At 43.4% G+C, this 63,140-nt stretch overlaps 4 protein-coding genes and 1 long non-coding RNA gene across 6 annotated transcripts; 1 reads left to right on the forward strand and 4 right to left on the reverse strand.

Annotated features, from left to right (window-relative positions):
* The first annotated feature begins 2,361 nt into the window (after positions 1-2,361).
* LOC106594603 (serine protease FAM111A) lies at positions 2,362-24,167 on the forward strand. Of its 2 annotated transcripts, XM_045712064.1 has the most exons (6): positions 2,362-3,348; positions 4,967-5,010; positions 7,913-7,975; positions 21,146-21,181; positions 21,408-23,208; positions 23,245-24,167. In XM_045712064.1, exons 2-5 carry the CDS (start codon positions 4,972-4,974, stop codon positions 23,166-23,168), a joined length of 1,899 nt encoding a protein of 632 aa, XP_045568020.1. In that variant the 5' UTR covers positions 2,362-3,348; positions 4,967-4,971; the 3' UTR covers positions 23,169-23,208; positions 23,245-24,167. The 2 variants fall into 2 exon arrangements, with proteins under 2 accessions (XP_045568020.1, XP_045568019.1); XM_045712063.1 differs by having other exon boundaries at positions 2,365-3,348; positions 21,408-24,167.
* Positions 24,168-25,627: 1,460 nt separating this feature from the next.
* b2mg (Beta-2-microglobulin precursor) lies at positions 25,628-31,268 on the reverse strand. The gene is given in 4 exon segments (NM_001198574.1): positions 25,628-26,422; positions 28,556-28,592; positions 30,600-30,872; positions 31,189-31,268. Coding segments are annotated over 3 exon segments (351 nt in total). The 5' UTR covers positions 31,253-31,268; the 3' UTR covers positions 25,628-26,422; positions 28,556-28,578.
* A 6,254-nt stretch (positions 31,269-37,522) lies between these two features.
* Positions 37,523-42,265, reverse strand: LOC123732789 (beta-2-microglobulin). The gene is made up of 4 exons (XM_045712065.1): positions 41,993-42,265; positions 41,403-41,675; positions 39,053-39,088; positions 37,523-37,980 (listed from the first exon to the last, which is right to left on the reverse strand). The coding sequence occupies exons 1-3, from the start codon at positions 42,054-42,056 to the stop codon at positions 39,075-39,077; spliced, it is 351 nt and encodes a 116-aa protein (XP_045568021.1). The 5' UTR covers positions 42,057-42,265; the 3' UTR covers positions 37,523-37,980; positions 39,053-39,074.
* Positions 42,266-48,674: 6,409 nt separating this feature from the next.
* Positions 48,675-52,832, reverse strand: LOC123732790 (beta-2-microglobulin-like; the record flags this gene model as incomplete). Its single annotated transcript, XM_045712066.1, has 3 exons — positions 48,675-49,133; positions 50,207-50,242; positions 52,559-52,832. Coding segments are annotated over 2 exons (288 nt in total), but the record flags the coding sequence as incomplete, so codon positions are not given.
* Positions 52,833-60,046: 7,214 nt separating this feature from the next.
* LOC123732792 (uncharacterized) lies at positions 60,047-63,065 on the reverse strand. The gene is made up of 3 exons (XR_006763414.1): positions 63,055-63,065; positions 61,646-61,681; positions 60,047-60,571 (listed from the first exon to the last, which is right to left on the reverse strand). It is a non-coding gene; the product is annotated as an uncharacterized lncRNA (long non-coding RNA).
* Between the last annotated feature and the right edge of the window lie 75 nt (positions 63,066-63,140).

Here is a 63,140-nt window from a genome sequence, read left to right on the forward strand (position 1 = left end):
GCGTGACAAACCTGCTACCTGTTTCTTCGGCTATAGCTCTCTGTAACCGCTCCTTACCCCCATAAGACCCTGGGTTAGAGGGGGTATAATAAATGTTTTTCAACATCTGCTCCGCCATCCTTCTTGCCTCTGAGGTACAATAACGTTAATGAGCCCCTTTCAAATAACGACAACATTTCATTTTTTTATTTCATGCAAACATCAAGTATTACGTATACAGACAATTCAGGATACTAGTCCCCGTTTTCTCAATGATCCAAGCATGCAACATCCTGTATATTTGGTTTAGATTTACAGGCTTGTGTCTCTGAATTTTTAAAACACACACCCGCTATATAAGTATATAAACAACACATATGATACATGTTACAATTAAACGGTGTTTCAAACAAATAAAGTAAAATCTTAGACAAGGTTGTTTCTAGTTCTTCAGAATCATCCACAAGACGGAATACCAGTTGTGTCCATTGTAGGCTCTCGCCCGTATGTCGTACATGATTCATGATTTGCTCAATTTTTAGCACACGCTCTACATTAGCCCAGGTATTATGGGTTTTGTAGAATGATACATTGTTCACTTTATTTTCAATAATTTGCTGCATAACATTTGTAAGTTCTCCCAAAAGAAAGTATTTATTCTCTAACATCGTATGCATATAGTTACCCATTGCTTTACATCTAAATAATATGTATTGTTACTCGTCTCTTGCGGTTTATTGAGCCAGAAAGTCATCACATCAGCCAAAACAGCTTCCCTGTATTTGTTGTCGTCCACCAGGGTGTGCCGGATTTCTTTGAGTTTCTCGTGGCTGTAGATCGCCTCCTTCAGTTCATGTAGGAAAGCCTCAGTTACCCCGTAAACTCTGGGAATAGACGGCACAAGACCCATAGACTCCAGGGCTCTGACCAGCGGAGGTATAAACCGGCTGGTCCACAGTGTTTTCATCAGCTCCTCAAAATGGTTGAAGAAGTAGTACCTTGGGGGTTCATATAAACACGGATGCTGGCTGGGGTGATTGATCTCACAACCGATGCATTTTTCTCTTATATACTCTCCAATCACCACGTCTAAAGGTGCGGCTACAGAGGCCTTGATGGTGTCCACAAAAGTAGTACTAACCACCCCATCAAACACATCCTCAGGCTGTGTACATGTCGGGGGTCTTGCCTGGGGGGAGTAGAATGGGGGGGCTGCGAGACATAGAGTCCTTAGGGTCTGGCACCCAAGACGTATCGGAGTCCTGGTATGTTGTATGAATATCCATGGTATATGCTGAAATTAAGAACTGGAGGCTTTATGGGCACTCCTTTTATTGTTGAACCAGTCCTTTGGTATCAGGTCGTGGTTAACGCAGCCGCGTACTTAGTTTTCTTCAGGGGCTGACCCTTCGGGGGGCCGACCCTTCTGAGGATGACCCTTCTTGGGGTTCATTTGAATCATAATCCTCAGGATTCGCATATATTATGCACTTCCTTAGCCGAACAAAGCTCTGCCGCTGTTGGCTCTGTACAAAAAGAACGTCCAACACCTCTAACATTTTCAATTCCATTAGATCCCAACTTTTAAAAGGAATAAGCATGCGCAACCTAAAATCCCCAGTCAGGCCACCATCACGAATGTTTTGGTTGCAGATTTCCTCGTTGCTGATATAGAACTCCACGCACCTACATGGAAGTCCTTTCTTTGTATTTTCACCCTGTGAAATACTCTTCCTGAGGAGTCAGGGGCACCTTCCCAACGGGTCTCGTAGCCCGTGAACACGCTTATACCCCTTTGTGATAACCCTCAGTTCGGGACACAGCACCTTGCAAAACACCTGCCAGTCTTCAAGCCCGTAGTCCACTCCTAAAGTCTGGTCTGTATTTTCTTCTCCTTTGGCTACGGTATAGTTTCACTCTACAGGCCGGGTAATCAAACTGATAACCCCATTGCTGTCCATTAGACATCATCACTTGATCTTTCAGGGCAGTTGCGGGCGGTATTTGGGTTCTATACATATTTAGAAAACGCTTTTTGGCGCATCGTATATTGTTGCTTTATACTCGGACCTTTCTCTATGTTTCAACCGAGGTCCTGCTCCCGTTGTTACGGTCATCACTGCTTTGCCACTGATCACAAAATCCATGTTTCATTTCTTTAGTGGTTTATCATGGCCGCACGTGTTGTTCTGGGTCTTATTTATAATCCGTCTGCCCCCTACAATACCCCCAGGACATTCCTGTTTCATAGACAACAGCCCTAAAGACAATAAAATAGGGGGTGTGGGTCCATCCTCTTTGAAATGTTCAAATACAACCCCCCCACCAGTTCAACGAGGTACCTACACATCAATCATTATGACAACTTCAAAGGAATAGATGCAATATATGCATAAATTAACACACTCTAACACGTGACAACAGGAACAGGATGCCCTTATATGGGCATAACCACGTGATAACTTCCCGCCAGGATGTCTTGACCGGATGCCCAAATATGGGCATGCACAAGTCATCCGGACATAGAGTCATAAATCAAACGTTTGACGCGTGCCGTCTACTGTATTCTCTCTTATCTCAATGCCTCAGGGCAGTGATTGACTTAAAATATGTTGAAAGACGAGACATCTTTCAACCATATTTTGCTGGTATTTCTCTTCCTCAAACACCAAGACAATATCATCATCATAATCTTGAACCAGCTCCATGGATTCTGTTGAATGGCTTTCCTTTGAGCCCGTCCATTGGGTAAACACCTGGTGTAGCCAGTACCTTTCAACAGGGTGTGTCTATTAATATTCATCATTGTACAGGTATAAAACATACTGTTGGGTTCGACATTTTGAACATTGAGATATTAAATAAATGATAGAGAAGAAGCATAGAATCAAAGGAGAAAGTTAAGGGTTCTCTGTAGAAAGCCAGAAGGCTTTGGAATGTGTTTGATGGAGGAGAGGAGAGCGACGTGTTGACACAGGGAAGACAGATATCTGTGGAGTAGGTGAAGGAGGGGTTGAGGTCAGAAGGTGAGGTGTGAGGGGTGAGGTCAGTTCCCCTTAAGGGAGTAATCAGGGTTTAGTATCTGGTTACCTTCTTCCTGTTGGGAATAAACTGTAAGGATTGGAGACAGGGACTGTCTTAAGTGGGATATAAATATCTGGATGGGATACATGTTGGGTAGTCTGATTACAGCTGTACAGAACCTTTGGGAAGAATTAAACTTGGTTAAAGCTTCTCTAGTGTCCGTGAGTCATTTACTCTGAAAAATAAGAACCTACATATGCAAGTAGTACAGGTATAAAAGCAATGATCACTGACACAACTTCCTCTTTCAACACAGATCTCAGATCAACCAACGCAGTAACAGAGGTAGGTTACTAAACATTTGCATAATACTTTGAATAGAACATTATCAAACAGGCTCTACATTCTCACTGGCAGTAGGATTGTTATCGTAGGCTGTGAGGTTTCTATTATACAAATCCAATGAGAAGTGTTAGTGTTCATGTCTTTATATCAGGTCATTATATTAATACAATTACAAGTTGTATTAAGTTGATGCATGTACAGGGAGGAAATGGTATTTCACAAAATGTTCTGAAACAAAGGGGAAGAGAATCCGTATTCAAAATGTGGTCCCCCTTCAAATCACATTTGATCTATCATGACAAGTGAAAACTAGTCTACTCTTATAGTGAGAACCCATGTTATAATTGATATGTGATTGTGTTTCTTTTTGATCACACTGTAAACTTTGTTTATTTGAGTCCATTAAATTATATTCAATTCATTGAAACACTCCTAATTTGTTGCTAGCCTGATCCACCATCCTGACCACCGTTTCGGTTCAGAAACAAGAGCACAAAGTCAAAGGAGTCCTCAGTATGAGCACAAGACGTTAAAAATACACATTTTAGGTTGAAAAGATGTCTCTTAACCGATCACTGGGCTTCCTCTTCTTTAAACACCAAGACAGTATCATCATCATAAACCACAACAGTAGAACATCAGTGTCTGTACATCAGGGGAACACAACAGTAGAACATCAGTGGTCTGTACATCAGGGGAACACAACAGTAGAACATCAGTGGTCTGTACATCAGGGGAACACAACAGTAGAACATCAGTGGTCTGTACATCAGGAGAACACAACAGTAGAACATCAGTGGTCTGTACATCAGGGGAACACAACAGTAGAACATCAGTGGTCTGTACATCAGGGGAACACAACAGTAGAACATCAGTGGTCTGTACATCAGGGGAACACAACAGCAGTACATTAGCGGTCTGTTGTTGAGCATCTGCAGACTATCCTAGAGAGTTACCAATGATAGCTGTAGTTACTAACAACAAAAGTTGAGCTTGAATTTAGTGAAGAAACACCAGAATCAGAATTAGAAGTTTGAAGAAAGCAAAGTCTCAAGTCTTTGGCATTGTGTTGATGCTAGTCCCACTAACAGCCATCACAGACCTCTGTTTATCAATCAATTCATTTCTTGAATGAATTGTTTCACTTGTGTGTGCCAGTCACTTCTTTTTGGAGAATAAATAAACATGTAAATGGGTGCCATAGCTGTAGGATACTACACAATCACAACTTACTTTGCTACTAGTTGGAGTGATTCAACTTAACTCATTGAATGCCATTGGAGCTGGCAATATGCTTGTTGTGAACCACCTGTGGAGTGTCTATTTCACAAGCCGAAGACCAGTACTGGTTTATCTTGTAGTTTTTTACTAGGCAAGTCAGTTAAGAACAAATTCTTATTTTCAATGACGGCCTAGGAACAGTGGGTTAACTGCCTTGTTCAGGGACAGAACAACAGATTTGTACCTTGTCAGCTCGGGGATTCGATCTAGCAACCTTTCGGTTACTAATACAATGCTTTAACCACTAGGCTACCTGCCGCCCATCAATCCCATCAATCTACCTGTTATTGTCATCCATAAAAGATTAAATCATGTTTTTTGAATAATGATTTCACAGGTCCAATGGCAGCCACGGTGAAATCTGAGCCTCTTGATAGCAATGTAAGTTAATAAGTTAATGTCTTTCCCTTTTAATTATGTTCACGTTCGTTATCTTATGTAAGCTGCTCTGCAATTCAGTTTTCTTTATTGTAAACTGACAAAGGGCTCCATTGTGGTACATGTATTTGTGTAAAATGGGCAGTCATTGTAAATAAGAATTTGTTCTTAACTGACTTGCCTAGTTAAATAAAGGTAAAATAAAACAACAAAAAAAACATCCTATTTACTTTTTTGTTCAAAAATCTAAGTTGTTGTTCAGGATGCCTAATACAAATTATAATAGAATGTACTTGGAACAACACATTTTTATACCCTTATTTAACTAGGCAAGTCAGTTCAGAACATTCTTATTTACAATGACGGCCTACCGGGGAACAGTGGGTTAACTGCCTTGCACAGGGGCAGAACGACAGATTTTTACCTTGTCAGCTCGGGGGAGTCGATCCAGCAACTTTCAGTTACTGGCCCAACGCTCTAACCACTAGACTACCTGCCACCCCAAACATGACCAAAAGTATGTGGACACCTGCTCGTCCAACATCTCATTCCAAAATCATGGGCATTAATATGGAGTTGGTCCCCCCTTTGCTGCTATAACAGCCTCCACTCTTCTGTTAAGGCTTTCCACTAGATGTTGGAACATTGCTGCAGGGGGACTTGCTTCCATTCAGCCACAAGAGCATTAGTGAGGTCGGGCGCTGATGTTGGGTGACTAGGCCTGGCTTGCAGTCTGTTCCAATTCATCCCAAAATGTGTTCGATTTGGTTGAGGTCAGGGCTCTGTGCAGGCCAGTCAAGTTCTTCCACACCGATCTTGACAAACCATTTCTGTATGGACTCCACTTTGTGCACAGGGGCATTGTCATGCTGAAACAGGAAAGGGCCTTCCCCAAACTGTTGCCACAAAGTTGGAAGCACAACATGTCTTTGTATGCTGTAGCGTTAAGATTTCCCTTCACTGGAACTAAGGGGCCTAACCCAAACTATTAAAAACAGCCCCAGACCATTATTGCTCCTCCACCAAACTTTACAGTTGGCACTATGCATTCAGGCAGGTAGAGTTCTCCTGGCATCTGCCAAACCCAGATTTGTCCTTCAGACTGCCAGATGGTGAAGCGTGATACATCACTCCCGAGAATGCGTTTCCACTGCTCCAGAGTCCAATGGCATCGATCTTTACGCAACTCCTGCCAACGCTTGGCATTGCTATCATTAGGATACACATACACTACTTAGGCTTTTGTGCAGCTGCTCTGCCATGGAAACCCATTTCCCGAAGCTCTTGAGGAACAGTTCTTGTGCTGATGTTGCTTACAGAGGTAGCTTGGAACTCTGTAGTGAGTGTTCCAACCCATCGATTTTTACGTGCTTCAGAACTCGCCGGTCCTGTTCTGTGAGCTTGTGTGGCCTACCACTTCGCAGCTGAGCCGTTGTTGCTCCTAGATGTTTCCACTTTACACCATAACAGCACTAACAGTTAACCAGGGCAAATTTTGACCAACTAACTTGTTGGAAAGGTGGCATCCTATGACGGTGCCACGTTGAAAGTCACTGAGCCATTCTACTATCAATCTTTGTCTATGGAGATTGCATGGCTGTGTGCGGAATTTTATACACCTGTCATTAACAGGTGTGGCTGAAATAGCCAAATCCACTAATTTGAAGGGTTGTCCACATACTGCTGTATATATAGTGTATGTTGAAGGGGTGTCCACATACTGCTGTATATATAGTGTATGTTGAAGGGGTGTCCACATACTGCTGTATATATAGTGTATGTTGAAGGAGTGTCCTCATACTGCTGTATATATAGTGTATGTTGAAGGGGTGTCCACATACTGCTGTATATATAGTGTATGTTGAAGGGGTGTCCACATACTGCTGTATATATAGTGTATGTTGAAGGGGTGTCCACATACTGCTGTATATATAGTGTATGTTGAAGGGGTATCCACATACTGCTGTATATATAGTGTATGTTGAAGGGGTATCCACATACTGCTGTATATATAGTGTATGTTGAAGGGGTGTCCAGATACTGCTGTATATATAGTGTATGTTGAAGGGGTGTCCACATACTGCTGTATATATAGTGTATGTTGAAGGGGTGTCCAGATACTGCTGTATATATAGTGTATGTTGAAGGTGTGTCCACATACTGCTGTATATATAGTGTATGTTGAAGGTGTGTCCACATACTGCTGTATATATAGTGTATGTTGAAGGGGTGTCCACATACTGCTGTATATATAGTGTATGTTGAAGGGGTGTCCACATACTGCTGTATATATAGTGTATGTTGAAGGAGTGTCCTCATACTGCTGTATATATAGTGTATGTTGAAGGGGTGTCCACATACTGCTGTATATATAGTGTATGTTGAAGGGGTGTCCACATACTGCTGTATATATAGTGTATGTTGAAGGGGTGTCCACATACTGCTGTATATATAGTGTATGTTGAAGGGGTATCCACATACTGCTGTATATATAGTGTATGTTGAAGGGGTATCCACATACTGCTGTATATATAGTGTATGTTGAAGGGGTGTCCAGATACTGCTGTATATATAGTGTATGTTGAAGGGGTGTCCACATACTGCTGTATATATAGTGTATGTTGAAGGGGTGTCCAGATACTGCTGTATATATAGTGTATGTTGAAGGTGTGTCCACATACTGCTGTATATATAGTGTATGTTGAAGGTGTGTCCACATACTGCTGTATATATAGTGTATGTTGAAGGTGTGTCCACATACTGCTGTATATATAGTGTATGTTGAAGGGGTGTCCAGATACTTTTGGTCATGTAGTGTATGTGTATCCATATTATCATGATATTCTGAAAGTCCATATTGTATTTTCTTTAGAACCTTCAATCTCCTGTTATTTTTCTCTTCCAGGGTGATTCACTGTCAGATCAAATGGCTACAAAGATGAAGATAACTGAGCCTAATGATAGCATGGTCAGTATAATGTTTATAACACATTCATTTGTTTTCTACCATGAAGTATTGGTTTGATCAATATTATGTTTTGTTTTCAGCTAATAATATAAGGAAAAGATAATAGATCATTTTTTACAATTTTGTACATTTATTTTTTAAATGAGAAATGTATCTTTTGTGGCTAAAAGTGTCTGCTAAATGGAATATATTATATTATATTATAAAAGCACATGCTATATTGCTATGAATGAGCTGGAAACATACTGAGCTTTCAGAAAGTATTCATATCCCTTATCCCTTATGACTTATTCCACATTTCATTTTCAATACATTTGCAAAAATGTCTAAAAACATGTTTTCACTTTGTCATTATGGGGTATTGTGTGTAGATGGTTGAGAAAAAAACATAAAATGAATCAATTTTGAAATCAGGCTGTAACACAACAAAATGTGGAATTAGTCAACAGGTATGAATAGAATACTTTCTGAAGGCTCTGTAGCTCTAAATGATTCCACCATGAGTAGGAAGTCACTACTCTCCAGCAGGAAGTAGAGCCATACAAATGATACCAATAGTATGTATAAAATTTGCCATTTGTTAAGTATATTGCTTTTAAGTCATATAAAAAAAAATGTTTATTGCAAATCTACGATACAAATACTATAGATAAATACTATAGCTATGAGTTAAAATAAGTGCAATGAGTTTATTTCTGAATAGTCATGTATATATATTCAGTGTACACCTACAGGGCCTTCAGAAAGTATTCAGACCCCTTGACCTTTTCCACATTTTGTTACGTTACAGCCTCATTCTAAAAATTATTAAATTGTTTTTTTTCTCATCAATCTACAAACAATACCCCATAATGACAAAGCAAAGCCAGTTTTTTAGAAATGTTTGCTAATTTATAGAAAAATAAGAAATATCTCATTTACGTAAGTATTCAGACACTTTACTCAGTACTTTGTTGAAACACCTTTGGCAGCGATACAGCCTCAAGTCGTCTTGGGTATGGAGCTACAAGCTTGGCACACCTGTATTTGGGGAGTTTCTCACATTCTTCTCTGCAGATCCTCTCATGCTCTGTCAGATTGGATGGAGAGCGTCACTGCACAGCTATTTTCAGATCTCTCCAGAGATGTTAGATCGGATTCAAGTCCGGGTTCATGCTGGGCCACTCAAGGACATTCAGAGACTTGTCCCGAAACATTTCACCTTCTTTATTACTTTACCAAACATATCATAACATTAGTGATGGTCAAAATCTGTTACATTTGTCAACATCTAAATCAACATTTGGGCCATTTAGACAGCGTGTGTCCCTGCTATAGACAAGGGGAGAAGGGCTATGTAAAGGGTCTAAATCAACATTTGGGCCATTTAGACAGCGTGTGTCCCTGCTATAGACAAGGGGAGAAGGACTATGTAAAGGGTCTAAATCAACATTTGGGCCATTTAGACAGATTGTGTCCCTGCTATAGACAAGGGGAGAAGGGCTATGTAAAGGGTCTAAATCAACATTTGGGCCATTTAGACAGATTGTGTCCCTGCTATAGACAAGGGGAGAAGGGCTATGTAAAGGGTCTAAATCAACATTTGGGCCATTTAGACAGATTGTGTCCCTGCTATAGACAAGGGGAGAAGGGCTATGTAAAGGGTCTAAATCAACATTTGGGCCATTTAAACAGATTGTGTCCCTGCTATAGACAAGGGGAGAAGGGCTATGTAAAGGGTCTAAATCAACATTTGGGGTATTTAGACAGCGTGTGTCCCTGCTATAGACAAGGGGAGAAGGACTATGTAAAGGGTCTAAATCAACATTTGGGCCATTTAGACAGCGTGTGTCCCTGCTATAGACAAGGGGAGAAGGACTATGTAAAGGGTCTAAATCAACATTTGGGCCGTTTAGACAGCGTGTGTCCCTGCTATAGACAAGGGGAGAAGGACTATGTAAAGGGTCTAAATCAACATTTGGGCCATTTAGACAGCGTGTGTCCCTGCTATAGACAAGGGGAGAAGGGCTATGTAAAGGGTCTAAATCAACATTTGGTCCATTTAGACAGCGTGTGTCCCTGCTATAGACAAGGGGAGAAGGGCTATGTAAAGGGTCTAAATCAACATTTGGGCCATTTAGACAGCGTGTGTCCCTGCTATAGACAAGGGGAGAAGGACTATGTAAAGGGTCTAAATCAACATTTGGGCCATTTAGACAGTGTGTGTCCCTGCTATAGACAAGGGGAGAAGGACTAGGTAAAGGGTCTAAATCAACATTTGGTCCATTTAGACAGCGTGTGTCCCTGCTATAGACAAGGGGAGAAGGGCTATGTAAAGGGTCTAAATCAACATTTGGGCCATTTAGACAGCGTGTGTTACTCCTATAGACAAGGGGAGAAGGACTATGTAAAGGGTCTAAATCAACATTTGGGCCATTTAGACAGCATGTGTCCCTGCTATAGACAAGGGGAGAAGGACTATGTAAAGGGTCTAAATCAACATTTGGGCCATTTAGACAGCGTGTGTCCCTGCTATAGACAAGGGGAGAAGGGCTAGGTAAAGGGTCTAAATCAACATTTGGGCCATTTAGACAGCGTGTGTCCCTGCTATAGACAAGGGGAGAAGGGCTATGTAAAGGGTCTAAATCAACATTTGGGCCATTTAGACAGCGTGTGTCCCTGCTATAGACAAGGGGAGAAGGACTATGTAAAGGGTCTAAATCAACATTTGGGCCATTTAGACAGCGTGTGTCCCTGCTATAGACAAGGGGAGAAGGGCTATGTAAAGGGTCTAAATCAACATTTGGTCCATTTAGACAGCGTGTGTCCCTGCTATAGACAAGGGGAGAAGGACTATGTAAAGGGTCTAAATCAACATTTGGGCCATTTAGACAGCGTGTGTCCCTGCTATAGACAAGGGGAGAAGGGCTAGGTAAAGGGTCTAAATCAACATTTGGGCCATTTAGACAGCGTGTGTCCCTGCTATAGACAAGGGGAGAAGGGCTATGTAAAGGGTCTAAATCAACATTTGGGCCATTTAGACAGCGTGTGTCCCTGCTATAGACAAGGGGAGAAGGACTATGTAAAGGGTCTAAATCAACATTTGGGCCATTTAGACAGCGTGTGTCCCTGCTATAGACAAGGGGAGAAGGGCTATGTAAAGGGTCTAAATCAACATTTGGTCCATTTAGACAGCGTGTGTCCCTGCTATAGACAAGGGGAGAAGGACTATGTAAAGGGTCTAAATCAACATTTGGGCCATTTAGACAGCGTGTGTCCCTGCTATAGACAAGGGGAGAAGGGCTATGTAAAGGGTCTAAATCAACATTTGGGCCATTTAGACAGTGTGTGTCCCTGCTATAGACAAGGGGAGAAGGGCTAGGTAAAGGGTCTAAATCAACATTTGGTCCATTTAGACAACGTGTGTCCCTGCTATAGACAAGGGGAGAAGGACTAGGTAAAGGGTCTAAATCAACATTTGGGCCATTTAGACAGCGTGTGTTACTCCTATAGACAAGGGGAGAAGGACTAGGTAAAGGGTCTAAATCAACATTTGGGCCATTTAAACAGCGTGTGTTACTCCTATAGACAAGGGGAGAAGGGCTAGGTAAAGGGCTCCATTTTGTTGTTCTGTAGCATATGCAATGTGTCTGTGTAACGTCAACACAGGGAGTCAGGAAGCAGGTGCAGTGAGTTTAATAATAACGAACATGGAACGATACAAAACAAGAGAAACGTCTGACAAGGAAACAACCAATACTACCTGCTGACTGATAATAACAGAGTGCAATATAAAGGGTAAGTAATCTTGAAGTAATGAAGTCCAGGTGTGACTGATAACAACAGAGTGCAATGTAAAGGGTAAGTAATCGTGAAGTAATGAAGTCCAGGTGTGACTGATGATGAGACGCAGGTGTGTGTAAAGATGGGTTGCCAGAACCACTGGTTAGTAGACCGGCAACGTCGAGCACCGGAGAGGGGAAGTAGACATAACATTACCCCCTGATGCGCGACTCCAGCATCAGTCCTCAGGACGGTGGAATTCTCGGATTATGTTGGGATCTAGAATGTCGTCCACCGGAACCCCGTACCGCTCCATGACGTTGGGAGTCCAGGAGTGATCTGACGGCATAGGCGGGGCTCCCCTCGATGTCCAAGGGAGGCGGAGGGATGTCATGAGGGACGGCATCAGCCAGGGAACTAGGAACCACCGGCCTGAGGAGGGAAAAATTAAAAGATGGTGAGATTGGGGAGTTGTAATCTGTAAATTACCTTGTTGACCCTCCGGAGGACCTTGAACGGCCCCACAAACCAGGGACTCAGCTTCTTACAGGGCAGGCGGAGCGGGAGGATCCTGGTGGAGAGCCAGACGTGATCACCAGGATGGAACAGTGGAGCCTCACTGCGGTGGTGATCCGCCTGGTTTTTCTGACGGCAGGATGGCGCGCTGGAGTCTCACGTGGGCATCGTTCCATACCTCTTCTGCGCACCTGAACCACACGTTCACCGCAGGAGCGTCGGTCTGGCTCAGGGTCCACGGAGCCAGGGGCCGGCTGATAGCCCAGAACACACTGGAAGGGAGTCAGCCCGGTGGGAGTGTCGCAATGAATTCTGGGTGTATTCAGCCCAAGTAAGGAATCGTGACCACTCCCCCTGCAGGTCCTGGCAGTGACTCCTCAGGAACCTCCCCAGCTCCTGGTTCCTCCTCGCCACCTGCCCGTTAGATTGAAGCCGGTACCCGGAAGTGAGGCTGACCGTGACCCCCAGCTTCTCCATGAAAGCCTTCCATACACGTGATGTGAATTGGGGTCCACGATCGGAGAGTATATCCTCTAGAAGGCCATAGTACTGGAAGACCTGCTGGAACAGTGCCTCAGAGACCTGGAGAGCAGTAGGGAGACCAGAGAGAAGGATGAAACGGCATGATTTAGAGAATCTGTCCACAACCACCAAAATGGTGGTGAAACCATCAGAGGGGAGATCAGTGATGAAATGAAGATGAGACCAGGGACGCTGAGGCACGTGAAGGGGAAGGAGTTTCCCTGCTGGAGAGTGCAGGGGAGATTTAGATTGAGTACATACTGAACATGAGTTGACATAGTGTTCGACGTCCTGCACCAAAGTGGGCCACCAGTATTTCTCAGAAACGGATTGAGTGGTGCGGTTGATGCCTGGATGTCTAGCGGCGAGGGATGTGTGTGCCCAAGTCAGCAACCGATCTCTTACCCCCGTGGAGACGTAGATGTGCTCCGGAGGGCAGGTGGCAGGTTCCCTCTCCAGATCCTGGTGGATGTCCACATCTACATCCCAAAACACAGGGCCAATGATACGGACCGATTGATGGGCTGGCAGACACTCACTGGGCCCTCAACCAAATCAAATCAAATTTTATTGGTCACATACACATGGTTAGCAGATGTTATTGGTCACATACACATGGTTAGCAGATGTTATTGGTCACATACACATGGTTAGCAGATCCTATTGGTCACATACACATGGTTAGCAGATCCTATTGGTCACATACACAGGGTTAGCAGATCCTATTGGTCACATACACATGGTTAGCAGATCCTATTGGTCACATACACATGGTTAGCAGATCCTATTGGTCACATACACAGGGTTAGCAGATCCTATTGGTAACATACACATGGTTAGAAGATGTTAATGGTCACATACACATGGTTAGCAGATCCTATTGGTCACATACACATGGTTAGCGTTTACATTTACATTTAAGTCATTTAGCAGACGCTCTTATCCAGAGCGACTTACAAATTGGTGCATTCACCTTATGATATCCAGTGGAACAACCACTTTACAATAGTGCATCTAAATCTTTTAGGGGGGGGGGGGGGTTAGAAGGATTACTTTACCCTATCCTAGGTATTCCTTAAAGATGTGGGGTTTCAGGTGTCTCCGGAAGGTGGTGATTGACTCCGCTGTCCTGGCGTCGTGAGGGAGCTTGTTCCACCATAGGGGTGCCAGAGCAGCGAACAGTTTTGACTGGGCTGAGCGGGAACTGTGCTTCCGCAGAGGTAGGGGGGCCAGCAGGCCAGAGGTGGATGAACGCAGTGCCCTCGTTTGGGTGTAGGGACTGATCAGAGCCTGAAGGTACGGAGGTGCCGTTCCCCTCACGGCTCCGTAGGCAAGCACCATGGTCTTGTAGTGGATGCGAGCTTCAACTGGAAGCCAGTGGAGAGAGCGGAGGAGCGGGGTGACATGGGAGAACTTGGGAAGGTTGAACACCAGACGGGCTGCGGCGTTCTGGATGAGTTGTAGGGGTTTAATGGCACAGGCAGGGAGCCCAGCCAACAGCAAGTTGCAGTAATCCAGACGGGAGATGACAAGTGCCTGGATTAGGACCTGCGCCGCTTCCTGTGTGAGGCAGGGTCGTACTCTGCGAATGTTGTAGAGCATGAACCTACAGGATCGGGTCACCGCCTTGATGTTAGTGGAGAACGACAGGGTGTTGTCCAGGGTCACGCCAAGGTTCTTAGCACTCTGGGAGGAGGACACAATGGAGTTGTCAACCGTGATGGCGAGATCATGGAACGGGCAGTCCTTCCCCGGGAGGAAAAGCAGCTCCGTCTTGCCGAGGTTCAGCTTGAGGTGCTGATCCGTCATCCACACTGATATGTCTGCCAGACATGCAAAGATGCGATTCGCCACCTGGTTATCAGAAGGGGGAAAGGAGAAGATTAATTGTGTGTCGTCTGCATAGCAATGATAGGAGAGACCATGTGAGGATATGACAGAGCCAAGTGACTTGGTGTATAGCGAGAATAGGAGAGGGCCTAGAACAGAGCCCTGGGGGACACCAGTGGTGAGAGCACGTGGTGCGGAGACAGATTCTCGCCACGCCACCTGGTAGGAGTGACCTGTCAGGTAGGACGCAATCCAAGAGTGGGCCGCGCCGGAGATGCCCAACTCGGAGAGGGTGGAGAGGAGGATCTGGTGGTTCACAGTATCAAAGGCAGCAGATAGGTCTAAAAGGATGAGAGCAGAGGAGAGAGAGTTAGCTTTAGCAGTGTGGAGAGCCTCCGTGACACAGAGAAGAGCAGTCTCAGTTGAATGACCAGTCTTGAAACCTGACTGATCTGGATCAAGATGGTCATTCTGAGAGAGATAGCAAGAGAGCTGGCCAAGGACGTCACGCTCAAGAGTTTTGGATAGAAAAGAAAGAAGGGATACTGGTCTGTAGTTGTTGACATCGGAGGGATCGAGTGTAGGTTTTTTGAGAAGGGGTGCAACTCTCGCTCTCTTGAGGATGGAAGGGACGTATCCAGTGGTCAAGGATGAGTTGATGAATGAGGTGAGATAAGGGAGAAGGTCTCCGGAAATGGTCTGGAGGAGAGAGGAGGGGATAGGGTCAAGCGGGCAGGTTGTTGGGCGGCCGGCCGTCACAAGTCGCAAGATTTCATCTGGAGAGAGAGGGGAGAAAGAGGTCAAAGCATAGGGTAGGGCAATGTGAGCAGGACCAGTGGTAGGAAGTGGACCAGCGGTGTCGTTTGACTTAACAAATGAGGAGCGGATGTCGTCAACCTTCTTTTCAAAATGGTTGATGAAGTCATCCGCAGAGAGGGAGGAGGGGGGGGATGATTCAAGAGGGAGGCGATGGTGGCAAAGAGCTTCCTAGGGTTAGAGGCAGATGCTTGGAATTTAGAGTGGTAGAAAGTGGCTTTAGCAGCAGAAACAGAAGAGGAAAATGTAGAGAGGAGGGAGTGAAAGGATGCCAGGTCCGCAGGGAGGCGAGTTTTCCTTCATTTCCGCTCGGCTGCCCGGAGCCCTGTTCTGTGAGCTCGCAATGAGTCGTCGAGCCACGGAGCAGGAGGGGAGGACCGAGCTGGCCGGGAGGATAGGGGACATAGAGAGTCAAAGGATGCAGAAAGGGAGGAGAGGAGGGTTGAGGAGGCAGAATCAGGAGATAGGTTGGAGAAGGCTTGAGCAGAGGGAAGAGATGATAGGATGGAAGAGGAGAGAGTAGCGGGAGAGAGAGAGCGAAGGTTGCGACGGCGCAATACCATCCGTGTAGGGGCAGAGTGAGAAGTGTTGGAGGAGAGCGAGAGGGAAAAGGATACAAGGTAGTGGTCGGAGACTTGGAGGGGAGTTGCAATGAGATTAGTGGAAGAACAGCATCTAGTAAAGATGAGGTCAAGCGTATTGCCTGCCTTGTGAGTAGGGGGGGGAGGTGAGAGGGTGAGGTCAAAAGAGGAGAGGAGTGGAAAGAAGGAGGCAGAGAGGAATGAGTCAAAGGTAGACGTGGGGAGGTTAATGTCACCCAGAACTGTGAGGGGTGAGCCATCCTCAGGAAAGGAACTTATCAAGGCGTCAAGCTCATTGATGAACTCTCCAAGGGAACCTGGAGGGCGATAAATGATAAGGATGTTAAGCTTGAATGGGCTAGTAACTGTGACAGCATGGAATTCAAAGGACGAGATAGACAGATGGGTCAGGGGAGAAAGAGAGAATGTCCACTTGGGAGAGATGAGGATTCCAGTGCCACCACCCCGCTGGCCAGATGCTCTCGGGGTATGCGAGAACACGTGGTCAGACGAGGAGAGAGCAGTAGGAGTAGCAGTGTTATCTGTGGTAATCCATGTTTCCGTCAGCGCCAAGAAGTCGAGGGACTGGAGGGTAGCATAGGCTGAGATGAACTCTGCCGTGTTGGCCGCAGACCGGCAGTTCCAGAGGCTGCCGGAGACCTGGAACTCCACGTGGGTTGTGGGCGCGGGGGCCACCAGGTTAGAGTGGCAGCGGCCACGCGGTGTGAAGCGTTTGTATGGTCTGTGCAGAGGGGAGAGAACAGGGATAGACAGACACATAGTTGACAGGCTACAGAAGAGGCTACGCTAATGCAAAGGAGATTGGAATGACAAGTGGACTACACGTCTCGAATGTTCAGAAAGTTAAGCTTACGTTGCAAAAATCTTATTGACTAAAATGATACAGTTCTGCTGGCTGGTGGAGTAGGCTAGCTAGCAGTGGCTGCGTTGTTGACTGTTTGAAAGTGTAGCTGGCTAGGTAACCTCGATAGTTTCTGTACTACACCTTATCATGATACAAAGGCAACTATGTAGCTAGCTAACCTAGCACTAATCAAGACGTTCCTTTGTAATGTATTTAGTTTCTACAATGCTGCTCGTCGGTAAAAGTTGGCTAGGTTTGGAAAATGGCGTTGCGGAGGACGAAAATAGCTGGCTAGCTAACCTCGATAATTACTCTAAACTACACAATTATCTTTAATACAAAGACAGCAAAGACAACTGACAAAGACAACTATGTAGCTAGCTAACACTACACTAATCAAATCGTTCCGTTGTAATGAATTACTTTCTACAGTGCTGCTAGTCGGTAAAAGTTGGCTAGCTAGCAGTGGGTGTGGCGTGGTGTGGTGTTGACTAAGTGTGTTGACTAAGTTTGGAAAACGGCGTCGCGGCGGACAAAAATAGCTGGCTTGCTAACCTCGATAATTACTTTAAACTACACAATTATCTTTGATACAAAGACAGCTATGTAGCTAGCTAAAATTGCTCAGATCAAACAAATCAAACCGTTGTAATGTAATGAAATGTAATATTACCTGCGGAGCGAAGTGCAGCACGACCACTCACTCCAAACCCGGAAGTGACAGATCCTATTGGTCACATACACATGGTTAGCAGACCCTATTGGTCACATACACATGGTTAGCAGATGTTATTGGTCACACACATGGTTAGCAGATCCTATTGGTCACATACACATGGTTAGCAGATCCTATTGGTCACATACAAATGGTTAGCAGATGTTATTGGTCACATACACAGGGTTAGCAGATCCTATTGGTCACATACACAGGGTTAGCAGATGTTATTGGTCACATACACATGGTTAGCAGACCCTATTGGTCACATACACATGGTTAGCAGATGTTATTGGTCACATACACATGGTTAGCAGATCCTATTGGTCACATACACATGGTTAGCAGATGTTATTGGTCACATACACATAGTTAGCAGACCCTATTGGTCACATACACATGGTTAGCAGATGTTATTGGTCACATACACATGGTTAGAAGATCCTATTGGTCACATACACATGGTTAGCAGATGTTATTGGTCACATACACATGGTTAGCAGATCCTATTGGTCACATACACATGGTTAGCAGATGTTATTGGTCACATACACATGGTTAGCAGATGTTTATGGTCACATACACAGGGTTAGCAGATCCTATTGGTCACATACACAGGGTTAGCAGATGTTATTGGTCACATACACATGGTTAGCAGATCCGATTGGTCACATACACATGGTTAGCAGACCCTATTGGTCACATACACATGGTTAGCAGATCCTATTGGTCACATACACATGGTTAGCAGATGTTATTGGTCACATACACATGGTTAGCAGACCCTATTGGTCACATACACATGGTTAGCAGATGTTATTGGTCACATACACATGGTTAGCAGATGTTTATGGTCACATACACAGGGTTAGCAGATCCTATTGGTCACATACACAGGGTTAGCAGATGTTATTGGTCACATACACATGGTTAGCAGATGTTATTGGTCACATACACATGGTTAGCAGATGTTAATGTGAGTGTAGCGAAATGCTTGTGCTTTTAGTTCCAACAGGGCAGTAATATCTAACAAGTAATCAAATAATTCCCCAACAACTACCTTATACACACAAGTGTAAAGGAATTAATTAGAATATGTACATATAAATATATGGATGAGCGATGGCCGAGCGGCATTGGCAAGATGCACTAGATGGTATAGAGTACAGTATATACATATGAGATGAATAATGTAAGATATGTAAACATTATATAAAGTGGCATTGTTTAAAGTGACTAGTGATACCTTTATTAAATCCATTTATTAAAATGGCCAGAGATTTGAGTCAGTATGTTGGCAGCAGCCACTCTATGTTAGTGATGGCTGTTTAACAGTCTGATGGCCTTGAGATAGAAGATGTTTTTCAGTCTCTCTGTCCCCGCTTTGATGCACCTGTACTGACCTCGTCTTCTGGATGATAGCGGGGTGAACAGGCAGTGGCTCGGGTGGTTGCTGTCCTTGATGATCTTTTTGGCCTTCCTGTGACATCGGGTGGTGTAGGTGTCCTGGAGGGCATGTAGTTTGACCCCGGTTATGCGTTGTGCAGACCTCACTACCCTCTGGAGAGTCTTGCGGTTGTGGGCGGAGCAGTTGCCATACCAGGCAGTGATACAGCCCGACAGGATGCTCTCGATTGTGCATCTGTTAAAGTTTGTGAGTGTTTTTGTTGACAAGCCAAATTTCTTCAGCCTCCTGAGGTTGAAGAGGCGCTGCTGCGCCTTCTTCACCACGCTGTCTGTGTGGGTGGACCATTTCAGTTTGTCCGTGATGTGTACGACGAGGAACTTAAAACTCTCCACCTTCTCCACTACTGTCCCGTCGATGTGGATAGGGGGGTGCTCCCTCTGCTGTTTCCTGAAGTCCACGATCATCTCCTTTGTTTTGTTGACATTGAGTGTGAGGTTATTTTCCTGACACCTCACTCCGAGTGCCCTCACCTCCCTGTAGGCTGTCTCGTCGTTGTTGGTAATCAGGCCCACTACTGTTGTGTCGTCAGCAAACTTTATGATTGAGTTGGAGGCGTGCGTGGCCACGCAGTCATGGGTGAACAGGGAGTACAGGAGAGGGCTGAGAACACACCTTTGTGGGGCCCCAGTGTTGAGGGTCAGCGGGGTGGAGATGTTGTTTCCTACCCATACCACCTGGGGATGGCACGTCAGGAAGTCGAGGGCGGGGTCAAGACCCATGGTCTCAAGCTGAGTTTGGAGGGTACTATGGTGTTGAGTGCTGAGCTGTAGTCAATGAACAGCATTCTTACATACAGTAGGTATTCCTCTTGTCCAGATGGGATAGGGCAGTGTGATTGCGATTGCGTCGTCTGTGGATCTATTGGGGCGGTAAGCAAATTGAAGGGGGTCTAGGGTGACAGGTAGGGCGGAGGTGATATGATCCTTAACTAGTCTCCATTACCTTCTATAGCTTGACCAAAAAGCCAGTTGCTTTATTGATTTACTACCATCTGGTTTAGACAGGACCTTTCCAGAAGTTGAGCGTGGGGCAGGTATGTTAGGTAGGCGGGCATTTATACAGTACCCTATATGTGCAGTGATCACCAACAGTCTCTGGTTTAGACGTGGTTGCCATAGCAGTAGGCTACTACACTATCACAACTGATTTTTCTAGATTCATTTAACCAAAGCTTAGCTGGTCATTGAGTACCATTGGATCTGGCTTGTTCTTGTGAACCACCGGTAGGGTGACTATTTTACAAGCCAAAGAGAGAAGGTACTGGTTTATCTTGTGTTTGGGTCTTTATTGAAAGCCCTCTCTGGGCCGTCTTCTTCCCTGTTCTTCTTCCGTCTACCTGTTCTCGGTCGTTCTCACAAGTAGAGTGCCTTTTGCCCTTTTTATATTTTAAGTAGAAGTGTGCATCAATATTGCATTTTAAAAGCCTGTTATATTAAATGAACTGTGCTTTGATATAGTCCCAAATGGAAAGTTCTATAAATCTGATTTTGCATAAAGATTTGCTAAAATAAAGACGCCATTTGTCCCTCCTCATGTTTTCTTTCTATTTCTAGGAACATTTTAACCCAAACATTACACCACGTTTTGACTATCATTGTTAAGCTTTTGTTGCTATGACAGTCATTTTTGAAGATGTTTCATTATATAACGTGATTAGTGATGAATTTACAATTTTCCCTAATTTCAAGATCAACCCTGGTACGTACGTGAACTGAACTCTCATTTGAAAATGGTGAAACTATTCCTTTATAAAAAATGTTTCAAAAGAAACATGAAACATCTAATAGTTATAGTGTAAAAAACAGGTGAGCTGGGGAAGGGGAAAGGGGATACCTAGTCAGCTGCTCGTTGCTACGTCATTTCACTGAGTCTACCTTTAACTGAAAAGAGAGCCTTCGCACTGAGTCTACCTTTAACCTCTTGAGATGGGAAAACATGTTATTTTAGGAAGTTGAACGTGCTCTTTATGACAATGTTACAATTAGGTTAAACAAATTGTTATTGTTTTAAACCAAATTACCCAAGAGGCACTATTGATAGAATGACACCTCTTATCAACCAATGGACTTCATAATAATGTTGAATCATTTCACAGGTCCAAGTGGTGAAGTCTGAGCCGCTTAAGAGCAATGTAAGTGAAGTTATTTTAGTTTAAGCATGACTTTGATGGGTCACATAATAAAAGCATCATCAGCAATCAAGGACAGAGGGATCTTGTCTGTATATATTTATACTGTTTCTCAATATGATGAAAATATACTGCAGAGTATCTCAGAATACTTTATGCTCACCATTTTAGTAACATCAGTAACATGAGCATATTGATGCCAAAATCAATTTTCGATTTTCTTTTACAGATTAATCCAGAAACGAAACACAGTCACGTGTTCTTCTTCAGTTGCTCAACTCTTAACGTAACCAACGAGGAAATCTTGTGCACCAAACCTGGAACACTATTGAGAGCACTTAAAACGGGTTCATTCAAGGACAAGAAGACACTGAAAGGGAAAGACATTGTCATCAAGAGTTATAAGGGGTACATAGTGAAGCACTTTCCATGTTGGCTGATCAAAGAGGATGACCATCTCACTATTGAGATGGCCACATATGCCACAGATGAAACTGCAGGGGACACAGATGAGGAAACAGACAATTATGTCACTTTCTCTATTGAGACAACAGGAGGGAAAAACAGCATATCAAAACCAATACTTAGAAACAAACATCTTCGGTCCTACGGACCTCTATGTATCTATGCAAAACAGGAGGATGAAGTGAAGAAGGCTCTACGAAATGATGGGCGCTTCTCTAACATTGTGTTTGAACAAAAATGTCAGCTCTCTGAGCGATTAACAGGGAGCAAGGTTTCAATGGGGCAAATAGTAAAAAACCTTAATAATCGAAGCTTTGCAATCTGTCTGACACAACTTAAGGAGGAAACGGACTCCACAATAAAAACCCTTGTAAACTCTGAAGGAGATAGAACACAGATGACTCCATCGACGCTAACAACTGAAACATCAGATGTAGGGGAGTCCTCTTCGAGAACAAAGCAGAAACGGAAAAGCAATCCCATGCCAGGCCATGGTGAAATATTGACGATCCTTCGCAACCAGTTTGATGATCTGGTGAAGCAGATGGAAAGTAGGAGGGAGGACAGCCAAAAGAAGACACTTCCTGAAGAGTTGGATCTGATGAAGCAGGAATTCGGGAAAATCAGACAGAAGTTCTCGGAGGTTCACAGAGTGAAGAAATTGATTAAACTTGGTGCCTCCGTTTGTCAGGTGATTGTTGAGGGTGTTCAGGGTGTTCAGGGGACAGGCTTCGTGCTGTTTGATAACTACATCCTAACAAATGGACATTTGTTTGGTGAAAATGTAAGAAAAAACATGCAGCTGTTAGTTGACGTATCTGTGAAGTTCAACTATGAAAATCCAAATGGATCCGATGTGAACGTGATCAAAGCAAAAACCCTGCTGATCGACTTTCAACATGGACTTCAGGGAAAACATTACATGGACTATGCCATACTGGAGATGGAACCTCCGAAAAACAAGCAACAGAAAAAGGTCCCTCCTGGTCTCCTCCGTGAATATGGCCCAGTTCCAGCATGCGGTGGGGCCTGCCTCATTGGACACCCAGGTGGACTGGTGAAACAAATGGACCCCACCTCCATCATTGGCAGTGAAATAAGAGAGGAGGCTGCGAATAAATATAAACGGGAAAATGGACATGCAATCTTCACAATAAATGATGCCGTTGAAGAAAACAAAAAGCGCTACGAGGACGTGATGCAGGAGAACAAGGACGACTTTGTGACCTATAACACCTCCTTCTTCCATGGATCTTCTGGCTCTCCAGTCTTCGATGACCTTGGTCGAGTGTTTGGCATGCATACTGGTGGCTTTGACTATAAGGATAAGCGCACTCAGAGCACACAGAGTGTGTTAGAGTACGCCCTCCCTCTGTTCACCATATTACAGAACTTTGTCATCCGTTTGAAGGAGGACAACAATCAGGCAGTTTTGACAAGAGTTCAGGAAGAGGCACAGAAAAACCTCTTCCTGTTTGAGGCTCTTTTCAAAACATGTGGTCATGAGCCTATGGATATGTCGTAGGAGATTGTTGCAAATACAGCTAATACAATGCCACCCAGTGGTTGTCCTGGGAACAACACAACAATGCCACTCAGTGGTTGTCCTGGGAACAACACAACAATTCCACCCAGTGGTTGTCCAGGGAACAACACAACAACGCCACCCAGTGGTTGACCTGGGAACAACACAACAATGCCACCCAGTGGTTGACCTGGGAACAACACAACAATGTCTATTTAGAATTCAGAGGTAGGCTGCAAATACTGTAATGTCAGTATTTCTGTTCAACCATTCCACTAGTGCCTTTTGGGCATTGATAGATTACTTGTCCTAGGTCAAAGGTACATGTTTTTTTTATCATTTGTATTGTTTTATCTCTCATGCACCTTTGTTTTCTGTAATTCTCATCACCTGTTCCTTATGAAGTACGCTGCATTTCTGTGAAGCATGGTTTCCTTTGAAAAATAAACTTTGGTCTCAGTGGGCCTTCCCTGCAAAAATAAACATTTAATAGATTAAGACATCTACCTAGATCAGATTGTAACAATTTAAATATGGTTTTATTTTTGTTCTACATTTTGATCACTTGTCTTTGCTTTAACGTGTCTCAAAATATCATGTGGAATAGAGTCATGTTGAATAGTCATGGCTCACTACTTTTGTACTCTTCTGAGACGGTGACTTCCCAGTAACTTCAGGTCCTTTGTAGCTCAGTTGGTAGAGGATGGTTAGATTCCTGGGACCACCCATACTTACAAAACAATATTTTATGCAGTGTGACTGTAAGTCTCTTTGGATAAAAGCGTCTGCTAAATGGTATATTATTATATTACTTCATGGATCCATCATTCTGCTTTCTTGGTTTTGACAATGTAGCTTGTTAAAGTTAATCATGGATACAATGTGGTAACTATTATTACATTGGAATTCTGTATCATGTTGAAATTGTTATAACTCATGAAATGAAAACAACCATGCATAAAACTAGTGACAGACTAATCAATAAATGTGACAATTACAGCTTGCTTATTGCTTCTTATTGCAAGTGGACCAAACAATGGTGTGTCTGATCACATGACTGTGACCACACAATGGTGTGTCTGATCACATGACTGTGACCACACAATGGTGTGTCTGATCACATGACTGTGACCACACGATGGTGTGTCTGATCACATGACTGTGACCACACGATGGTGTGTCTGATCACATGACTGTGACCACACAATGGTGTGTCTGATCACATGACTGTGACCACACAATGGTGTGTCTGATCACATGACTGTGACCACACGATGGTGTGTCTGATCACATGACTGTGACCACACAATGGTGTGTCTGATCACATGACTGTGACCACACGATGGTGTGTCTGATCACATGACTGTGACCACACGATGGTGTGTCTGATCACATGACTGTGACCACACAATGGTGTGTCTGATCACATGACTGTGACCACACGATGGTGTGTCTGATCACATGACTGTGACCACACGATGGTGTGTCTGATCACATGACTGTGACCACACAATGGTGTGTCTGATCACATGACTGTGACCACACGATGGTGTGCCTGATCACATGACTGTGACCACACGATGGTGTGTCTGATCACATGACTGTGACCACACGATGGTGTGTCTGATCACATGACTGTGACCACACGATGGTGTGCCTGATCACATGACTGTGACCACACAATGGTGTGTCTGATCACATGACTGTGACCACACAATGGTGTGTTTGATCACATGACTGTGACCACACAATGGTGTGTCTGATCACATGACTGTGACCACACAATGGTGTGTCTGATCACATGACTGTGACCACACGATGGTGTGTCTGATCACATGACTGTGACCACACAATGGTGTGTCTGATCACATGACTGTGACCACACAATGGTGTGTCTGATCACATGACTGTGACCACACGATGGTGTGTTTGATCACATGACTGTGACCACACAATGGTGTGTCTGATCACATGACTGTGACCACACGATGGTGTGTCTGATCACATGACTGTGACCACACAATGGTGTGTTTGATCACATGACTGTGACCACACAATGGTGTGTCTGATCACATGACTGTGACCACACAATGGTGTCTGATCATTAAACGGGCAGAGACCATGGAACTTGAGGAGAAATAACATGAATCCATTTAGAGTCGACAGTAATATTGTCATCCTGCATTTGATCTAATGTCCTGGCTGTAGAGCTTGTGATTTATATAGAAATATCTCCATGGTGATTTAGCCCTCAACTACAGCAGAGGAGGCAACCCGCTCTTCAACATTAGATTGGATGGTCTGCTCTAAACAGTACAAGGTGAGACAGTGGTACATGACTTTTACATAATCAAGTTTCAGTAAAGTGATAAATTAGCAGAATACTATGACATATACTGCATACAAATATCATGTAGCTTTTTTTTAGACAAGAATAGAACAGGAAGTAACTGGTAGTTCAAAGGCAATCAAGTCAGACTTTATTTATTTTGGTGATGTGATTTTAAAAACCAAAGAGAAAGCACTTTATAATCTACACTATTTAAAAACAGATTAAAGTTCTACATTTCTTCTCATCAATCACATCTTGATTGTTGATCAGTTGTACTTATTTCCAGATCATAGCTAAGAGATAAGCCCACATAGCCCAGGTCCTACTGTATAGACACATTACATAACCCAGGTCCTACTGTATAGGTTGATACATTACATAGCCCAGGTCCTACTGTATAGACACATTACATAACCCAGGTCCTACTGTATAGATTGACACATTACATAACCCAGGTTCTACTGTATAGGTTGACATGACAAGCCTGGCTGCAATTAGGGTGTTTTCCTCTGGTGCAGATTTACAATCACACAGATACGAGCTTCATTACTTACACACATCAAATACCACACAAATCAAGCCCTGTTCAAATACAATACAATTTAAGTTCAATGTCAATGATAAGTCACAATGTGCAGAGAGTCATTACAGATTTCACCTGCAGTGTTTTGACAGGACAGTGTTGTGAAGATTCGTTTTGACAGGATAGTGTTGTGAAGATGAGTTTTGACAGGATAGTGTTGTGGAGATTAGTTTTGACAGGACAGTGTTGTGAAGATTAGTTTTGACAGGACAGTGTTGTGGAGATGAGTTTTGATAGGATAGTGTTGTGAAGATTAGTTTTGATAGGATAGTGTTGTGAAGATGATTCCCAGGAATATCCACAGCATCTGGAGTGGAGATTCTCGGAGGCTGGTGTATTCTGTGGTTGTCAACAACAACATCAACAAGAGGTCATTCATCTCATCCACGTTTCATTTCCACAATGGTTCATGCTTACTTCATTAAAGCTTATATATTACACAGTATGCAGTACTAGGGCTGGGCGATATACCATATTTGACTATATACCGGTATTGATGCATGGACCAGTTTGGGTTTTTACTTTACCTTCTATAAAGGTATTTCAATGTTAGGTTTGTTAAATTACATGCTATTCCGCAGTAACCTAGGCTAACAGCAACAGTGTGGCTAACAGTAGCCTAGGCTAACAGCAACAGTGTTTGGCTAACAGTAGCCTAGGCTAACAGCAACAGTGTTTGGCTAACAGTAGCCTAGGCTAACAGCAACAGTGTTTGGCTAACAGTAGCCTAGGCTAACAGCAACAGTGTGGCTAACAGTAGCCTAGGCTAACAGCAACAGTGTTTGGCTAACAGTAGCCTAGGCTAACAGCAACAGTGTTTGGCTAACAGTAGCCTAGGCTAACAGCAACAGTGTGGCTAACAGTAGCCTAGGCTAACAGCAACCGTGTTTGGCTAACAGTAGCCTAGGCTAACAGCAACAGTGTTTGGCTAACAGTAGCCTAGGCTAAAAGCAACAGTGTTTGGCTAACAGTAGCCTAGGCTAACATCAACAGTGTTTGGCTAACAGTAGCCTAGGCTAACAGCAACAGTGTTTGGCTAACAGTAGCCTAGGCTAACAGCAACAGTGTTTGGCTAACAGTAGCCTAGGCTAACAGCAACAGTGTTTGGCTAACAGTAGCCTAGGCTAACAGCAACAGTGTTTGGCTAACAGTAGCCTAGGCTAACAGCAACAGTGTTTGGCTAACAGTAGCCTAGGCTAACAGCAACAGTGTTTGGCTAACAGTAGCCTAGGCTAACAGCAACAGTGAAAGAAGTCATAGAACTGATTCTGTTTCAAAAAAACGTTTTGTGTTGAGTGTTTTGTGTTGACCTGTGTCAGTGTTGTGGACCCCCCCTTGGTGCTGTAGGCTAACCGTTATTTGAAGTGGGGAAGACAGCATACCATTGTCAGGGCTGACCAAAGGGCTAAATGCTATGATAGTAAAACACCTGTTCATGTAAAATGCAACCCGATAGGCCATGAGAGAAACATTAGCTTGAAGATAAGACAATTACTTTGTCCTCAGAGCTGTAGGCTACATTTAAAGTGCACAACTTTAAACAATGTGCTGTCAACAATGTAACATGGATCATTTGATTTATTGTTAAATATTGCCCAGCCCTACCATATTGTCCAGCCCTACCATATTGTCCAGCCCTACCATATCTCCCAGCCCTACCATATCGCCCAGCCCTACCATATCGCCCAGCCCTACCATATTGTCCAGCCCTACCATATTGTCCAGCCCTACCATATCGCCCAGCCCTACCATATTGTCCAGCCCTACCATATCGCCCAGCCCTACCATATCCCCCAGCCCTACCATATCCCCCAGCCCTACCATATTGTCCAGCCCTACCATATCGCCCAGCCATACCATATTGTCCAGCCCTACCATATTGTCCAGCCCTACCATATCGCCCAGCCCTACCATATCCCCCAGCTCTACCATATTGTCCAGCCCTACCATATTGTCCAGCCCTACCATATCGTCCAGCCCTACCATATCGCCCAGCCCTACCATATTGTCCAGCCCTGCCATATTGTCCAGCCCTACCATATCGCCCAGCCCTACCATATCTCCCAGCCCTACCATATTGTCCAGCCCTACCATATCGCCCAGCCCTACCATATTGTCCAGCCCTACCATATCATCCAGCCCTACCATATCGCCCAGCCCTACCATATCGCCCAGCCCTACCATATTGCCCAGCCCTACCATATTGTCCACCCCTACCATATCGCCCAGCCCTACCATATCGCCTAGCCCTACCATATCACCCAGCCCTACCATATCGCCCAGCCCTACCATATTGTCCAGCCCTACCATATTGTCCAGCCCTACCATATCGCCCAGCCCTACCATATTGTCCAGCACTATTCAGTTCTCTACACAGTATAACAATAACCACCAGTTGTTAGTGACCAAAGCTAAAGAACTGCCATCTAAATAGAGTGTTTCTCTACAAATGAAATGATCAGACATACACACCTGCAGCGATGAGCACCGAAGCCTTACATATCTGGTTCTGTAGAGGAAATAGGAAAAGTTGGTTTCTGTTAGTCAATGGCATATATATATATTATGATTAACTCACACACACACACACACACACACACACACACACACACACACACACACACACACACACACACACACACCCTGAAGTCAGATTCTGAAAGAGAACTTAGCAACGTGTGGGTTTTCACCTCAGGTGAGGGACTCTGCAGGTGTACTTCAACTACTAACTACTAACTACACTAGTAACTCACCCCAGGTGTACTCCTTTAACTACTAACTATACTAGTAACTCGCCCCAGGTGTACTCCTCTAACTACTAACTACACCAGTAACTCACCCCAGGTGTACTCCTCTAACTACTAACTACACCAGTAACTCACCCCAGGTGTACTCCTCTAACTACTAACTACACCAGTAACTCACCCCAGGTGTACTCCTCTAACTACTAACTATACTTGTAACTCACCCCAGGTGTACTCCTCTAACTACTAACTACACTAGTAACTCACCCCAGGTGTACTCCTCTAACTACTAACTACACCAGTAACTCACCCCAGGTGTACTCCTCTAACTACTAACTACACCAGTAACTCACCCCAGGTGTACTCCTCTAACTACTAACTATACTAGTAACTCACCCCAGGTGTACTCCTCTAACTACTAACTATACTAGTAACTCACCCCAGGTGTACTCCTCTAACTACTAACTATACTAGTAACTCACCCCAGGTGTACTCCTCTAACTACTAACTATACTAGTAACTCACCCCAGGTGTACTCCTCTAACTACTAACTATACTAGTAACTCACCCCACGTGTACTCCTCTAACTACTAACTACACTAGTAACTCACCCCAGGTGTACTCCACTAACTACTAACTATACTAGTAACTCACCCCAGGTGTACTCCTCTAACTACTAACTATACTAGTAACTCACCCCACGTGTACTCCTCTAACTACTAACTACACTAGTAACTCACCCCAGGTGTACTCCACTAACTACTAACTATACTAGTAACTCACCCCAGGTGTACTCCTCTAACTACTAACTATACTAGTAACTCACCCCAGGTGTACTCCTCTAACTACTATCTATACTAGTAACTCACCCCAGGTGTACTCCTCTAACTACTAACTACACTAGTAACTCACCCCAGGTGTACTCCTCTAACTACTAACTATACTAGTAACTCACCCCAGGTGTACTCCTCTAACTACTAACTATACTAGTAACTCACCCCAGGTGTACTCCTCTAACTACTAACTATACTAGTAACTCACCCCAGGTGTACTCCTCTAACTACTAACTACACTAGTAACTCACCCCAGGTGTACTCCTCTAACTACTAACTATACTAGTAACTCACCCCAGGTGTACTCCTCTAACTACTAACTATACTAGTAACTCACCCCAGGTGTACTCCTCTAACTACTAACTATACTAGTAACTCACCCCAGGTGTACTCCTCTAACTACTAACTACACTAGTAACTCACCCCAGGTGTACTCCTCTAACTACTAACTATACTAGTAACTCACCCCAGGTGTACTCCTCTAACTACTAACTATACTAGTAACTCACCCCAGGTGTACTCCTCTAACTACTAACTACACTAGTAACTCACCCCAGGTGTACTCCTCTAACTACTACCTATAGTAGTAACTCACCCCAGGTGTACTCCTCTAACTACTAACTACACTAGTAACTCACCCCAGGTGTACTCCTCTAACTACTAACTATACTAGTAACTCACCCCAGGTGTACTCCTCTAACTACTAACTATACTAGTAACTCACCCCAGGTGTACTCCTCTAACTACTAACTATACTAGTAACTCACCCCAGGTGTACTCCTCTAACTACTAACTGCACTAGTAACTCACCCCAGGTGTACTCCTCTAACTACTAACTGCACTAGTAACTCACCCCAGGTGTACTCCTCTAACTACTAACTATACTAGTAACTCACCCCAGGTGTACTCCTCTAACTACTAACTACACTAGTAACTCACCCCAGGTGTAGGTCTTCAGATTCTTCAGGTGGCGGACTCTGCAGGTGTACTCCTCTCCGCTGTCTGGTGTGAAGCCAACACTCTTGGTGAGGTGGAACTGCCATCCCTGTTCGAAGGCCAGGTCTGTCTGCTTGGCGTCTGGGATCTCCACACCGTTCTTCAGGAGCTGGATGCTGATGTCAGGGGGGTGGAAGCCACTCACGTGACAGATCAGGGTGTTGTCCTTCCCATGTTCCCCTGGGTTACGGCTGTACACCTGCACCTTGGGGGGAGCTACAGGGGAGGAGGGAATGGCACAGTCAGGCAGGCGCCCGCACACACATATGCAGTATCACAGAAGTTGATTATCTTATTCTCACTATAAAAACAAAATAGTAATCTCTCTGCTCAATATACATTTGCTTAGAAGCGTAACCCATATAAAGTACACATTTGCTGTCGACTTAAGATATAAGTTAAGATATAAGGAAATATATAATTGTTTTCAGGAACGTCGTGGGTGAGGCCTTTCAAATTAAGTTCGTACACAACACAATCCCATCAATATAGGCTAATCATAATTACAAAGTAATTCTTATACATTACTTACATTCTTTTGCGTTTATGGTCACCAACACGACGCAGAAAGCAACTACGGACAAAACCGTTTTCATGATTTCTTTTTCCAAGTCTTTCCAATGCTGAAAAATATATGAAACTGGACCAAACCAACAGTCGCAAACGAAGAAATGAAACTGAAAGTAAAATATATATTTTACTCAATGTAGTAAAGCCGCACCCTCTTCGATTTATGCACCAATTGAAAATCCTAGTTCACAGTTGCTATGCAGTCTTCTCCTCTTGATGCTTCTTTAGGCAGCCTGATGCAGTCAGTGACAAAGTTGATGCAGTCTTCATTTTATTAGTTACAATGTTGCACACATAATACATTGAGATAAAGTATGTTGAAAGGCAAGGTCATGTACAGTATAGTCATAATAAAATATGGTGAAAGGCTAGTTCACGTAGAGCATAGTCATAATAAAGGCTAGAAAGGCCACGTACAGTATAACCATAATAAAGTATGGTTAAAGGCTAGGTACAGTATAGCCATAATAAAGTATGGTGAAAGGCTAGAAAGGCCACGTACAGTATAGCCATAATAAAGTATGGTGAAAGGCTAGGGGCAGTATAGTCATAATAAAGTATGGTTAAAGGCTAGGTAGGTCATGTACAGTATAGCCATAATAAAGTATGGTGAAAGGCTAGGGGCAGTATAGCCATAATAAAGTATGGTGAAAGGCTAGGGGCAGTATAGCCATAATAAAGTATGGTTAAAGGCTAGGTAGGTCATGTACAGTGTAGCCATAATAAAGTATGGTGAAAGGCTAGGGGCAGTATAGCCATAATAAAGTATGGTGAAAGGCTAGGGGCAGTATAGCCATAATAAAGTATGGTGAAAGGCTAGGTAGGCAACGTACAGTATAGCCATAATAAAGTATGGTGAAAGGCTAGGTACAGTATAGCCATAATAAAGTATGGTGAAAGGCTAGGTAGGTCATGTACAGTATAGCCATAATAAAGTATGGTGAAAGGCTAGGGGCAGTATAGCCATAATAAAGTATGGTGAAAGGCTAGGTAGGTCATGTACAGTATAGCCATAATAAAGTATGGTGAAAGGCTAGGTACAGTATAGTCATAATAAAGTATGGTGAAAGGCTAGGTAGGTCATGTACAGTATAGCCATAATAAAGTATGGTGAAAGGCTAGGTACAGTATAGTCATAATAAAGTATGGTTAAAGGCTAGGTAGGTCATGTACAGTATAGCCATAATAAAGTATGGTGAAAGGCTAGGTACAGTATAGCCATAATAAAGTATGGTTAAAGGCTAGGTAGGCCACGTACAGCATAGCCATAATAAAGTATGGTGAACAAAAATATAAAAGCAATATGTAGTGTTGGTCCCATGTTTCATGAGTTGAAATAAAAGATCCCAGAAATTATCCATGGGCACAAAAAGCTTACTGCTCTCAATTGATGTACACACATTTGTTTACATCCCTATTGATGAGCATTTCTCCTTTGCCAAGATAATCTATCCACCTGATAGGTGTGGCATATCAAGAAGCTGATAAAACAGTATGATAATTGCACAGGTGCACCTTGTGCTGGGGTAAAAGGTCACTAAAATATTATTATTTGTTATTTATTATTTATCCTCTTGCTCTTTTGCACCCCAGTATCTCTACTTGCACATCATCATCTGCACGTCTATCACTCCAGTGTTAATGCTAAATTGTAATTATTAGAGATGATGTCACAGTAGGTGGCAGCGTAGAAACCCTGAGAGATGCACTGTTCTGAGAGATGATGTCACAGTAGGTGGCAGCGTAGAAACCCTGAGAGATGCACTGTTCTGAGAGATGATGTCACAGTAGGTGGCAGCGTAGAAACCCTGAGAGATGCACTGTTCTGAGAGATGATGTCACAGTAGGTGGCAGCGTAGAAACCCTGAGAGATGCACTGTTCTGAGAGATGATGTCACAGTAGGTGGCAGCGTAGAAACCCTGAGAGATGCACTGTTCTGAGAGATGATGTCACAGTAGGTGGCAGCATAGAAACCCTGAGAGATGCACTGTTCTGAGAGATGATGTCACAGTAGGTGGCAGCATAGAAACCCTGAGAGATGCACTGTTCTGAGAGATGATGTCACAGTAGGTGGCAGCATAGAAACCCTGAGAGATGCACTGTTCTGAGAGATGATGTCACAGTAGGTGGCAGCATAGAAACCCTGAGAGATGCACTGTTCTGAGAGATGATGTCACAGTAGGTGGCAGCATAGAAACCCTGAGAGATGCACTGTTCTGAGAGATGATGTCACTGTAGGTGGCAGCATAGAAACCCTGAGAGATGCACTGTTCTGAGAGATGATGTCACAGTAGGTGGCAGCGTAGAAACCCTGAGAGATGCACTGTTCTGAGAGATGATGTCACAGCTGGACACTGTTGGGGCTTCTTTTCAGTGGAGGGTGGGAGATAGGAGGGACGGTGAGTCGGGTGACAGGCAGCCTCACCACTGCTCTCTCCCTCCCCTCAGACTGACCATCAGATCCAGGCCAAGTCCAGTAAAAAAAAAACGCTAATTATTATCCTCACTCAGCTGTGCCTCACAAGAAGCAATATAACAAATAATCTATTACCAGTGTGAACATATACTGTAGCTGACATGTTGAAATATAATTTCTAAAATGGTCTGAGAAGAACAACATTGGCAGGGCAATTGAAGCGTAGCCCAATATGCAGTGATAATTTATTGGGCCTACAGCCTACTGCACAAACCGCATTGCTACACAACTGTTTTTAATTGGTTAATGTTGCATAGGTGATAAGGAAATTATATAATAAAGGTAAATTAATAAAGAATCCATACCTGAAACGTAACTGATTAGTAATTAGTAGTTATGTAGCATGTGTAATGAATAATTAAAGTACTGAACGTAAGTCCCATAAGGTCTAGTAGAGACCGGAGAGGGAGAGAAATGTGTGTATTAGCTAAGAGAACTGTAGACATGTGGTTGACCTAACCTGGAGAGACTTTGGAGAAAACCGGGAGTAACCTTCAAGGTCCCCCTAATCTCTGGGGAAAGGAACAGACAGCGCTGGGTAGTGAGTAACAGTGGTGAGAAGTCCGGGGAGGGATACATTTCACCTACTGTTTGTGTGTATGTATGTGTGTAGGATATCTACTGTTTGTGTGTAGGTGTGTGCGTAGCGAGAGGGGGCATAAAATGAAGCTCTTTGTGTAATGTTCTTCAGAACGTTCTCTGAATAAACTGTACGAACCTTATGCAGATGCTGAGTCTTTGACTAATTATTATTAACCCATTGTCTTACAAACCTTGGGGATTAGTCAAAGCTTATTGATTGTTAATTATTATCATTAGGATAGAAAATTCCTACGACAATAGGCTTATGTTTTTTAAGTCATGTTTATAAAAGAAATCTCAGCGGTAGATCATCGGCTTGCGTTTTGACTCAAGAATGTGATCTGGGCTCAGAAAAATGTTGGTGACCACTGCTGTAGATTACTGCTCTGCATTCATTGCCTTCCTGCCTTGGCAATTTGACTAGCTTATTACAAGTATTTTACTGATTTACTCATTGATAATAAAGTAGAAATATAACTTCTCAAAAAATGACCGTTGACAATGACTGAGATCTTTAGAGATATTTCATCAAGAGATATCAATCATGTGCATTTTTGTTCACAAGGATTTTTGATTCCTTTAAAAAAATCTTTAGTCAAATAGAGGCCAATTAATGTCCTGTCGTAGAAACCCCTCCCCAAAAGGCAGAAGAGCAGCAGCAGTGGCTCTGTCTCCCTGGAAGCCCGAAGTTCCACATAAGAACCAAAAGGACTAAGTAAGTCATGTCAATAGTTTACAATTTTGTTTTTTATAAAACTCAACAGAACAGTGTTCTGTGCAAGGCCCTCTCATTAGGCAGGATGAGGTGAGACCAGGGCCTCTCATTGGGCAGGATGAGGTGAGACCAGGGACGGTCCTCTCATTGGGCAGGATGAGGTGAGACCAGGGACGGTCCTCTCATTAGGCAGGATGAGGTGAGACCAGGGCTGGTCCTCTCATTGGGCAGGATGAGGTGAGACCAGGGCTGGTCCTCTCATTAGGCAGGATGAGGTGAGACCAGGGCCTCTCATTGGGCAGGATGAGGTGAGATCAGGGCCGGTCCTCTCATTAGGCAGGATGAGGTGAGACCAGGGCTGGTCCTCTCATTGGGCAGGATGAGGTGAGACCAGGGCTGGTCCTCTCATTAGGCTGGATGAGGTGAGACCAGGGCTGGTCCTCTCATTGGGCAGGATGAGATGAGACCAGGGCTGGTCCTCTCATTAGGCAGGATGAGGTGAGACCAGGGCTGGTCCTCTCATTAGGCAGGATGAGGTGAGACCAGGGCTGGTCCTCTCATTAGGCAGGATGAGGTGAGACCAGGGCTGGTCCTCTCATTGGGCAGGATGAGGTGAGACCAGGGACGGTCCTCTCATTAGGCAGGATGAGGTGAGACCAGGGCTGGTCCTCTCATTAGGCAGGATGAGGTGAGACCAGGGCTGGTCCTCTCATTAGGCAGGATGAGGTGAGACCAGGGCTGGTCCTCTCATTAGGCAGGATGAGGTGAGACCAGGGCTGGTCCTCTCATTGGGCAGGATGAGGTGAGACCAGGGCTGGTCCTCTCATTGGGCAGGATGAGGTGAGACCAGGGCTGGTCCTCTCATTAGGCAGGATGAGGTGAGACCAGGGACGGTCCTCTCATTAGGCAGGATGAGGTGAGACCAGGGCCTCGCATTAGGCAGGATGAGGTGAGACCAGGGACGGTCCTCTCATTAGGCAGGATGAGGTGAGACCAGGGCTGGTCCTCTCATTAGGCAGGATGAGGTGAGACCAGGGCCTCTCATTAGGCAGGATGAGGTGAGACCAGGGACGGTCCTCTCATTAGGCAGGATGAGGTGAGACCAGGGCTGGTCCTCTCATTAGGCAGGATGAGGTGAGATCAGGGCCGGTCCTCTCATTAGGCAGGATGAGGTGAGACCAGGGTTGGTCCTCGCATTAGGCAGGATGAGGTGAGACCAGGGACTCTCTCATTGGGCAGGATGAGATGAGACCAGGGCTGGTCCTCTCATTAGGCAGGATGAGGTGAGACCAGGGCTGGTCCTCTCATTAGGCAGGATGAGGTGAGACCAGTGCCTCTCATTAGGCAGGATGAGGTGAGACCAGTGCCTCTCATTAGGCAGGATGAGGTGAGAGCAAGGCTGGCCCTCTCATTAGGCAGGATGAGGTCTATGGCGGCAGATTGATGAGAGGTAAACATTGTCTGAGGTAAACTGACCAAGACGCACCACCAACAACAATGACAACTTCTCTCAACCAGTGGCATATGTTTATTTTTAGGTGAGCGCTGATGCCGCCCCTGTGATAAGAAGTGCCCACTTAGTCAAAGGCAGGGACTCCAAATATTTATCTAGTCCATTCCCAGCATGCCTCTCCAGGGTGCTGTTGGAGAGATGCAGTGCTACGGCGCTCCACATTCCATCAGATATAGCATCTGGTAGAAAGAGTATGTGGCCTTTTCTGTAGCCTACAGGCTGGAGTGGAGATAAAAATGTATGACAATGCAATGAGCCGAAAACGTTTTACATCATGCAGGTTTCTCTGATCAAATAGCCTGACCTATATCACGCTCAATCAAAAAATAAAAAAATGTGCTGACATGTTAACAAACATATTCTAAAAACAGGACAGGTCATAGTAAAATGGAAAACCAGGCTACTCACAACGGCTGTCCAGTAGTTTAAAATGTCATGGTCAGTGGTTTCAAGTTTGTATCCAAATTGATTTGTCAACAGGAATTGGGACCAATACATCCAATGCAACAAACTGTTTTACAAACGGTGAGCATTCATAAAATTCCATTGCAGGACATGGTAGGCTACACCCCAGTAAGAACGCACTAACGTCTTTCTTTTGGTCTTGTCCAGAACGGCCATCTTTTCTTAAATTTGTGTTTTACAAACGGTATGGACATACATAGATGGGCGTTCCTAAAATAAAAATTCTTTCAACACTGTAGACCAGGGATAGGCAACTCCAGTCCCCTGGGGACTGACCCTGGTTCAGTATCACTCAAAGATTGAAAAACAGACGCTGCTTTTTAAAGAAAACCATCATAAAAATACAGTTCTTAATTATCAACAATATTCCTTTAAAAAAAAAATCCCCTTTTATTAGACTGTTGATAACTGGTAATTTACACAAACATTGAAGGATAGACATAAGATTTGATTTCATGGTGTTGATGAAAAAAATTACTCCAAAGCAAAAGGACATTTATATTTACAAGTCACGCAAATACAACAACGGATGTTCTGCAAATTATTTGGGCTTTTAAATATATTTTTAATCAAATATCAGATTTGACATTGTTGACAATTTGTGCTTGTAACTAAAACCACATTAACATAGGTGTTTAAAATTATGTAAAAATGTTGTGCTCACACTTAATGGTACCAACTTCAAGGATATTAAAGGACTACAAGGAGTCCCCACACATCTAAAAAAAATACAATGAAAATACTTGATCAATCATTAATTATTGTTTTTAAAGAAGAGAATGCGATTCTCAGCCAGAAATACTGGCAGCTTTTCTAGAAGAGGTCACCTACACAACTTTAATCATTTAAGTGTTTAGTAATGATTCTCTAAAACTCAAAACCCTTGAAACTGGCACCTTGGCACAAAGTGTTATCAAAAATGAAAACGAAAGCCCATGTTGAGAGGGGAAATTACAGTCATCTCAGCTCTAGTGTAGGGCTGGCCACAGATGGAACGCCCCCCTGTTAAGAAAGATGGGTAAAGGTATGAGTTTTAGTTATGATTTAATCTAGTTACAGTTAATCTAATTAGATACAGTTTCAACAAACACTACCGTTCAAAAGTTGGGGTCACTTCGAAATGTCCTTGTTTTCCATGAAAACAGACATGAAATTAATTGAAAAAATGAATTGGAAATATAGTCAAGACGTTGGCAAGGTTTTAAATAATGATTTTTAATTGAAATAATAATTGTGTCCTTCAAACTTTGCTTTTTACAGCCTTGCAGACCTTTGGCATTATAGTTGTCAATTTGTTGAGGTAATCTGAAAAGATTTCACCCCATGCTTCCTGAAGCACCTCAAACTAGACACTCTAATGTACTTGTCCTCTTGCTCAGTTGTGCACTGGGGCCTCCCACTCCTCTTTCTATTCTGGTTCGAACCAGATTGCGCTGTTCCGTGAAGGGAGTAGTACACAGTGTTGTACGAGATCTTCAGTTTCTTGGCAATTTCTCGCATGGAATAGCCTTCATTTCTCAGAACAAGAATAGACTGACGAGTTTCAGAAGAAAGTTATTTGTTTCTGGACATTTTGAGCCTGTAATCGAACCCACAAATGCAGATGCTCCAGATACTCAAATAGTCTACAGGCCAGTTTTATTGCTTCTTTAATCAGAACAACAGTTTTCAGCTGTGCTAAAATAATTGCAAAAGGGTTTTCTAATGATCAATTAGCCTTTTAAAATTATAAACTTGGATTAGCTAACACAACATGCCATTGGAACACAGGAGTGATGGTTGCTGATAATGGACCTCTGTACGCCTATGTAGATATTCAATTTTTTTTTAAGTCAGCTGTTTCCAGCTACAACATTAACAATGTATACACTGTATTTCTGATCAATTTGATGTTATTTTAATGGACAAAAAAATAGCTTTTCTTTAAAAACAAGGACATTTCTAAGTGACCCCAAACTTTTGAACGGTTGTGTATATTCACGCATGACTGTAAGTCACTTTGGATAAAAACATCTGCAAAATGGCATATATTATTATTATAAATAAATATAAATAAATTTGGCTGAATACCTACCATTAAGTCCTGCTCCAGATCCTTACATATTTGACTCTGGAGACAAAAACACAGAAAGCATTGTTATTGTTTTTACATTCAGACTCCCCACTAACTACAATCCTACCATGGTTTATGCCAGTAAAATGGGATTTAGTATTTTAACCCGACAATCAAATAAACATAAAGAAGGACAGGGTCAAGCTGCTCATCAACTAAATAGCTCCATAGAATAGAAGGACAGGGTCAAGCTGCTCATCACCTAAATAGCTCCATAGAATAGAAGGACAGGGTCAAGCTGCTCATCACCTAAATAGCTCCATAGAATAGAAGGACAGGGTCAAGCTGCTCATCAACTAAATAGCCCCATAGAATAGAAGGACAGGGTCAAGCTGCTCATCACCTAAATAGCCCCATAGAATAGAAGGACAGGGTCAAGCTGCTCATCACCTAAATAGCTCCATAGAATAGAAGGACAGGGTCAAGCTGCTCATCACCTAAATAGCTCCATAGAATAGAAGGACAGGGTCAAGCTGCTCATCACCTAAATAGCTCCATAGAATAGAAGGACAGGGTCAAGCTGCTCATCACCTAAATAGCTCCATAGAATAGAAGGACAGGGTCAAGCTGCTCATCACCTAAATAGCTCCATAGAATAGAAGGACAGGGTCAAGCTGCTCATCACCTAAATAGCTCCATAGAATAGAAGGACAGGGTCAAGCTGCTCATCACCTAAATAGCTCCATAGAATAGAAGGACAGGGTCAAGCTGCTCATCACCTAAATAGCCCCATAGAATAGAAGGACAGGGTCAAGCTGCTCATCACCTAAATAGCTCCATAGAATAGAAGGACAGGGTCAAGCTGCTCATCACCTAAATAGCTCCATAGAATAGAAGGACAGGGTCAAGCTGCTCATCACCTAAATAGCTCCATAGAATAGAAGGACAGGGTCAAGCTGCTCATCAACTAAATAGCTCCATAGAATAGAAGGACAGGGTCAAGCTGCTCATCACCTAAATAGCTCCATAGAATAGAAGGACAGGGTCAAGCTGCTCATCACCTAAATAGCTCCATAGAATAGAAGGACAGGGTCAAGCTGCTCATCAACTAAATAGCTCCATAGAATAGAAGGACAGGGTCAAGCTGCTCATCACCTAAATAGCTCCATAGAATAGAAGGACAGGGTCAAGCTGCTCATCACCTAAATAGCTCCATAGAATAGAAGGACAGGGTCAAGCTGCTCATCACCTAAATAGCTCCATAGAATAGAAGGACAGGGTCAAGCTGCTCATCACCTAAACAGTTGGCTGTCTGCAGGTGATGATGGTCACACATAAACACAGGAGCCAGATTTCATTTAGGAGGGGGAACTAACTCACACCGGGTTTGATCTCAAGGTTCTTCAGGTGGCGGGCTCTACAGGTGTACTCCTAACTACTAACTGCTACTAACTACTAACTATACTAGTAACTCACCCCAGGTGTACTCCTCTAACTACTAACTATACTAGTAACTCACCCCAGGTGTACTCCTCTAACTACTAACTGCTACTAACTACTAACTATACTAGTAACTCACCCCAGGTGTACTCCTCTAACTACTAACTATACTAGTAACTCACCCCAGGTGTACTCCTCTAACTACTAACTATACTAGTAACTCACCCCAGGTGTACTCCTCTAACTACTAACTGCTACTAACTACTAACTATACTAGTAACTCACCCCAGGTGTACTCCTCTAACTACTAACTATACTAGTAACTCACCCCAGGTGTACTCCTCTAACTACTAACTATACTAGTAACTCACCCCAGGTGTACTCCTCTAACTACTAACTATACTAGTAACTCACCCCAGGTGTACTCCTCTAACTACTAACTGCTACTAACTACTAACTATACTAGTAACTCACCCCAGGTGTACTCCTCTAACTACTAACTATACTAGTAACTCACCCCAGGTGTACTCCTCTAACTACTAACTATACTAGTAACTCACCCCAGGTGTAGGTCTTCAGATTCTTCAGGTGGCGGGCTCTACAGGTGTACTCCAACTACTAACTGCTACTAACTACTAACTACACTAGTAACTCACCCCAGGTGTACTCCTCTAACTACTAACTATACTAGTAACTCACCCCAGGTGTACTCCTCTAACTACTAACTATACTAGTAACTCACCCCAGGTGTACTCCTCTAACTACTAACTGCTACTAACTACTAACTATACTAGTAACTCACCCCAGGTGTACTCCTCTAACTACTAACTATACTAGTAACTCACCCCAGGTGTACTCCTCTAACTACTAACTATACTAGTAACTCACCCCAGGTGTACTCCTCTAACTACTAACTATACTAGTAACTCACCCCAGGTGTAGGTCTTCAGATTCTTCAGGTGGCGGACTCTGCAGGTGTACTCCTCTCCGCTGTCTGGTGTGAATCCAACACTCTTGGTGAGGTGGAACTGCCATCCCTGTTCGAAGGCCAGGTCTGTCTGCTTGGCGTCTGGGATCTCCACACCATTCTTCAGGAGCTGGATGCTGATGTCAGGGGGGTGGAAGCCACTCACGTGACAGATCAGGGTGTTGTCCTTCCCATGTTCCCCTGGGTTACGGCTGTACACCTGCACCTTGGGGGGAGCTACAGGGGGAGGAGGGAATGGCACAGTCAGGCAGGCGCCCGCACACACATATGCAGTATCACAGAAGTTGATTATCTTATTCTCACTATAAAAACAAAATAGTAATCTCTCTGCTCAATATACATTTGCTTAGAAGCGTAACCCATATAAAGTACACATTTGCTGTCGACTTAAGATATAAGTTAAGATATAAGGAAATATATAATTGTTTTCAGGAACGTCGTGGGTGAGGCCTTTCAAATTAAGTTCGTACACAACACAATCCCATCAATATAGGCTAATCATAATTACAAAGTAATTCTTATACATTACTTACATTCTTTTGCGTTTATGGTCACCAACACGACGCAGAAAGCAACTACGGACAAAACCGTTTTCATGATTTATTTTTCCAAGTCTTTCCAATGCTGAAAAATATATGAAACTGGACCAAACCAACAGTCGCAAACGAAGAAATGAAACTGAAAGTAAAATATATATTTTACTCAATGTAGTAAAGCCGCACCCTCTTCGATTTATGCACCAATTGAAAATCCTAGTTCACAGTTGCTATGCAGTCTTCTCCTCTTGATGCTTCTTTAGGCAGCCTGATGCAGTCAGTGACAAAGTTGATGCAGTCTTCATTTTATTAGTTACAATGTTGCACACATAATACATTGAGATAAAGTATGTTGAAAGGCAAGGTCATGTACAGTATAGTCATAATAAAATATGGTGAAAGGCTAGTTAGGTCACGTAGAGCATAGTCATAATAAAGGCTAGAAAGGCCACGTACAGTATAGCCATAATAAAGTATGGTGAAAGGCTAGGGGCAGTATAGCCATAATAAAGTATGGTGAAAGGCTAGGTACAGTATAGCCATAATAAAGTATGGTGAAAGGCTAGGGGCAGTATAGTCATAATAAAGTATGGTGAAAGGCTAGGTAGGTCATGTACAGTATAGCCATAATAAAGTATGGTGAAAGGCTAGGGGCAGTATAGTCATAATAAAGTATGGTTAAAGGCTAGGTAGGTCATGTACAGTATAGCCATAATAAAGTATGGTGAAAGGCTAGGTACAGTATAGCCATAATAAAGTATGGTGAAAGGCTAGGTAGGTCATGTACAGTATAGCCATAATAAAGTATGGTGAAAGGCTAGGGGCAGTATAGCCATAATAAAGTATGGTGAAAGGCTAGGTAGGTCATGTACAGTATAGCCATAATAAAGTATGGTGAAAGGCTAGGTACAGTATAGCCATAATAAAGTATGGTGAAAGGCTAGGTAGGTCATGTACAGTATAGCCATAATAAAGTATGGTGAAAGGCTAGGTACAGTATAGTCATAATAAAGTATGGTGAAAGGCTAGGTAGGTCATGTACAGTATAGCCATAATAAAGTATGGTGAAAGGCTAGGTACAGTATAGTCATAATAAAGTATGGTGAAAGGCTAGGTAGGTCATGTACAGTATAGCCATAATAAAGTATGGTGAAAGGCTAGGTAGGTCATGTACAGTATAGTCATAATAAAGTATGGTGAAAGGCTAGGTACAGTATAGTCATAATAAAGTATGGTGAAAGGCTAGGTAGGTCATGTACAGTATAGCCATAATAAAGTATGGTGAAAGGCTAGGGGGCAGTATAGTCATAATAAAGTATGGTGAAAGGCTAGGTAGGTCATGTACAGTATAGCCATAATAAAGTATGGTGAAAGGCTAGGTACAGTATAGTCATAATAAAGTATGGTGAAAGGCTAGGTAGGTCACGTACAGCATAGCCATAATAAAGTATGGTGAAAGGCTAGGTAGGTCATGTACAGTATAGCCATAATAAAGTATGGTGAAAGGCTAGGTACAGTATAGCCATAATAAAGTATGGTGAACAAAAATATAAAAGCAATATGTAGTGTTGGTCCCATGTTTCATGAGTTGAAATAAAAGATCCCAGAAATTATCCATGGGCACAAAAAGCTTACTGCTCTCAATTGATGTACACACATTTGTTTACATCCCTATTGATGAGCATTTCTCCTTTGCCAAGATAATCTATCCACCTGATAGGTGTGGCATATCAAGAAGCTGATAAAACAGTATGATAATTGCACAGGTGCACCTTGTGCTGGGGTAAAAGGTCACAAAAATATTATTATTTGTTATTTATTATTTATCCTCTTGCTCTTTTGCACCCCAGTATCTCTACTTGCACATCATCATCTGCACGTCTATCACTCCAGTGTTAATGCTAAATTGTAATTATTAGAGATGATGTCACAGTAGGTGGCAGCGTAGAAACCCTGAGAGATGCACTGTTCTGAGAGATGATGTCACAGTAGGTGGCAGCGTAGAAACCCTGAGAGATGCACTGTTCTGAGAGATGATGTCACAGTAGGTGGCAGCGTAGAAACCCTGAGAGATGCACTGTTCTGAGAGATGATGTCACAGTAGGTGGCAGCGTAGAAACCCTGAGAGATGCACTGTTCTGAGAGATGATGTCACAGTAGGTGGCAGCATAGAAACCCTGAGAGATGCACTGTTCTGAGAGATGATGTCACAGTAGGTGGCAGCATAGAAACCCTGAGAGATGCACTGTTCTGAGAGATGATGTCACAGTAGGTGGCAGCATAGAAACCCTGAGAGATGCACTGTTCTGAGAGATGATGTCACAGTAGGTGGCAGCATAGAAACCCTGAGAGATGCACTGTTCTGAGAGATGATGTCACAGTAGGTGGCAGCATAGAAACCCTGAGAGATGCACTGTTCTGAGAGATGATGTCACTGTAGGTGGCAGCATAGAAACCCTGAGAGATGCACTGTTCTGAGAGATGATGTCACAGTAGGTGGCAGCGTAGAAACCCTGAGAGATGCACTGTTCTGAGAGATGATGTCACAGCTGGACACTGTTGGGGCTTCTTTTCAGTGGAGGGTGGGAGATAGGAGGGACGGTGAGTCGGGTGACAGGCAGCCTCACCACTGCTCTCTCCCTCCCCTCAGACTGACCATCAGATCCAGGCCAAGTCCAGTAAAAAAAAAACGCTAATTATTATCCTCACTCAGCTGTGCCTCACAAGAAGCAATATAACAAATAATCTATTACCAGTGTGAACATATACTGTAGCTGACATGTTGAAATATAATTTCTAAAATGGTCTGAGAAGAACAACATTGGCAGGGCAATTGAAGCGTAGCCCAATATGCAGTGATAATTTATTGGGCCTACAGCCTACTGCACAAACCGCATTGCTACACAACTGTTTTTAATTGGTTAATGTTGCATAGGTGATAAGGAAATTATATAATAAAGGTAAATTAATAAAGAATCCATACCTGAAACGTAACTGATTAGTAATTAGTAGTTATGTAGCATGTGTAATGAATAATTAAAGTACTGAACGTAAGTCCCATAAGGTCTAGTAGAGACCGGAGAGGGGAGAGAAATGTGTGTATTAGCTAAGAGAACTGTAGACATGTGGTTGACCTAACCTGGAGAGACTTTGGAGAAAACCGGGAGTAACCTTCAAGGTCCCCCTAATCTCTGGGGAAAGGAACAGACAGCGCTGGGTAGTGAGTAACAGTGGTGAGAAGTCCGGGGAGGGATACATTTCACCTACTGTTTGTGTGTATGTATGTGTGTAGGATATCTACTGTTTGTGTGTAGGTGTGTGCGTAAGCGAGAGGGGGCATAAAATGAAGCTCTTTGTGTAATGTTCTTCAGAACGTTCTCTGAATAAACTGTACGAACCTTATGCAGATGCTGAGTCTTTGACTAATTATTATTAACCCATTGTCTTACAAACCTTGGGGATTAGTCAAAGCTTATTGATTGTTAATTATTATCATTAGGATAGAAAATTCCTACGACAATAGGCTTATGTTTTTTAAGTCATGTTTATAAAAGAAATCTCAGCGGTAGATCATCGGCTTGCGTTTTGACTCAAGAATGTGATCTGGGCTCAGAAAAATGTTGGTGACCACTGCTGTAGATTACTGCTCTGCATTCATTGCCTTCCTGCCTTGGCAATTTGACTAGCTTATTACAAGTATTTTACTGATTTACTCATTGATAATAAAGTAGAAATATAACTTCTCAAAAAATGACCGTTGACAATGACTGAGATCTTTAGAGATATTTCATCAAGAGATATCAATCATGTGCATTTTTGTTCACAAGGATTTTTGATTCCTTTAAAAAAATCTTTAGTCAAATAGAGGCCAATTAATGTCCTGTCGTAGAAACCCCCTCCCCAAAAGGCAGAAGAGCAGCAGCAGTGGCTCTGTCTCCCTGGAAGCCCGAAGTTCCACATAAGAACCAAAAGGACTAAGTAAGTCATGTCAATAGTTTACAATTTTGTTTTTTATAAAACTCAACAGAACAGTGTTCTGTGCAAGGCCCCTCATTAGGCAGGATGAGGTGAGACCAGGGCCTCTCATTGGGCAGGATGAGGTGAGACCAGGGACGGTCCTCTCATTGGGCAGGATGAGGTGAGACCAGGGACGGTCCTCTCATTAGGCAGGATGAGGTGAGACCAGGGCTGGTCCTCTCATTGGGCAGGATGAGGTGAGACCAGGGCTGGTCCTCTCATTAGGCAGGATGAGGTGAGACCAGGGCCTCTCATTGGGCAGGATGAGGTGAGATCAGGGCCGGTCCTCTCATTAGGCAGGATGAGGTGAGACCAGGGCTGGTCCTCTCATTGGGCAGGATGAGGTGAGACCAGGGCTGGTCCTCTCATTAGGCAGGATGAGGTGAGACCAGGGCCTCTCATTAGGCAGGATGAGGTGAGACCAGTGCCTCTCATTAGGCAGGATGAGGTGAGACCAGGGACGGTCCTCTCATTAGGCTGGATGAGGTGAGACCAGGGCCTCTCATTGGGCAGGATGAGGTGAGACCAGGGACGGTCCTCTCATTAGGCAGGATGAGGTGAGACCAGGGCCGGTCCTCTCATTAGGCAGGATGAGGTGAGACCAGGGCTGGTCCTCTCATTGGGCAGGATGAGGTGAGACCAGGGCTGGTCCTCTCATTAGGCTGGATGAGGTGAGACCAGGGCTGGTCCTCTCATTGGGCAGGATGAGATGAGACCAGGGCTGGTCCTCTCATTAGGCAGGATGAGGTGAGACCAGGGCTGGTCCTCTCATTAGGCAGGATGAGGTGAGACCAGGGCTGGTCCTCTCATTAGGCAGGATGAGGTGAGACCAGGGCTGGTCCTCTCATTGGGCAGGATGAGGTGAGACCAGGGACGGTCCTCTCATTAGGCAGGATGAGGTGAGACCAGGGCTGGTCCTCTCATTAGGCAGGATGAGGTGAGACCAGGGCTGGTCCTCTCATTAGGCAGGATGAGGTGAGACCAGGGCTGGTCCTCTCATTAGGCAGGATGAGGTGAGACCAGGGCTGGTCCTCTCATTGGGCAGGATGAGGTGAGACCAGGGCTGGTCCTCTCATTGGGCAGGATGAGGTGAGACCAGGGCTGGTCCTCTCATTAGGCAGGATGAGGTGAGACCAGGGACGGTCCTCTCATTAGGCTGGATGAGGTGAGACCAGGGCCTCGCATTAGGCAGGATGAGGTGAGACCAGGGACGGTCCTCTCATTAGGCAGGATGAGGTGAGACCAGGGCTGGTCCTCTCATTAGGCAGGATGAGGTGAGATCAGGGCCGGTCCTCTCATTAGGCAGGATGAGGTGAGACCAGGGTTGGTCCTCGCATTAGGCAGGATGAGGTGAGACCAGGGACTCTCTCATTGGGCAGGATGAGATGAGACCAGGGCTGGTCCTCTCATTAGGCAGGATGAGGTGAGACCAGGGCTGGTCCTCTCATTAGGCAGGATGAGGTGAGACCAGTGCCTCTCATTAGGCAGGATGAGGTGAGACCAGTGCCTCTCATTAGGCAGGATGAGGTGAGAGCAAGGCTGGCCCTCTCATTAGGCAGGATGAGGTCTATGGCGGCAGATTGATGAGAGGTAAACATTGTCTGAGGTAAACTGACCAAGACGCACCACCAACAACAATGACAACTTCTCTCAACCAGTGGCATATGTTTATTTTTAGGTGAGCGCTGATGCCGCCCCTGTGATAAGAAGTGCCCACTTAGTCAAAGGCAGGGACTCCAAATATTTATCTAGTCCATTCCCAGCATGCCTCTCCAGGGTGCTGTTGGAGAGATGCAGTGCTACGGCGCTCCACATTCCATCAGATATAGCATCTGGTAGAAAGAGTATGTGGCCTTTTCTGTAGCCTACAGGCTGGAGTGGAGATAAAAATGTATGACAATGCAATGAGCCGAAAACGTTTTACATCATGCAGGTTTCTCTGATCAAATAGCCTGACCTATATCACGCTCAATCAAAAAATAAAAAAATGTGCTGACATGTTAACAAACATATTCTAAAAACAGGACAGGTCATAGTAAAATGGAAAACCAGGCTACTCACAACGGCTGTCCAGTAGTTTAAAATGTCATGGTCAGTGGTTTCAAGTTTGTATCCAAATTGATTTGTCAACAGGAATTGGGACCAATACATCCAATGCAACAAACTGTTTTACAAACGGTGAGCATTCATAAAATTCCATTGCAGGACATGGTAGGCTACACCCCAGTAAGAACGCACTAACGTCTTTCTTTTGGTCTTGTCCAGAACGGCCATCTTTTCTTAAATTTGTGTTTTACAAACGGTATGGACATACATAGATGGGCGTTCCTAAAATAAAAATTCTTTCAACACTGTAGACCAGGGATAGGCAACTCCAGTCCCCTGGGGACTGACCCTGGTTCAGTATCACTCAAAGATTGAAAAACAGACGCTGCTTTTTAAAGAAAACCATCATAAAAATACAGTTCTTAATTATCAACAATATTCCTTTAAAAAAAAAATCCCTTTTATTAGACTGTTGATAACTGGTAATTTACACAAACATTGAAGGATAGACATAAGATTTGATTTCATGGTGTTGATGAAAAAAATTACTCCAAAGCAAAAAGGACATTTATATTTACAAGTCACGCAAATACAACAACGGATGTTCTGCAAATTATTTGGGCTTTTAAATATATTTTTAATCAAATATCAGATTTGACATTGTTGACAATTTGTGCTTGTAACTAAAACCACATTAACATAGGTGTTTAAAATTATGTAAAAATGTTGTGCTCACACTTAATGGTACCAACTTCAAGGATATTAAAGGACTACAAGGAGTCCCCACACATCTAAAAAAAAATACAATGAAAATACTTGATCAATCATTAATTATTGTTTTTAAAGAAGAGAATGCGATTCTCAGCCAGAAATACTGGCAGCTTTTCTAGAAGAGGTCACCTACACAACTTTAATCATTTAAGTGTTTAGTAATGATTCTCTAAAACTCAAAACCCTTGAAACTGGCACCTTGGCACAAAGTGTTATCAAAAATGAAAACGAAAGCCCATGTTGAGAGGGGAAATTACAGTCATCTCAGCTCTAGTGTAGGGCTGGCCACAGATGGAACGCCCCCCCTGTTAAGAAAGATGGGTAAAGGTATGAGTTTTAGTTATGATTTAATCTAGTTACAGTTAATCTAATTAGATACAGTTTCAACAAACACTACCGTTCAAAAGTTGGGGTCACTTCGAAATGTCCTTGTTTTCCATGAAAACAGACATGAAATTAATTGAAAAAATGAATTGGAAATATAGTCAAGACGTTGGCAAGGTTTTAAATAATGATTTTTAATTGAAATAATAATTGTGTCCTTCAAACTTTGCTTTTTACAGCCTTGCAGACCTTTGGCATTATAGTTGTCAATTTGTTGAGGTAATCTGAAAAGATTTCACCCCATGCTTCCTGAAGCACCTCAAACTAGACACTCTAATGTACTTGTCCTCTTGCTCAGTTGTGCACTGGGGCCTCCCACTCCTCTTTCTATTCTGGTTCGAGCCAGATTGCGCTGTTCCGTGAAGGGAGTAGTACACAGTGTTGTACGAGATCTTCAGTTTCTTGGCAATTTCTCGCATGGAATAGCCTTCATTTCTCAGAACAAGAATAGACTGACGAGTTTCAGAAGAAAGTTATTTGTTTCTGGACATTTTGAGCCTGTAATCGAACCCACAAATGCAGATGCTCCAGATACTCAAATAGTCTACAGGCCAGTTTTATTGCTTCTTTAATCAGAACAACAGTTTTCAGCTGTGCTAAAATAATTGCAAAAGGGTTTTCTAATGATCAATTAGCCTTTTAAAATTATAAACTTGGATTAGCTAACACAACATGCCATTGGAACACAGGAGTGATGGTTGCTGATAATGGACCTCTGTACGCCTATGTAGATATTCAATTTTTTTTTAAGTCAGCTGTTTCCAGCTACAACATTAACAATGTATACACTGTATTTCTGATCAATTTGATGTTATTTTAATGGACAAAAAAATAGCTTTTCTTTAAAAACAAGGACATTTCTAAGTGACCCCAAACTTTTGAACGGTTGTGTATATTCACGCATGACTGTAAGTCACTTTGGATAAAAACATCTGCAAAATGGCATATATTATTATTATAAATAAATATAAATAAATTTGGCTGAATACCTACCATTAAGTCCTGCTCCAGATCCTTACATATTTGACTCTGGAGACAAAAACACAGAAAGCATTGTTATTGTTTTTACATTCAGACTCCCCCACTAACTACAATCCTACCATGGTTTATGCCAGTAAAATGGGATTTAGTATTTTAACCCGACAATCAAATAAACATAAAGAAGGACAGGGTCAAGCTGCTCATCAACTAAATAGCTCCATAGAATAGAAGGACAGGGTCAAGCTGCTCATCACCTAAATAGCTCCATAGAATAGAAGGACAGGGTCAAGCTGCTCATCACCTAAATAGCTCCATAGAATAGAAGGACAGGGTCAAGCTGCTCATCAACTAAATAGCCCCATAGAATAGAAGGACAGGGTCAAGCTGCTCATCACCTAAATAGCCCCATAGAATAGAAGGACAGGGTCAAGCTGCTCATCACCTAAATAGCTCCATAGAATAGAAGGACAGGGTCAAGCTGCTCATCACCTAAATAGCTCCATAGAATAGAAGGACAGGGTCAAGCTGCTCATCACCTAAATAGCTCCATAGAATAGAAGGACAGGGTCAAGCTGCTCATCACCTAAATAGCTCCATAGAATAGAAGGACAGGGTCAAGCTGCTCATCACCTAAATAGCTCCATAGAATAGAAGGACAGGGGTCAAGCTGCTCATCACCTAAATAGCTCCATAGAATAGAAGGACAGGGTCAAGCTGCTCATCACCTAAATAGCTCCATAGAATAGAAGGACAGGGTCAAGCTGCTCATCACCTAAATAGCCCCATAGAATAGAAGGACAGGGTCAAGCTGCTCATCACCTAAATAGCTCCATAGAATAGAAGGACAGGGTCAAGCTGCTCATCACCTAAATAGCTCCATAGAATAGAAGGACAGGGTCAAGCTGCTCATCACCTAAATAGCTCCATAGAATAGAAGGACAGGGTCAAGCTGCTCATCAACTAAATAGCTCCATAGAATAGAAGGACAGGGTCAAGCTGCTCATCACCTAAATAGCTCCATAGAATAGAAGGACAGGGTCAAGCTGCTCATCACCTAAATAGCTCCATAGAATAGAAGGACAGGGTCAAGCTGCTCATCAACTAAATAGCTCCATAGAATAGAAGGACAGGGTCAAGCTGCTCATCACCTAAATAGCTCCATAGAATAGAAGGACAGGGTCAAGCTGCTCATCACCTAAATAGCTCCATAGAATAGAAGGACAGGGTCAAGCTGCTCATCACCTAAATAGCTCCATAGAATAGAAGGACAGGGTCAAGCTGCTCATCACCTAAACAGTTGGCTGTCTGCAGGTGATGATGGTCACACATAAACACAGGAGCCAGATTTCATTTAGGAGGGGGAACTAACTCACACCGGGTTTGATCTCAAGGTTCTTCAGGTGGCGGGCTCTACAGGTGTACTCCTAACTACTAACTGCTACTAACTACTAACTATACTAGTAACTCACCCCAGGTGTACTCCTCTAACTACTAACTATACTAGTAACTCACCCCAGGTGTACTCCTCTAACTACTAACTGCTACTAACTACTAACTATACTAGTAACTCACCCCAGGTGTACTCCTCTAACTACTAACTATACTAGTAACTCACCCCAGGTGTACTCCTCTAACTACTAACTATACTAGTAACTCACCCCAGGTGTACTCCTCTAACTACTAACTGCTACTAACTACTAACTATACTAGTAACTCACCCCAGGTGTACTCCTCTAACTACTAACTATACTAGTAACTCACCCCAGGTGTACTCCTCTAACTACTAACTATACTAGTAACTCACCCCAGGTGTACTCCTCTAACTACTAACTATACTAGTAACTCACCCCAGGTGTACTCCTCTAACTACTAACTGCTACTAACTACTAACTATACTAGTAACTCACCCCAGGTGTACTCCTCTAACTACTAACTATACTAGTAACTCACCCCAGGTGTACTCCTCTAACTACTAACTATACTAGTAACTCACCCCAGGTGTAGGTCTTCAGATTCTTCAGGTGGCGGGCTCTACAGGTGTACTCCAACTACTAACTGCTACTAACTACTAACTACACTAGTAACTCACCCCAGGTGTACTCCTCTAACTACTAACTATACTAGTAACTCACCCCAGGTGTACTCCTCTAACTACTAACTATACTAGTAACTCACCCCAGGTGTACTCCTCTAACTACTAACTGCTACTAACTACTAACTATACTAGTAACTCACCCCAGGTGTACTCCTCTAACTACTAACTATACTAGTAACTCACCCCAGGTGTACTCCTCTAACTACTAACTATACTAGTAACTCACCCCAGGTGTACTCCTCTAACTACTAACTATACTAGTAACTCACCCCAGGTGTAGGTCTTCAGATTCTTCAGGTGGCGGACTCTGCAGGTGTACTCCTCTCCGCTGTCTGGTGTGAATCCAACACTCTTGGTGAGGTGGAACTGCCATCCCTGTTCGAAGGCCAGGTCTGTCTGCTTGGCGTCTGGGATCTCCACACCATTCTTCAGGAGCTGGATGCTGATGTCAGGGGGGTGGAAGCCACTCACGTGACAGATCAGGGTGTTGTCCTTCCCATGTTCCCCTGGGTTACGGCTGTACACCTGCACCTTGGGGGAGCTACAGGGGAGGAGGGAATGGCACAGTCAGGCAGGCGCCCGCACACACATATGCAGTATCACAGAAGTTGATTATCTTATTCTCACTATAAAAAACAAAATAGTAATCTCTCTGCTCAATATACATTTGCTTAGAAGCGTAACCCATATAAAGTACACATTTGCTGTCGACTTAAGATATAAGTTAAGATATAAGGAAATATATAATTGTTTTCAGGAACGTCGTGGGTGAGGCCTTTCAAATTAAGTTCGTACACAACACAATCCCATCAATATAGGCTAATCATAATTACAAAGTAATTCTTATACATTACTTACATTCTTTTGCGTTTATGGTCACCAACACGACGCAGAAAGCAACTACGGACAAAACCGTTTTCATGATTTATTTTTCCAAGTCTTTCCAATGCTGAAAAATATATGAAACTGGACCAAACCAACAGTCGCAAACGAAGAAATGAAACTGAAAGTAAAATATATATTTTACTCAATGTAGTAAAGCCGCACCCTCTTCGATTTATGCACCAATTGAAAATCCTAGTTCACAGTTGCTATGCAGTCTTCTCCTCTTGATGCTTCTTTAGGCAGCCTGATGCAGTCAGTGACAAAGTTGATGCAGTCTTCATTTTATTAGTTACAATGTTGCACACATAATACATTGAGATAAAGTATGTTGAAAGGCAAGGTCATGTACAGTATAGTCATAATAAAATATGGTGAAAGGCTAGTTAGGTCACGTAGAGCATAGTCATAATAAAGGCTAGAAAGGCCACGTACAGTATAGCCATAATAAAGTATGGTGAAAGGCTAGGGGCAGTATAGCCATAATAAAGTATGGTGAAAGGCTAGGTACAGTATAGCCATAATAAAGTATGGTGAAAGGCTAGGGGCAGTATAGTCATAATAAAGTATGGTGAAAGGCTAGGTAGGTCATGTACAGTATAGCCATAATAAAGTATGGTGAAAGGCTAGGGGCAGTATAGTCATAATAAAGTATGGTTAAAGGCTAGGTAGGTCATGTACAGTATAGCCATAATAAAGTATGGTGAAAGGCTAGGTACAGTATAGCCATAATAAAGTATGGTGAAAGGCTAGGTAGGTCATGTACAGTATAGCCATAATAAAGTATGGTGAAAGGCTAGGGGCAGTATAGCCATAATAAAGTATGGTGAAAGGCTAGGTAGGTCATGTACAGTATAGCCATAATAAAGTATGGTGAAAGGCTAGGTACAGTATAGCCATAATAAAGTATGGTGAAAGGCTAGGTAGGTCATGTACAGTATAGCCATAATAAAGTATGGTGAAAGGCTAGGTACAGTATAGTCATAATAAAGTATGGTGAAAGGCTAGGTAGGTCATGTACAGTATAGCCATAATAAAGTATGGTGAAAGGCTAGGTACAGTATAGTCATAATAAAGTATGGTGAAAGGCTAGGTAGGTCATGTACAGTATAGCCATAATAAAGTATGGTGAAAGGCTAGGTAGGTCATGTACAGTATAGTCATAATAAAGTATGGTGAAAGGCTAGGTACAGTATAGTCATAATAAAGTATGGTGAAAGGCTAGGTAGGTCATGTACAGTATAGCCATAATAAAGTATGGTGAAAGGCTAGGGGGCAGTATAGCCATAATAAAGTATGGTGAAAGGCTAGGTAGGTCATGTACAGTATAGCCATAATAAAGTATGGTGAAAGGCTAGGTACAGTATAGTCATAATAAAGTATGGTGAAAGGCTAGGTAGGTCACGTACAGCATAGCCATAATAAAGTATGGTGAAAGGCTAGGTAGGTAGTACAGTATAGCCATAATAAAGTATGGTGAAAGGCTAGGTACAGTATAGCCATAATAAAGTATGGTGAACAAAAATATAAAAGCAATATGTAGTGTTGGTCCCATGTTTCATGAGTTGAAATAAAAGATCCCAGAAATTATCCATGGGCACAAAAGCTTACTGCTCTCAATTGATGTACACACATTTGTTTACATCCCTATTGATGAGCATTTCTCCTTTGCCAAGATAATCTATCCACCTGATAGGTGTGGCATATCAAGAAGCTGATAAAACAGTATGATAATTGCACAGGTGCACCTTGTGCTGGGGTAAAAGGTCACAAAAATATTATTATTTGTTATTTATTATTTATCCTCTTGCTCTTTGCACCCCAGTATCTCTACTTGCACATCATCATCTGCACGTCTATCACTCCAGTGTTAATGCTAAATTGTAATTATTAGAGATGATGTCACAGTAGGTGGCAGCGTAGAAACCCTGAGAGATGCACTGTTCTGAGAGATGATGTCACAGTAGGTGGCAGCGTAGAAACCCTGAGAGATGCACTGTTCTGAGAGATGATGTCACAGTAGGTGGCAGCGTAGAAACCCTGAGAGATGCACTGTTCTGAGAGATGATGTCACAGTAGGTGGCAGCGTAGAAACCCTGAGAGATGCACTGTTCTGAGAGATGATGTCACAGTAGGTGGCAGCATAGAAACCCTGAGAGATGCACTGTTCTGAGAGATGATGTCACAGTAGGTGGCAGCATAGAAACCCTGAGAGATGCACTGTTCTGAGAGATGATGTCACAGTAGGTGGCAGCATAGAAACCCCTGAGAGATGCACTGTTCTGAGAGATGATGTCACAGTAGGTGGCAGCATAGAAACCCCTGAGAGATGCACTGTTCTGAGAGATGATGTCACAGTAGGTGGCAGCATAGAAACCCTGAGAGATGCACTGTTCTGAGAGATGATGTCACAGTAGGTGGCAGCGTAGAAACCCCTGAGAGATGCACTGTTCTGAGAGATGATGTCACAGTAGGTGGCAGCGTAGAAACCCTGAGAGATGCACTGTTCTGAGAGATGATGTCACTGTAGGTGGCAGCGTAGAAACCCTGAGAGATGCACTGTTCTGAGAGATGATGTCACAGTAGGTGGCAGCGTAGAAACCCTGAGAGATGCACTGTTCTGAGAGATGATGTCACAGTAGGTGGCAGCGTAGAAACCCTGAGAGATGCACTGTTCTGAGAGATGATGTCACAGCTGGACACTGTTGGGGCTTCTTTTCAGTGGAGGGTGGGAGATAGGAGGGACGGTGAGTCGGGTGACAGGCAGCCTCACCACTGCTCTCTCCCTCCCCTCAGACTGACCATCAGATCCAGGCCAAGTCCAGTAAAAAAAAAAACGCTAATTATTATCCTCACTCAGCTGTGCCTCACAAGAAGCAATATAACAAATAATCTATTACCAGTGTGAACATATACTGTAGCTGACATGTTGAAATATAATTTCTAAAATGGTCTGAGAAGAACAACATTGGCAGGGCAATTGAAGCGTAGCCCAATATGCAGTGATAATTTATTGGGCCTACAGCCTACTGCACAAACCGCATTGCTACACAACTGTTTTTAATTGGTTAATGTTGCATAGGTGATAAGGAAATTATATAATAAAGGTAAATTAATAAAGAATCCATACCTGAAACGTAACTGATTAGTAATTAGTAGTTATGTAGCATGTGTAATGAATAATTAAAGTACTGAACGTAAGTCCCATAAGGTCTAGTAGAGACCGGAGAGGGAGAGAAATGTGTGTATTAGCTAAGAGAACTGTAGACATGTGGTTGACCTAACCTGGAGAGACTTTGGAGAAAACCGGGAGTAACCTTCAAGGTCCCCCTAATCTCTGGGGAAAGGAACAGACAGCGCTGGGTAGTGAGTAACAGTGGTGAGAAGTCCGGGGAGGGATACATTTCACCTACTGTTTGTGTGTATGTATGTGTGTAGGATATCTACTGTTTGTGTGTAGGTGTGTGCGTAAGCGAGAGGGGGCATAAAATGAAGCTCTTTGTGTAATGTTCTTCAGAACGTTCTCTGAATAAACTGTACGAACCTTATGCAGATGCTGAGTCTTTGACTAATTATTATTAACCCATTGTCTTACAAACCTTGGGGATTAGTCAAAGCTTATTGATTGTTAATTATTATCATTAGGATAGAAAATTCCTACGACAATAGGCTTATGTTTTTTAAGTCATGTTTATAAAAGAAATCTCAGCGGTAGATCATCGGCTTGCGTTTTGACTCAAGAATGTGATCTGGGCTCAGAAAAATGTTGGTGACCACTGCTGTAGATTACTGCTCTGCATTCATTGCCTTCCTGCCTTGGCAATTTGACTAGCTTATTACAAGTATTTTACTGATTTACTCATTGATAATAAAGTAGAAATATAACTTCTCAAAAAATGACCGTTGACAATGACTGAGATCTTTAGAGATATTTCATCAAGAGATATCAATCATGTGCATTTTTGTTCACAAGGATTTTTGATTCCTTTAAAAAAATCTTTAGTCAAATAGAGGCCAATTAATGTCCTGTCGTAGAAACCCCTCCCCAAAAGGCAGAAGAGCAGCAGCAGTGGCTCTGTCTCCCTGGAAGCCCGAAGTTCCACATAAGAACCAAAAGGACTAAGTAAGTCATGTCAATAGTTTACAATTTTGTTTTTTATAAAACTCAACAGAACAGTGTTCTGTGCAAGGCCCTCTCATTAGGCAGGATGAGGTGAGACCAGGGCCTCTCATTGGGCAGGATGAGGTGAGACCAGGGACGGTCCTCTCATTGGGCAGGATGAGGTGAGACCAGGGACGGTCCTCTCATTAGGCAGGATGAGGTGAGACCAGGGCTGGTCCTCTCATTGGGCAGGATGAGGTGAGACCAGGGCTGGTCCTCTCATTAGGCAGGATGAGGTGAGACCAGGGCGGCCTCTCATTGGGCAGGATGAGGTGAGACCAGGGCCGGTCCTCTCATTAGGCAGGATGAGGTGAGACCAGGGCTGGTCCTCTCATTGGGCAGGATGAGGGTGAGACCAGGGCTGGTCCTCTCATTAGGCAGGATGAGGTGAGACCAGGGCCTCTCATTAGGCAGGATGAGGTGAGACCAGTGCCTCTCATTAGGCAGGATGAGGTGAGACCAGGGACGGTCCTCTCATTAGGCTGGATGAGGTGAGACCAGGGCCTCTCATTGGGCAGGATGAGGTGAGACCAGGGACGGTCCTCTCATTAGGCAGGATGAGGTGAGACCAGGGCCGGTCCTCTCATTAGGCAGGATGAGGTGAGACCAGGGCTGGTCCTCTCATTGGGCAGGATGAGGTGAGACCAGGGCTGGTCCTCTCATTAGGCTGGATGAGGTGAGACCAGGGCTGGTCCTCTCATTGGGCAGGATGAGGTGAGACCAGGGCTGGTCCTCTCATTAGGCAGGATGAGGTGAGACCAGGGCTGGTCCTCTCATTAGGCAGGATGAGGTGAGACCAGGGCTGGTCCTCTCATTAGGCAGGATGAGGTGAGACCAGGGCTGGTCCTCTCATTGGGCAGGATGAGGTGAGACCAGGGACGGTCCTCTCATTAGGCAGGATGAGGTGAGACCAGGGCTGGTCCTCTCATTAGGCAGGATGAGGTGAGACCAGGGCTGGTCCTCTCATTAGGCAGGATGAGGTGAGACCAGGGCTGGTCCTCTCATTAGGCAGGATGAGGTGAGACCAGGGCTGGTCCTCTCATTGGGCAGGATGAGGTGAGACCAGGGCTGGTCCTCTCATTGGGCAGGATGAGGTGAGACCAGGGCTGGTCCTCTCATTAGGCAGGATGAGGTGAGACCAGGGACGGTCCTCTCATTAGGCTGGATGAGGTGAGACCAGGGTCCTCGCATTAGGCAGGATGAGGTGAGACCAGGGACGGTCCTCTCATTAGGCAGGATGAGGTGAGACCAGGGCTGGTCCTCTCATTAGGCAGGATGAGGTGAGACCAGGGCCTCTCATTAGGCAGGATGAGGTGAGACCAGGGACGGTCCTCTCATTGGGCAGGATGAGGTGAGACCAGGGGCTGGTCCTCTCATTAGGCAGGATGAGGTGAGATCAGGGCCGGTCCTCTCATTAGGCAGGATGAGGTGAGACCAGGGCTGGTCCTCTCATTAGGCAGGATGAGGTGAGACCAGGGACTCTCTCATTGGGCAGGATGAGATGAGACCAGGGCTGGTCCTCTCATTAGGCAGGATGAGGTGAGACCAGGGCTGGTCCTCTCATTAGGCAGGATGAGGTGAGACCAGTGCCTCTCATTAGGCAGGATGAGGTGAGACCAGTGCCTCTCATTAGGCAGGATGAGGTGAGAGCAAGGCTGGCCCTCTCATTAGGCAGGATGAGGTCTATGGCGGCAGATTGATGAGAGGTAAACATTGTCTGAGGTAAACTGACCAAGACGCACCTCCAACAACAATGACAACTTCTCTCAACCAGTGGCATATGTTTATTTTTAGGTGAGCGCTGATGCCGCCCTGTGATAAGAAGTGCCCACTTAGTCAAAGGCAGGGACTCCAAATATTTATCTAGTCCATTCCCAGCATGCCTCTCCAGGGTGCTGTTGGAGAGATGCAGTGCTACGGCGCTCCACATTCCATCAGATATAGCATCTGGTAGAAAGAGTATGTGGCCTTTTCTGTAGCCTACAGGCTGGAGTGGAGATAAAAATGTATGACAATGCAATGAGCCGAAAACGTTTTACATCATGCAGGTTTCTCTGATCAAATAGCCTGACCTATATCACGCTCAATCAAAAAATAAAAAAATGTGCTGACATGTTAACAAACATATTCTAAAAAACAGGACAGGTCATAGTAAAATGGAAAACCAGGCTACTCACAACGGCTGTCCAGTAGTTTAAAATGTCATGGTCAGTGGTTTCAAGTTTGTATCCAAATTGATTTGTCAACAGGAATTGGGACCAATACATCCAATGCAACAAACTGTTTTACAAACGGTGAGCATTCATAAAATTCCATTGCAGGACATGGTAGGCTACACCCCAGTAAGAACGCACTAACGTCTTTCTTTTGGTCTTGTCCAGAACGGCCATCTTTTCTTAAATTTGTGTTTTACAAACGGTATGGACATACATAGATGGGCGTTCCTAAAATAAAAATTCTTTCAACACTGTAGACCAGGGATAGGCAACTCCAGTCCCCTGGGGACTGACCCTGGTTCAGTATCACTCAAAGATTGAAAAACAGACGCTGCTTTTTAAAGAAAACCATCATAAAAATACAGTTCTTAATTATCAACAATATTCCTTTAAAAAAAAAAATCCCCTTTTATTAGACTGTTGATAACTGGTAATTTACACAAACATTGAAGGATAGACATAAGATTTGATTTCATGGTGTTGATGAAAAAAATTACTCCAAAGCAAAAAGGACATTTATATTTACAAGTCACGCAAATACAACAACGGATGTTCTGCAAATTATTTGGGCTTTTAAATATATTTTTAATCAAATATCAGATTTGACATTGTTGACAATTTGTGCTTGTAACTAAAACCACATTAACATAGGTGTTTAAAATTATGTAAAAATGTTGTGCTCACACTTAATGGTACCAACTTCAAGGATATTAAAGGACTACAAGGAGTCCCCACACATCTAAAAAAAATACAATGAAAATACTTGATCAATCATTAATTATTGTTTTTAAAGAAGAGAATGCGATTCTCAGCCAGAAATACTGGCAGCTTTTCTAGAAGAGGTCACCTACACAACTTTAATCATTTAAGTGTTTAGTAATGATTCTCTAAAACTCAAAACCCTTGAAACTGGCACCTTGGCACAAAGTGTTATCAAAAATGAAAACGAAAGCCCATGTTGAGAGGGGAAATTACAGTCATCTCAGCTCTAGTGTAGGGCTGGCCACAGATGGAACGCCCCCCTGTTAAGAAAGATGGGTAAAGGTATGAGTTTTAGTTATGATTTAATCTAGTTACAGTTAATCTAATTAGATACAGTTTCAACAAACACTACCGTTCAAAAGTTGGGGTCACTTGAAATGTCCTTGTTTTCCATGAAAACAGACATGAAATTAATTGAAAAAATGAATTGGAAATATAGTCAAGACGTTGGCAAGGTTTTAAATAATGATTTTTAATTGAAATAATAATTGTGTCCTTCAAACTTTGCTTTTTACAGCCTTGCAGACCTTTGGCATTATAGTTGTCAATTTGTTGAGGTAATCTGAAAAGATTTCACCCCATGCTTCCTGAAGCACCTCAAACTAGACACTCTAATGTACTTGTCCTCTTGCTCAGTTGTGCACTGGGGCCTCCCACTCCTCTTTCTATTCTGGTTCGAGCCAGATTGCGCTGTTCCGTGAAGGGAGTAGTACACAGTGTTGTACGAGATCTTCAGTTTCTTGGCAATTTCTCGCATGGAATAGCCTTCATTTCTCAGAACAAGAATAGACTGACGAGTTTCAGAAGAAAGTTATTTGTTTCTGGACATTTTGAGCCTGTAATCGAACCCACAAATGCAGATGCTCCAGATACTCAAATAGTCTACAGGCCAGTTTTATTGCTTCTTTAATCAGAACAACAGTTTTCAGCTGTGCTAAAATAATTGCAAAAGGGTTTTCTAATGATCAATTAGCCTTTTAAAATTATAAACTTGGATTAGCTAACACAACATGCCATTGGAACACAGGAGTGATGGTTGCTGATAATGGACCTCTGTACGCCTATGTAGATATTCAATTTTTTTTTTAAGTCAGCTGTTTCCAGCTACAACATTAACAATGTATACACTGTATTTCTGATCAATTTGATGTTATTTTAATGGACAAAAAAATAGCTTTTCTTTAAAAAACAAGGACATTTCTAAGTGACCCCAAACTTTTGAACGGGTTGTGTATATTCACGCATGACTGTAAGTCACTTTGGATAAAAACATCTGCAAAATGGCATATATTATTATTATAAATAAATATAAATAAATTTGGCTGAATACCTACCATTAAGTCCTGCTCCAGATCCTTACATATTTGACTCTGGAGACAAAAACACAGAAAGCATTGTTATTGTTTTTACATTCAGACTCCCCCACTAACTACAATCCTACCATGGTTTATGCCAGTAAAATGGGATTTAGTATTTTAACCCGACAATCAAATAAACATAAAGAAGGACAGAGTCAAGCTGCTCATCACCTAAATAGCTCCATAGAATAGAAGGACAGGGTCAAGCTGCTCATCACCTAAATAGCTCCATAGAATAGAAGGACAGGGTCAAGCTGCTCATCACCTAAATAGCCCCATAGAATAGAAGGACAGGGTCAAGCTGCTCATCAACTAAATAGCTCCATAGAATAGAAGGACAGGGTCAAGCTGCTCATCACCTAAATAGCTCCATAGAATAGAAGGACAGGGTCAAGCTGCTCATCACCTAAATAGCTCCATAGAATAGAAGGACAGGGTCAAGCTGCTCATCACCTAAATAGCTCCATAGAATAGAAGGACAGGGTCAAGCTGCTCATCACCTAAATAGCTCCATAGAATAGAAGGACAGAGTCAAGCTGCTCATCACCTAAATAGCTCCATAGAATAGAAGGACAGGGTCAAGCTGCTCATCACCTAAATAGCCCCATAGAATAGAAGGACAGGGTCAAGCTGCTCATCACCTAAATAGCTCCATAGAATAGAAGGACAGGGTCAAGCTGCTCATCACCTAAATAGCTCCATAGAATAGAAGGACAGGGTCAAGCTGCTCATCACCTAAATAGCTCCATAGAATAGAAGGACAGGGTCAAGCTGCTCATCACCTAAATAGCTCCATAGAATAGAAGGACAGGGTCAAGCTGCTCATCACCTAAATAGCTCCATAGAATAGAAGGACAGGGTCAAGCTGCTCATCAACTAAATAGCTCCATAGAATAGAAGGACAGGGTCAAGCTGCTCATCACCTAAATAGCTCCATAGAATAGAAGGACAGGGTCAAGCTGCTCATCACCTAAATAGCTCCATAGAATAGAAGGACACGGTCAAGCTGCTCATCAACTAAATAGCTCCATAGAATAGAAGGACAGGGTCAAGCTGCTCATCACCTAAATAGCTCCATAGAATAGAAGGACAGGGTCAAGCTGCTCATCACCTAAATAGCTCCATAGAATAGAAGGACAGGGTCAAGCTGCTCATCACCTAAATAGCTCCATAGAATAGAAGGACAGGGTCAGGCTGCTCATCACCTAAACAGTTGGCTGTCTGCAGGTGATGATGGTCACACATAAACACAGGAGCCAGATTTCATTTAGGAGGGGGAACTAACTCACACCGGGTTTGATCTCAAGGTTCTTCAGGTGGCGGGCTCTACAGGTGTACTCCTAACTACTAACTGCTACTAACTACTAACTATACTAGTAACTCACCCCAGGTGTACTCCTCTAACTACTAACTATACTAGTAACTCACCCTGTACTCCTCTAACTACTAACTGCTACTAACTACTAACTAT

Source organism: Salmo salar, unplaced genomic scaffold (genome assembly GCF_905237065.1).
Source record: "Salmo salar unplaced genomic scaffold, Ssal_v3.1, whole genome shotgun sequence".
NCBI lineage: Eukaryota > Metazoa > Chordata > Actinopteri > Salmoniformes > Salmonidae > Salmo > Salmo salar.

What these genes read in the sequence shown, in the direction of transcription:
- LOC123732789 (XM_045712065.1), bottom strand. Translation starts at nt 42,056, where the DNA reads ATGAAAACGGTTTTGTCCGTAGTTGCTTTCTGCGTCGTGTTGGTGACC. An exon ending in GACCATAAACGCAAAAGAAT is followed by an intron (nt 41,676 to 41,992) that starts GTAAGTAATGTA and finishes CTCCCCCTGTAG; the next exon opens with CTCCCCCCAAGGTGCAGGTG.
- LOC106594603 (XM_045712064.1), top strand. Translation starts at nt 4,972, where the DNA reads ATGGCAGCCACGGTGAAATCTGAGCCTCTTGATAGCAAT. An exon ending in CTGAGCCTAATGATAGCATG is followed by an intron (nt 7,976 to 21,145) that starts GTCAGTATAATG and finishes ATCATTTCACAG; the next exon opens with GTCCAAGTGGTGAAGTCTGA. An exon ending in CTGAGCCGCTTAAGAGCAAT is followed by an intron (nt 21,182 to 21,407) that starts GTAAGTGAAGTT and finishes TTTCTTTTACAG; the next exon opens with ATTAATCCAGAAACGAAACA.